This window comes from Nicotiana sylvestris, chromosome 9, assembly GCF_000393655.2.
Source record: "Nicotiana sylvestris chromosome 9, ASM39365v2, whole genome shotgun sequence".
Classification (NCBI taxonomy): domain Eukaryota; kingdom Viridiplantae; phylum Streptophyta; class Magnoliopsida; order Solanales; family Solanaceae; genus Nicotiana; species Nicotiana sylvestris.
In genome coordinates, this window is record NC_091065.1 from 4,678,143 (window position 1) to 4,750,231 (window position 72,089).

At 37.2% G+C, this 72,089-nt stretch overlaps 4 protein-coding genes and 2 pseudogenes across 9 annotated transcripts; all 6 read left to right on the forward strand.

Annotated features, from left to right (window-relative positions):
• The first annotated feature begins 16,586 nt into the window (after window positions 1-16,586).
• On the forward strand, window positions 16,587-22,487 carry LOC104219049 (putative pentatricopeptide repeat-containing protein At1g12700, mitochondrial). Its single transcript, XM_009769687.2, has 4 exons — window positions 16,587-18,562; window positions 18,700-18,828; window positions 18,921-19,225; window positions 21,745-22,487. Exon 1 carries the CDS (start codon window positions 16,656-16,658, stop codon window positions 18,438-18,440), a length of 1,785 nt encoding a protein of 594 aa, XP_009767989.2. The 5' UTR covers window positions 16,587-16,655; the 3' UTR covers window positions 18,441-18,562; window positions 18,700-18,828; window positions 18,921-19,225; window positions 21,745-22,487.
• Window positions 22,488-27,700: 5,213 nt separating this feature from the next.
• Window positions 27,701-40,063, forward strand: LOC104219054 (putative pentatricopeptide repeat-containing protein At1g12700, mitochondrial; annotated as a pseudogene).
• Window positions 35,341-36,579, forward strand: LOC138876974 (pentatricopeptide repeat-containing protein At1g62670, mitochondrial-like). The gene has a single exon (XM_070156281.1). The coding sequence runs from the start codon at window positions 35,437-35,439 to the stop codon at window positions 36,523-36,525; it is 1,089 nt and encodes a 362-aa protein (XP_070012382.1). The 5' UTR covers window positions 35,341-35,436; the 3' UTR covers window positions 36,526-36,579.
• Window positions 40,064-45,637: 5,574 nt separating the features above from the next.
• Window positions 45,638-51,409, forward strand: LOC104219052 (putative pentatricopeptide repeat-containing protein At1g12700, mitochondrial; annotated as a pseudogene).
• Window positions 51,410-58,684: 7,275 nt separating this feature from the next.
• On the forward strand, window positions 58,685-63,615 carry LOC104219051 (putative pentatricopeptide repeat-containing protein At1g12700, mitochondrial). Of its 2 annotated transcripts, XM_009769690.2 has the most exons (3): window positions 58,685-61,994; window positions 62,306-62,630; window positions 63,151-63,615. In XM_009769690.2, exon 1 carries the CDS (start codon window positions 58,757-58,759, stop codon window positions 61,847-61,849), a length of 3,093 nt encoding a protein of 1,030 aa, XP_009767992.1. In that variant the 5' UTR covers window positions 58,685-58,756; the 3' UTR covers window positions 61,850-61,994; window positions 62,306-62,630; window positions 63,151-63,615. The 2 variants fall into 2 exon arrangements, with proteins under 2 accessions (XP_009767992.1, XP_009767991.1); XM_009769689.2 differs by having other exon boundaries at window positions 58,685-62,630.
• A 2,860-nt stretch (window positions 63,616-66,475) lies between these two features.
• Window positions 66,476-70,420, forward strand: LOC104219050 (putative pentatricopeptide repeat-containing protein At1g12700, mitochondrial). Of its 5 annotated transcripts, XM_070156388.1 has the most exons (3): window positions 66,476-68,560; window positions 69,590-69,666; window positions 69,763-70,420. In XM_070156388.1, the coding sequence occupies exon 1, from the start codon at window positions 66,659-66,661 to the stop codon at window positions 68,405-68,407; it is 1,749 nt and encodes a 582-aa protein (XP_070012489.1). In that variant the 5' UTR covers window positions 66,476-66,658; the 3' UTR covers window positions 68,408-68,560; window positions 69,590-69,666; window positions 69,763-70,420. The 5 variants fall into 5 exon arrangements, with proteins under 5 accessions (XP_070012489.1, XP_070012488.1, XP_070012487.1 ...); XM_070156387.1 differs by having other exon boundaries at window positions 66,476-69,666; XM_070156386.1 differs by having other exon boundaries at window positions 69,590-70,420.
• The last annotated feature ends 1,669 nt before the right edge of the window (window positions 70,421-72,089 follow it).

A 72,089-nucleotide genomic window follows, 5' to 3' on the forward strand; every position in this document is an offset into this window, starting at 1 on the left:
TGTACACTATGATGCACACTATGACCGAGCCGTGAGGCGCCTACGTATCCTCTTTGAGGAATCAGGTCAAACATAGTTCCCACGGTTTGTGGTTTTTATCTTCTTCTTTTTCTTTCTTTTCTTTTCTTCTTCTTCTCTTTTTTTTCTTTTTTTTTTTCCATTTTCTCTTAAAAAATTTCTCTTCTTCTTCTTTCTCTTTTCATATCTTTTCCGTTAGTGATTCCAAAAGAGGGGTATAAAAGAATAACTTAAGGCTCAAAAGGGGAAAACAAGGGTGAAAGTGTTTGGATAGAAGAAAGAATTGCCTCCGTCATTTCATTATCCAATAAGTACCAAGTACAAACAAATGAACCAATAATTGCCATAATCAAAGAAATTATGCATAATATCTCTTGACTGCATCCGAATTGATAGCCATGTCAACACATCTTCCCTCGATATCCATCAAACACAAAGCTCCATTGGACAATACTCTGGTCACGATATAAGGCCCTTACCAATTTGGGGCGAAATTGCCTTTTGCCTCGACCTGGTGTGGGAGGATCTTCTTCAATACCTGCTGCCCTACTTCAAACTTCCTGGGGCGTACCTTCTTATTATATGTTCTCGCCATCCTTTTCTGATACAGCTGACCATGGCACACTGCTGCCAATCTTTTCTTGTCTATCAAGCTCAACTGTTCCAATCGATTTTTGACCCATTCATCATCATCGATCTCGGCTTCAGCGATAAACCGGAGGGACGGAATTTCGACCTCCGCCGGTATTACGGCCTCAGTTTCGTACACCAACAAATAAGGAGTTGTACCTATGGAAGTCCGGACTGTAGTGCGGTAACCCAACAAAGCAAAGGGTAATCTCTCGTGCCATTGTCTGGACCCTTCCACCATCTTTCGCAGTATCTTCTTGATGTTCTTATTGGCTGCTTCGACCGCTCCATTCGCCTTGGGACGATATGGGGTGGAATTGCGGTGTGTAATCTTGAATTGTTGGCATACCTCTCTCATCAGGCTGCTGTTAAGATTCGCACCGTTATCCGTAATGATTACTTTTGGGATCCCAAATCTGCAGATGATATGGGAGTGCACAAAATCCACCACTGCCTTTTTAGTTACCGACTTGAAGGTTTTAGCCTCAACCCATTTGGTGAAGTAATCAATGGTTACTAGAATGAACCTATGACCGTTGGATGCTGCTGGCTCGATAGGTCCAATGACATCCATGCCCCATGCCACAAACGGCCAGGGTGCTGACATCGTATGTAACTCTGTTGGCGGAGAATGAATCCGATCTCCATGTATCTGACACTGATGGCATTTCCTCACGAAAGTGATACAGTCATGTTCCATGGTGAGCCAATAAAACCCTGCCCGAAGGATCTTCCTTGCCAATACATATCCGCTCATATGTGGCCCGCAAACTCCAGCATGTACCTCTGCCATAACCGTCGTGGCTTGTCCGACATCTATACATCTCAACAATCCCAAATCCGGGGTTCTTTTGTATAGCACTCCTGCGCTGAGGAAAAAGCCATTTGACAAACGCCGAAGGGCTCTTTTTTGGTCTCCAGTGGCCTGTTCCGGATATATCCCCATTCTGAGGTATTCTCTGATATCATGAAACCAGGACTCGCCATCTGCTTCCTCTTCTACGGCGTTGCAATAAACGTGCTGATCACGGACCTGGATGTGTAGAGGATCAACATACATTTTGTCAAGGTGGTGCAACATTGATGCTAAGGTGGCCAATGCATCCGCAACCTCATTATGAATTCCAGGATATGTTTGAATTTCACCGATCGAAATTGCTTGCTCAGATCGTGCAAGCATTGTCGATAAGGTATGAGTTTCAAGTCCCGTGTTTCCCATTCACCCTGAATCTGATGTACCAAGAGGTCCGAGTCTCCCAAGACCAAGACGTCTTGGACATCCATGTCCGCAGCCAATCGCAGACCCAAAATGCAAGCTTCATACTCGGCCATATTATTGGTGCAATAGAAGCGTAGTTGAGCCGTAACAAGATAATGGCGTCCTGTTTCAGAAATGAGTACTGCTCCTATTCCAACCCCTTTCGCGTTTGCATCTCCATCGAAGAAAAGCTTCCAACCCAGTTCCTCGGGTAACTCCAGCTCGTTTGTATGCATTACCTCTTCGTCGGGGAAATACGTTCTTAAAGGCTCGTATTTTTCATCAACAGGATTCTCTGCCAAATGATCGGCCAGCGCCTGGGCTTTCATGGCTATCCTCGTCACATAGACGATATCGAACTCTGTGAGCAGAATTTGCCATTTTGCCAACCTTCCTGTGGGCATAGGTTTCTGAAAGATATACTTCAATGGGTCCAAACGGGATATGAGATAAGTAGTGTACGAGGACAGGTAGTGTTTCAACTTCTGAGCTACCCAAGTTAGGGCGCAACATGTTTTCTCGAGTTGAGTGTACTTGACTTCATATATTGTGAATTTCTTGCTAAGATAGTAGATGGCCTGCTCCTTCCTTCCTGTGTCATCATGTTGCCCCAGTACACAACCAAAAGAATTTTCCAGGACCGTCAGATAAAGAATTAAGGGCTTCCCTGGCTGAGGCGGGACCAATACGGGTGGATTAGACAGATACCCTTTGATTTGGTCGAAAGCCCCTTGACACTCTGCCGTTCAACTTAGCGCAGCATCTTTTCTCAGCAACCGAAATATGGGCTCACAAGTAGCCGTGAGTTGAGCGATGAATCTGCTGATGTAATTGAGTCTACCCAGCAAACTCATTACCTCTGTTTTGTTCTTTGGCGGTGGCAGATCTCGGATGGATTCGATTTTGGATGGGTCTAACTCAATCCCCCGTCGACTGACGATGAATCCTAACAACTTTCCTGATGGAACCCCGAATGCGCATTTGGCCGGGTTAAGCTTGATATCATACCTTCGGAGTCTTTGGAAGAATCTCCTTAGGTCTGCTACATGGTCTTCCTGACGCCAAGACTTTATGATCACATCATCGACGTACACCTCAATTTCTTTGTGTATCATGTCGTGAAACACAGCAGTCATTGCTCGCATGTACGTTGCCCCGACATTCTTTAGTCCGAACGGCATTACCCGATAGCAGTAAGTTCCCCATGGCGTGATAAATGCTGTCTTTTCTGCATCCTCCTCGTCCATTAGGATCTGATGATAACCCGCATAGCAATCTACAAAGGATCCGATCTCGCGCCCAGCGCAATTATCGATCAAGATATGGATGTTGGGCAATGGAAAATTGTCCTTGGGACTTGCTTTGTTGAGGTTGCGGTAGTCGACGCACACCCTGATTTTTCCATCCTTCTTTGGGACTGGTACCACATTGGCCAACCACTCGGGATATCGAGTGACCCGAATGACCTTCGCCTGCAACTGCTTAATCACCTCTTCTTTGATCTTTACACTCATTTCTGTTTTAAATTTCCTTAGCTTTTGCTTGACCGGAGGGTATGCCGGGTCAGTGGGCAATTTGTGAACCACTAAATTGGTGCTTAATCCCGGCATATCATCATATGACCATGCAAAAACATCTTTGAATTCCACGAGGGTTTTGATCAATTCTTCCCTGACATTCGGCTCAATATGGATGCTGATTTTGGTTTCTCGGACATTATCAGCGTCCCCTAGATTCACAACCTCAGTGTCACTTAGTTTAGGTTTGGGTTTTTCTTCAAATTGGCACAGTTCTCGGTTTATCTCTTTGAAGGCTTTATCTTCGTCATATTCAGATTCATCGTCGCAAACGACCTCTTGTGTCATTAAGTCGGATTCAGATTGATTCATTAGACTAGGTCGACGATCCGTTGTGCATGCCATGTCATTAGAACCAGTAAAAAGAGAACTGTTCAGAAAGAAAAAGAACAAAACAAAATTAAAATGGGCAAAAGAAGAGAACTTTATTAAACTTGCGGGATAAAAGGGTTCACACTTTTACAAAACAAAAGTAAAATTTGGATTACACCCTGGAATAATCCGAACAAAACAAAACAAACAAAACATAAATCAAAGCCTACTACCAAGACTCCCCTCGGACAGGAAGAGGAGTAACTGTCCAATTGTTGGTTTTGGCCTCAGGCCCCACAAACTGTATCTCTGTTTTGCTGGAACCTTCTCCAGCTTCTACCATACTGACATCAGCGAATAGCCTCTCGAAACTCTGATTCAGGTCCCCATCCATACTAATCAATGGTCCTAGGATCTTAGGGACTGGCGACCCCTTGGCACTGGCTCTGACAAAGGACCTTGAGAGACGTGGCACCGGTTTGGGCAGAAACCAGACCCTCTTCTTCATTTTTCGCGCTTGCTTCCTATCTGCTGCGGTTGGTTTGAACCCCAATCCGAAAGTTTCCAGATTTTTAGGCAGGGTGACAGGTTGGACAATCCCCTGAAGCTCGACTCCCAGGCCTTTTCCCGGCACAAATCCATTACCAAGCATTTCCGAGACCATCATGACTGTCGCGGCAGCTACCCTAGGGTGCGGGATGATTTCTCCTTCAGAAATTTTATTTGCCGACACTGTATCGAAAATCTGGTAGACCCAAGGACCTTTGTCATCATCGGTCTCTATGAAAGGTACAATGGCGCCACTCATGGTGCACGCCGTGTCCTCGCCGTGTAGCACGACCTCTTGCCTTTCCCACTCGAACTTCACCATCTGATGTAGGGTGGAGGGCACTGCTTTGGCTGCATGAATCCATGGTCGTCCTAACAGAAGGTTATAAGATACTGTGGCATCTAGCACCTGGAACTCCATGGTGAACAGGACTGGACCGATGGTCAATTCAAGTACAACATCCCCTACAGTGGCTGTTCCATTTCCGTCGAATCCTCGGACGCAGATTCTATTCTTGCGAATTCTTCCGTGATCGACCTTTAACTGGTTCAGAGTGGATAATGGGCAGATATTGGCACTTGAACCGTTATCCACCAATACCCGAGTAACTACCGAGTTTTCACATTTGACAGTTAGGTAGAGAGCTTTATTATGCTCTGTACCTTCCATCGGCAGGTCATCATCTGAGAATGTTACCCTGTTCACCTCGAAAATCTTGTTGGCAATGGTTTCCAGGTGGTTTACAGAAATCTCGTTGGGCACATGAGCTTCGTTCAATATCTTCATCAGGGCCCGACGATGCTCCTCAGAATGGATCAGTAATGACAGCAGCGAGATCTGGGCCGGTGTTTTCCTCAGCTATTCGACCACGGAGTAGTCTTGTACCTTCATCTTTCTCAGGAACTCCTCAGCCTCTTCTTCGGATACAGGTTTCTTGGTTGCAGCCGGGTTGGTTCTTCTCAGCTCCGCCGGAGCAAAACACCGACCTGATCGAGTCAGCCCTTGTGCTTCACAACTAACTTCCTCCACCTGTTTTCCTTTGTACATCACTACTGCCTTCTCGTATTTCCAAGGCACAGCCTTGCTATCAATCATTGGCAGCTGGACTACAGGCTTTATAGTGACCAATTCTCTGTATACCCCCTTCAACGCAACCGTAGGTGTGGGCGGAGTCCCTAATATTACCAACTTGTTTGGCTCGGGTTTGATTGTTATGGCGGGCGGGCTCTTCCCCAATATCACTACTAGCTTGACGCCTTCCCTCTGCGACTGTACCCTCGTTCCCCCACTGGTTGATCCTTCTTTCGGGGTGGCTTGGATCATCATCACTGTCTGTGAGGGTTTTCTCAACTCTCCTCCCTCATACACAAACTCGATCATGTGAGTCTCGTGGTGTGCTGGCAGTGGGTTCTGGTTGATGTTGGGAACCTCCGGTGTCTGGACCTCAATTTTGTTAGTATCAATGAGGTCTTGTATCGCCTGCTTCAATCTCCAACATTTTTCAGTTTCATGTCCCAGCATCTTTGAGCAATATTCACAGCTTATCGTCCTGTTCATATTTTGAGGCGGGGGTTTTGCTCTCTGGGTTCGACAGGACTTACCAAACCCAATCGTTTCAACTTGTGGAATACGGCGGTATAGGACTCTCCCAGCTCAGTAAAGGCTCTATGTTTCTATAGCCTATCATTTTTAGCCGCTTGACTCCCTCGAAAACCTGTCCCTAGAGGGTTCCTGTGTGCTCTGGGTGGAGGGTAAGTATTTTGTGGTGGTGGGTAGGTATTATGTGGAGCTGGGTATGTAGTGTAGGGAGCCGGCGCACGCCATTATGGGCGAACCGGAGGTTGGGTGTATGTCTGGGCTTGATGGACGGTGAAATGCGGTTCTTGGGGGGGATAGTAGTGATGTGGTGGGTTGTATGGGTAGTTTGTCCTGTGAGGTCTGGGTTGGTTGTAGTGTGGCCTGCCAGATCCGGACCAACTGCCTGCCTCGATCGAGGCAACTTCTTCTTTCTTTCTTCTCAGCGCACCTCCCGTGCCGTTCTGAATAGCCTGGGTCGTTGCCTTGAGTGCCGAGTAGTTCAGGATTTTGTCAGACCTCAGACCCTCTTCTATCATGACCCCTATCTTGACCACCTCGTTGAAGGATTTTCCAACCGTTGTCACCAAGTGACCAAAGTAGGTTGGATCCAATGTTTGTAAGAAATAGTCCACCATCTCTCCCTCTCTCATGGGAGGATCGACTCTGGCTGCTTGCTCTCTCCAGCGGAAACCGAACTTGCGAAAACTTTCCCTGGGTTTCTTCCCAGTCCTCAACAACTTGAGACGGTCAGGGACTATCTCGAGATTGTACTGGAAATGACTTGCGAAAGCTTGCGCCAGATCATCCCAAGTGTACCACCTATTGGAATCCTGCCTGGTATACCATTCTAGTGCAGATCTGCTCAGACTTTGGCCGAAATAAGTTATCAGCAGCTCATCTTTGCCGCCTGCCCCTCTCATTTTTCTACAGAATCCCCGCAAATGTGCCATGGGATCGTCGTGCCCTTCATATAAATCAAACTTAGGCATCTTGAACCCAGCTGGGAGTTGGACGTCCGGGAAAGGGCATAGATCTTTGTAAGCTACGCTGACTTGGTTGCCCAAACCGTGCAGGTTCCTGAAGGACTGCTCCAGGCTTTTGAACTTTCTCAATACCTCATCCTGTTCAGGGGCTTTAACCGGCTTTTCAATCTCTGCCGGTACCTCCAAGTGCGGATTGTAGGCCTGGGGCTCGGGGGCATGGAATGTAGGCTCAGGGGGGTAGTACTGCGTATCGTGGGCCTGAAACAATGGCTCACTGGTCATTCTTTGCAAGTTGGCTGATGTGGGTCCCACAAAAGTGGGAATATTTGGTATTGGGAGAGGTTGATGGGGTGGTAGAGCTTGGGAATCATGAGGGCTTCTTTCTTGATGATAACGGGGATTCGGGAGGCTTGTGGAAGGGCCGGAATGAGGGTATTCCGGCATGCGCCCCAGTGGCTCAGGACTCTTTTGTGCTTTGGCTAAAGCTAGCTGCATTGCATTCATCTCTAGTCCCATCCTTTCAATCTTTTCCATCGCTTTTTTTAACAACTGGCTCATCGGCCTTTCTTCCTCGTTACTATTCTCTGAAGTAGTCATGCTTATTGCTACCGGTCCTTTGGATCTGGTTTGGTAAGGGTGTGTTGCCAGAATTCTTTGACAACTAACTGTCTTGATCAGACAACAACAAACTTTGTTAGCGTTAGAGTTTAACGGATTTGATCTCAACACATAGAGGATGCAATGCTCCTAGGCAGTTAACCGTTTCTACATGTTTCGCTTCAAACAACATGCGTCATCCCGGTTTGCTCATTTGTCCCCTTTTCTGTTATTTTATTTTATTTTTGTATTTTCTTTTATTTCTTTATTAAAAGCGGTCGAATCTTATGGGGATTGCCTACGTATCACGTCCCCGCGTGAATCAAACCAGGTGTAGTTCTGCCTTAAAGTAAAGAAACACAAAATTCTTGTGAAATCATTAAATTCATTCTCAAAATTTTGCTATTACAGATTACTTCAGACAAGGAATAGCAATAGTACAGACTCCACAGTTCTTAACCCGTTTTGACTAAAAGAAAAGAAAACAACATATGGAAAAGCAACAAAGCCAAATAAACAAGACTCAACCAAAGATTAATTTTCCAACTTAGGGGCCCGCGAGGCATCATTCGGCCTTTCCGCGGCCCTTGGTGTGAGGTCCCTCTGCAGGCTTTTCAACTCATTCATGATTCGGTGGACGCAACCCATGATGGAAACAAGGAGGGTCTTCCGAGGCATTTGCTCGCATGCCAGGCATCTCATGTAGATGTAATGCCCAATCTCGTCGATCCTTCCTCGAATGTTGTCCCTTTCTGTGAACAACTGCCTTATCTGTCGGTTCTTCAATCCTAGTATTTGCGCATTGTTGGCAAGTTGATCCTGGAACATCTCCAGTTGTCTTTCCATTCTGGTCATTGCATCGTAACAGCGCCTTCTATCGGCTTGGGCACCTCGTGTTTGCTTGAAGATCCGCTCTTGAAGAGTGGAATTCGTTTCCCTTAATGTCCCGATGCTCAGTTCATAATCCCTTATGACTTGTTGCAGGCGCTGCCTCTGGGCCATTGTACCTTTTGCCCACTTGGTCCGCAATCTTGTTGTGCTAGCCTTGGATCTTTCCAAATCTTCCTGGCATTCCGCAACCTGATCCTTTAACCCCGCTATCAATCTTTTATCTGCCCGGCTTCTCAGCTGGTTATCAGCCTCCTTTTTCATCTTCCGGATCTGAGCTTTGAGGATCTCGCCTTCTCTGATTAACCTGTTCTTTTCTCCCTTGTGGGCAGCAGACTGTAATTGGCATTCAAACTTCATATCCTGAACTTGTTGCTTCAGTTTGCCTGTTTCGGCAAGATATTCCCGCTCTTTGGCCAACCAGCCCCACTGCTCTTGTGAAGATTTGGCAAATTCTTGCAGGTGAGGTCTTTTGGTCGGCCTTCCAGATGATGTCTCCCCTTTGTACCAGGCCTGATACCCGGGCGAAACTTCCCCTTTTGCCCGATTCATTACACAAGTATTTGCTTCTAAGTATTGACATTGGCTCCAAATTTGGCGAACCCTTGCTTCAGGAAACTAGCCGTCGGGACTGATCTCAATTACCTGGGTGCTTAGATCCTCGTCTTTCGGCACTATCTGACACCTCCCAAGTTGCCTTAAAACCCGATGCGGCGCATATGGTTGAATGCTCTTAAGTCCCATTAAGAGAAAATGGGGCCTGGCTGCTGGCATGTATATGACTTCGTCGATCGGTAACCATCCTAGCGCCCACTGTATTTGACTGGCGTTGAGGGTATGGAAATATGAGGTCCATGCTGTGACTCCTTCCGGTAGGTAGGTCTCATTAACTCTGGTATAGAACTCCTCTATGCAGGTCTTTTCAGCGGATCCATGGCTCAGAAACTGGGCTCGGTGACATAGGTGTTCGGTCATCCACATTTGCAACAACAAATTGCAACCCTCGAAAAAGCTTCCTCCGGCTTTGCAAGACGTGAGAGCCCGGAACATATCAGATACTATCATGGGCGCCAACGTACTATCTCTCTATGTGAGCAACGTACTGACGACCCCTGCTATCTTTATGTCAATATTCCCGTCTTTTCTTGGGAATACTAAGAGTCCTAAGAAAGTTATCATGAAAGCAATCCGTCTATGTTCTTCCCACTTTTGACGATTACTTTTGCTGCACAACTGGTTTTCTGGCTTGTCGAATCCTCCTATGTGACCATATCTTTGATATATGAAACTCATGCTGCAAAAACCTTTTGCCAAGTCAGGGTTATGAATTGTTCTGACTATCTTTAAGGAGTCCAGAAACCGGTGTATTGCTACAGCTCTTGGAGCAATCAGATATTTGTGCCTCAAAGGAGTCTCAGCGCTGCCGATATACCCTGCTATTTCTTCTAAAGTTGGGGTAAGTTCAAAATCTGAGAAACGGAAGACATTGTGCGCAGGATCCCAGTGGGGGACTAGTGCCCTTATGATATCTCCTCGTGGCCTGATATCCAACAAACTCGTGAGGCCTTTCAGATACTTCTTGATTTCGTCATGCCCTTCTTTGCCTAAATCATTCCACCAGAGCCGCAATTGGAGGGGGATTTTATTCATGATTGAAAAGGGTTCATTTGGAGTCGTGCTCATTCTGCACATTTATTAATAAGATTTTAACAAACGAAACTTATTCTGATAAAAACAAAAATATATGCGATTTTTCTCAAAAGGATTTCTGAACACGACCTCTCAGCACTTCATGAACGAAGATTTTTAAGGTTGTGTGAAAAAAACGAGGTGGCCGTCTGTACCAAGGCAGCCTTCCGGAGTTCCTTTCGGGAACATTTGGCTATTTTTGATATAAGCGGCATCACCCGACCTTGTGATAGAAAAATGTACTTAGCGTTTTTGCTACTTTTATTGATTTTCGAAAAATGGGAGGTTGGACCCGGCGGAGGTTGCCTACGTATCTCACACCCTATGAGAATCAAACCTGCGTAGTTCGGGCGATTTAAATGAACAAGCATCTCGTTTTTTATTTTATTTTTTTATTGCAAGACAAACCATTTTTGAAAACAAGGTAAAATAGCTCTTCATTTTTCAAAAAAGATAAAATAACCTATTTTTCCAAACTAAAATAGACTCTTTTTTTCCACAAATGTTCCCCATGTGCTTTCCCAAAAAGCAAGCGTGGGGGACATAGGGAATTCCAAGGCTTCTTGGATTCCACAAATGTTCCCCATGCTTTGATTAAAATAACATCATGCTGGAAATGACCAAATGACCCATACGCCCTTGACTAAATACAACATGTAGCACATAGGATGCCGAAAGATTGTCTATTATTTTCAGGTTGCTTGTCCTAGACGGACCCAACCCCTATGTTGAGTCCCCTAAGTCAAATGCACATGATGCAAATAAACGTTCCTACTAGGGATCCGGCATGTGGCTTTGTTATACTAGGTTCAAAAACCTGGGTCGGTGTTCTAGACAGTGTACCCGAGCGGACAACTCGAGCTGAGGAAGGAGCTCCTTTCCGGGAACCAAAAGGCCAGCCGGCTTAGAAACTTTCCGAGCCTCTTTTATTTAGGGTATGACACTAACAGAATAGGGAGTCTCAACCAGTAAGCACATCCCCGGAGGTAAGAAGAGAAAGGTTTCGGCACAATTTATATACAGTTCAAATAATATCAAAGCGGTAAAAGCAGCATTTAGCACATTAGGCTCAAAACATGTAAAAAGCAGATAATAAATAAAGCCAAATAATAACAATTATTCTAAGCTCGAATTCTTAACCCTGAACCAGTGGTTCTGGGCACATATTCCCCAGCAGAGTCGCCAGAGCTGTCACACCTCCTTTTTCCGCATCCGCGGGGGTACAAGGGAGTTTTTTCCAATTAAAGGACAATCGAAACGGGATCGGTTTATTTATTTCAGAGTCGCCACTTGGGAGATTTAGGGTGTCCCAAGTCACCAGTTTTAATCCCGAACCGAGGAAAAGAATGACTCCATATTACAGTCTGCGTACCAGAAATCCGGATAAGGAATTCTGTTAACCCGGGAGAAGGTGTTAGGCATTCCCGGGTTCCGTGGTTCTAGCACGGTCGCTCAACTGTTATATTTGGCTTGATTATCTGATTTTTTATATATTGAACTTATGTGCAAATTTTAAATTTTGACCGCTTTTATTATTATCTTTTACGAGAATTGCAACGTCGTGAAAATATATCTCGAACCACGTTACATCAATGCACCCGTGGTTATTGACATATCTTGACTCGGTTGAGATTTGGATTTGGGTCACATAAATGTGCACCCGAATTAAGGAGAATAAATTATTAAGACGCGCCTAAAGCAATTAACGTATTGTTATTTTGGGGAAGGCCGTAAAATTTGCTAAACGGCCTGTCCCGAATTCTAAGTATTTTAATATATATGCATTTAGAGGGCCCCGCAACTTCTACATTTTTTTTGTCGAGGCTCGTCTCATTTATTATTAAAAGGAATTTACAACGTCATGGAAATGCATCTCGGGCCACGCCACAATCAATGTGCCCATGACTAGAGACATATTTCGACTCCGTTGAGATTTGGATTTGGGTCACATAAATGTGCACCCGGGTTTAGGGAGATAACATTATTAAAGGCGCGCCTAAAGCAACTAGCGCATTATTATTTCGGGTAGGGACGTGAAATTTGCTAAACGGCCCGTCCCGGAATCTAAGTATTTAATACGTATATTTTGTGAGGCCCCCGCAATTTGTACATTTTTATGTGGCGAAGCTCGTCTCGTTTTTATTATTCGAGGGCAAACTTAAGACAACTACGATTTTCTACCAATGAAGTCATCCGAGGTTAAACAAAAAAACAACGATTCTAACAGGTAATAATATCCATGGTAAAAATGAAAAAAAAACAAAGCAATTTAACAAAGACGATACACAAACCGTTCATATGCTCACATTTACTTTAAGCATGCAGTAATTAAACATAGAATAAACATTTTTAACACAACAACAAAAAATTGCATTGTTGACATTCATCAATATCGAATATTCTCATTTTTTGCCTTGAACCATAATATGCAAAACGAATGAAATGAAACAAAGGACGAAGAACACTAACCTTCGAACCTTGACAATCCTAGAACGACAAACAGTGCCTCCTACGGAACTCGAACCTGACCTTACTCGACGAGGAACAATGTCGAAACCTCGGACAAACACCTCGACGTACCGGACCTCGACGAACCAAAGACGACCTCGATGGAAAGCTCGGACCCAAAACTGTCAACGCCCAGAGATGTGGGCTGTTGTTGATTGTTTTTCGACGCAGCAGGCCAATACGAGGGGATGGAGCAGAAGGGGTCGAGGGATAGTGACGATGTAGCAGTGGTTCCGACGAGGAAGCAGCAGCTACTGCTTGATAGCAGCTGGGGCGTGGGGGGTCGTCTGTGGGTTTGGCTAGTGAGGAAGATGATGGGGAGTTGGTTGCGTTTGGACGTGGAGATGGGACGATAGGGCTGGACGATGCAGCAGCGATAGCTGCTGCTTGACGGGTGGTTGCTGGAGGCGGAAGCAGGTGGTTAGGGTGGTTGACGGGCCTGTTTGGTGGTGGTTCCGACGTCGTTGGGTCGTCGACTTGTGGTGGTCGCAAGGTGGGTTTTTGGGTAGGGTTTCGTTCGTTCTTCTTCTTTTCTTGAGGAAGAAGATGAACAGTGATCGCCGGGTTTAATGGAGGATCGCCGGACTAGTTGGATGGAGCTAGGAGGAGGAGGAGTGGTCGCGCGGGCGGTGACGACGATGGAGGTGGTGTTTGGGTGGTGCTCCGTTAGGGTTTTGTTCTCTTCTCTTCAGGAAGGAGAAGATGAACAGTGTTTTCTTCTTTCAAAAATTTCAAAGTCCCCCCCTTTCAGCAAAATGTCCGTGTATTTGATACCCCATGCCAAGAAAAATGAGCCCCACGCGTGGTGGGGTTCAAGGTTTGTGTCCTCCACGCGTGGTGGGGTTCCCCGTGTACGGTGTTCCGTCCGTGTTCCCCATGCGTGGTGGACTCGGATTATTATGGGCTAGGTCCGAAAATTAGGCCTAAAAGCGGGTAAGTTAAAACCCAAATATTATTCTTTTGCCCGGACCCGAGAATAAGAACACGACGTTGTTCGACTAATCCTATGTAAGCAAAGTAACTACCAAAAATAAGACTAATATTTAAAACAAAACTATATCTTTTTTTTTTAAAAATATTTTTTCAAGATTTAAAATAGCTATAAAATATTAATAAAACTATATATATTATTTTTTTTGTAATTTTCGTTTTTATATAAAGATAAAATATAAAGTAATATTTTTTTTTGTATTTTTCAAAATTAAAATGACTACAAAACATTAATAGAACTATATTTTTTGGTGATTTTCGAAATTATATAAAGTACATTTTTTTTTTTGTATTTTTTCAAGTTTATGAGAAATACATAAACTAAAATTTATATATATATTTTTTGTAATTTTTCTTTTTGCGACGAAATAAAGTAAAATAGTCAAAATAGCTATATTAGACCTAAATTCACATATTCACGCTAAAAATGTGAAAATTCTCGGGGAGGGTCAAAAATCATGTGTCTACAGTAGTAATATAAAGATATTCAATCTTTTCATCATTTGTAGTCTCAATATGATAACCATTTTGGTGAATATCTTTGAAACTTAATAAGTTTCTTTGAGATTTACTACAATATAGTACTTCATCAATAGCCAAATTTGTTCCTCTTGGTAGTAATAAATTGGCTCTTTCAGAACCTTCAATTAATCTTGTACTACCGGATATTGTATTAACATTCGCTTCTTTCATTACCAAATAAGAGAAATATCTTTTATAGTGTGTGTTGTAGCACTATCCAGAAGACATATATCATCTTTATTAATCTTGAGTCCAACTGAAGACTGGAGAATATTCATATTCTTCATAAAAAAATTATAATACATCATAAGAAATATGAAAGACAAGCGAAAAAAAAACATTAAGAAATACATTAGGAATGTAGAAACTAGCAACACATGATGCATTAGGAAAATACACTCAAGAAAAATAAACTAGTTGCAAACATAAAAATAACAACTTTTATAGCTTCATTCCCCAGTAAGATGATTAGTTCTTCAGTCAATATCCTCAAAGAAGTCTCCAACTTCTAAATGAGTAATATTTGTTAGGCCTTCAAAATCATCATCTTTATATGCAAGATGTGCCTTAGAATCATATTTATTTGAGGGACCTGCTTCATCATCATTATTTTGAAAGGTCAAGTGTGCCTCCACATTATTTTCTTTTTTCTTGAGGGAGGCTTGATAAAGTTTGACAAAATGTTCTGGCGTACGATAAATGCGTGCCCAATGACCTCTCATACCACATCGGTGACACATACTAGCTTTACCTTTTGAATGATTAATTTGAGAACCTTTATTGTTCTCCAATTTATTTCCACCATAATGACGATAATTGTTTCGCCCCCTGCCACGTCCACGTTTACGACCATGTCCACGACCACGGTAATTATTTTGTTTTCTTTCAAACTTATCATATGTTGCTACAACATTCACTTCCGGAAATGGAACTGACCCGGTGGGACGAGCTTCATGATTTTTCATTAATAGAGTATTATTCTACTCATCCACAAGTAGGCATGTGATTAACTCAGAATATTTCTTAAAACCTTTTTCACGGTATTGTTGTTGTAGCACCACATTTGAAACGTGAAAAGTAGAAAATATTTTTTCCAATAAGTCCCCATCTGTGATAGTGTCTCCACATAATTTTAATAGAGAACTTACTTTAAAGATAGCAGAATTATACTCACTTACGGTTTTAAAGTCTTGCAACCTTAAATGTATCCACTCATACCGAGCTTTCGGTAATACCGTAAGTTTTAGGTGGTCATATCGATCCTTCAAATTAATCCATAATTCAAGTGGATCTTTTACGGTTAAATATTCAGTTTTTAACCCTTCATGTAGATGATGACGAAGGAAAATCATGGCCTTCGCTTTATCCTGATTTGATGCTTCATTTCCTTGTATAATAGTATTTCCAAGACCTTTAGCGTCAAGGTGAATTTCAGCATCAAGAACCCATGATAAATAGTTCCTTCCGGTGATGTCAAGTGCCACAAATTCAAGTTTTGATAAATTTGACATAGTGAAAACTATCATAAAAGATGAATAAGTTAGAGAAATAATTATAATAATAAACAATTAATGAAAACAAAACGATTAAGGTAAAAGAAATGAAAATAGAGCTATATCATGTTAACAATCTACTATTTCATTTTATTCTTGCCATAAAGTAGAAATTACATACTTGTTTCATTTCACTTTATATTATTGATATATATGTGTTAATAGAATTGAACGTGACTAACATTATTTATATGTTCCAATAAATATAAAGTAATTAAAAAATTATTGCTTGTCAATTCATTTCTCACAGTTCTTCAAAATGCCTTAAAGATATGTTTTGATCCAGGGAGTCCATGACATTAGTGCATAGCTAGTTTGATGACTTTGAGGTCCTCTAAGAGTTGAGCACGGAAGGAAATAGTTATTTAATCACTGCAATGTACTTAAACTATTTAAGATGCCCAAGCGCACAAGTAATCTGCAAACAGTGAGCATATGATATGTACTGCCATAAATAAGATGATTATAATGATACATACCTTAATAAAATATGGCTCAACTTAGCGGGAGTTAAGAATAAAATTAGAGCTTCGTGCTGATAACGTGTTATAAAATAAAAGCAATGCAGTAAAATGTAAACAAGAAGAGATAGAGAGAATGAAGAAGCGTTTTCTTCTTTCACTTTGGTGTAATTTTTCATTGCAATTACATGACCTTTTATATGCATTAAAAGTAAAGATGATGGACATAAAATAGAAAATTTAATCTTTAAGTTATTCACAACAACATAGACATCCAATGTAGTATCCAATGTAGTATCCAAAGTAGTATACAATGTACAAACTATTCATAACATGAATATATATTTTAGTGTTAGATTTTTTTTTATATTTTAGTTATAAATATTTTTAACCAAGTTTTATTTCCTCGTTGAAAATACTAAAATATAAATGATACTTGAAACCAGTCAAAATTTTGAATTTTTGACTAGCTTTCACTGCAAAATTTGAGTATCCTAAAATTAGGGCACATTTCACTGGAGAATTGCTTTCGCCATTGAAGATGACGAGAATTTCTCTGCTGCGTTACTTTTGCAAAGATATCTCATGCTTTGCTATTTCACGCCCTTGTTCGGCAATAACAATCAGAGATTATTCTTCTTCTCAGAGCAACACATCTATTTCTTCGGCAAAGGGTAAATGCAGGTTTGATAACGTCAAGTGCGTAGATGATGCCGTGAGTCTTTTCCGTCGAATGGTAAGAACGCAGCCTCTTCCTTCGGTTTTTGACTTCTCGAAATTATTAAAGACTATGGTAAATATGAAGCATTACTCTGCTGTTCTTTCCATTTTTCGACAAATGCTGAAATTAGGCATCCCAATTAATGATTTTATCTTGAATATAGCAATTAACAGTTATTGCCTAATTCATCGATCTGACTGCGGATTTTCAGTGTTAGCCATTTACTTGAAGAGTGGCATTCCATTTGATGTCGTCACCTTTAGCACCCTGCTAAGGGGTCTCTTTGCAGAAAATAAGATAAAAGATGCGGTTAACTTGTTCAAAATGTTGGTGAGAGAGAATATTTGTGAGCCTAATGAATTCATGTATTCAATTGTCATGAATGGGCTTAGCAAAAGGGGTCATACTCAAAAAACTTTCGATTTGCTTAGGGTAATGGAGCAAGGAAGCACTAAGCCCAATGCATACATCTATAGCATTGTTATAGATGCCCTATGCAAAGATAGGATGTTAGATGCTGCTATTAGCCTTTTTGAAGAGATGAAACAAAAAGGCATTCCTCCAAACGTTGTCACATATAGTTCATTGATTGATGGTTTCTGTAAGTTTGGTCAGTGGGAAAAGGTTAGGACTTTGTTCTCTGAAATGGTAAATCTTAAGATTTATCCAAATGTGCACACCTTGACTATAGTGACTGATGGACTTTGCAAAGAAGGGAAAGTTGAAGATGCTGAGGAGGTAATGAGACATATGATTGGAAAAGGTATAGAGCCAGATGTGATCACCTACAATGTAATAATTGATGGATATTGCTTGCGCGGTCAAATGGATAGTGCAAGGAGACTTTTTGATTCAATGATAGGTAAGAGCATTAAGCCTGGCATTGTTAGCTTTAACACTTTAATAAATGGATACTGTAAGAACAATAAATTGGATGATGCCATGGATTTGTTTCATGAAATTTCTCGAAACAGATTGGAACCTAGCATTGTTACCTACAATACTATCTTGCAAAGTCTATTTGAAGTTGGAAGGATTGATTTTGCGCAAAAATTCTTTGTTGAGATGCTATCTATAGGGCTCAAACCTGATTTATGCACTAATCGCATTTTGCTCAGTGGTTATTTCCAAAATGGGCTACTTGAGAAAGCTATATCGCTATTTCATGAGTTGGAAGTAAAGAGAGAAGATACTGATATTGAACTTTATAATATTCTAATTAATGGATTGTGCAAACATGGCCTGTTCGACAAAGCTCGTGTTATTTTTGAGAAGCTTTCTCTAATTGGATTGTTTCCTAATGTGATGACATACAATATAATTATAAAGGGATTTTGTCTAGAAGGATTCTTAGATGAAGCTAAAAATATGCTAAGAATAATGGAGGAGAATGGTTGTTCGCCAAACAATTTCACCTACAATGTTATTCTACGAGGATTCCTCAAGTTTAGCAAAATCAATGAAATGACAACTTTTTTGAAGGAAATGACCGAAAGGGACTTCTCATTTGATGCAAGTACCGTAGAGTTACTAATAGATGTTATAGCGAAGGATCCTTCTTTGCTTAACATGATACCACAGTTTCACTCGGGAAGTAAGAAATGAATATTTATTTCACTTGGCTTATTCTGCTATACTTGCGAAAGAAATCAGATCAATGGAATTGTGGAAGCTGAAAGAATGGCAATTAGCACACCGTGAGCTTTCCAAGCAAGCTTATTGAGGAGGTACATCAGTTCTAATATTTGATTGTTATGCCACTCTGCTTTAACTTGGAAATCATGTTTTATTGCACTCTTAATATGAGAAATGATGTGAGTTTCCTTATGTATACACATTATAAGTCCAGGAATTATATTTTCAGATGAGAAGCTTCTTCTTGTGTTCCATGAGGGAGTGAAGCATGGTGCTGGGAATACTTCTTCTCCAGGAAATAATACCTTTCACAGATTTTAAAGCTAGGAAATCTTCGACTACAATACAAGGCTAACAAGTTCGTTTTATATCTACTAGTGCAGTTATTTATTTTAATGTTGTTATGGTTTATGTGTGTATATTAATTTTTTATATCGCTGACTATTGAAGGGTCTCAGAGGAATGATATGTCAAGTATATCACAGAGGAAATCAGCAAAGTAGTCAAACTCCAGGAAGAGCTAGACACCTACGTTGACTGATGTTTTGTTGATTTATAGATTTTAGACTTGCTATCAAATTGCTCTGGCTATTAAGGATGAGGTTGAAGTTCTTGAAAAGACTAGCTTTAACGTTGACTGATGAAGCTGCTTTAAGAGAGGGTTTGCTCTTAGGAAGACGGAGGAGGCTTTCTACTTGAATTGGGTTTTACATTCATTCAGGATAACCGACTGTCATGTTCAAGACACTACCCAGGTTGATATTTACTTTAGTCAAATGATAATTATCTGTCAAACGACAACATATCCAGTAAAATCCCACTAATAATTATCTGTCAAAGTCTTCAAAAAAAAATCGTCTATTGTGCTTAGCTGCTTATTCAGAAGTCTCTTCCTACATCAGAATTTTTATCTTAGGTAGCCCATGCATTTTCCCACTAAACTAGCTTCTAAAATTCATGCACCCTTCACTCAAAGAACATGACGAGAAAAAGGATAAGAACATGACTTAGACGAGTTTAAGGAATAGCTGCTTATTTAGAAGTTTCTTCCTACATCAGAATTTCTATCTTAGGTAGCCTATGCATTTCCCCACTAAACTAGCTTCTAAAATTCATGCACCTTCACTCAAAGAACATGACGAAAAAAAGGATAAGAATATGAATTAGACGAGTTTATGGAATGTAATGTTTCCCCACATTTCTGAAAGATAAACATGATGTCCAACAGTATTGTAATGTTTCCCCACATTTCTGAAAGATAAACATGATGTCCAACAGTATTGTAAGTAGGGGACTGAAAGATTCATAAGCCACTTTACATGTGTGAAATTGGTTCTTTCTTTCCAATATTTGTCCAGTAAAGCCAAATGTTGCATAGAACCGGGAGGTGTTTTGTTTTTATTGGGGAAGTTTTTTTAAGGTAATATTTGTCTTCTTTGTCCCAGGGCTTTGGTTCAGTAGTAAGATCGCAACACGTGATATTAGTTGCAGTTACTGCCGAAATACTTTGGTAGTTAAGTGAAGATAGGTAGAGGGGTGGGTCATTATCCACCAGGTTTCGAACCGTGGGTCACGTCACCCTTGCAGATTTCTCGGTTATGAAAAAGTAGTATTTCTGTTCTTTGACATGGTTCTAATCATTTTTTCCATTTATTGTGACAGATTGCTCTTGGGGGGGGGGGGGTTGGCAAACCTGCGGGTCGGATATGGACGGGTCGAAAACAGGTCAAGTAAAAATGGATAAAATATCCGACCCACCCCAATACAGATAAAAATGGCTTAACCGACGGATAATATGCTTAACCATATCATCTATTGTTTCTTACCCAAGTCTTGTTTCTATATTTCTTAACTCCATCAAAGTGAAGCTTCATAGATATACGAATATCATCTTTGTATTATAGATGTTATACCTTGTTTTTTTTAACTTGGAATTGAGATAAAATTTAAATTCCTATTTTGATTGCAGATTCAGCTTATGTTTTCCACGACATGTTGAGATTAATATTCTAGAAACATTAACAAGAGAAAATTTTGCAAAATTTCCAAGAACCTCAGGAAAATTCTAAAATAATTGATTGAGTTATGACTTAAAAGCTCAAAACCAAGTTTTGTTTGCACTTTATTTGACAAAATAGTGATTATGTTTCCATATCATTAGAATATTCAAGGAATCCTTTTTGTTTAACTTATGTAATACCCTGCATGAACTATGGTAATTATATGTATTAGTGAGATTAGCTAATTACTGATATGTAGGTAGGGTAGGTGGCATTTGGGGTGAGGCTGGGGTGGACGTAGCATTGGATAGCTTTAGAAAATGATTGGAGGGGCTGGTGATGATCCATTCTTGACCCGTGGTTATCCATTTGCTAAAGCGGATAATGTGGATATGATCCATATTTTATCCGCGAAGAATAAATCAATTATACGACGATGACATGGACGGATACTTACAAATTTTATCCATTTTGCCAGCTCTAGCTCTGGCTAACAATGAAGTTGAACTTGGTTGTACATTCATTCTGGATAACCAACTTCGGTGTTCAAGACACTACCCGGGTCGATATTTACTCTAGTCCTCATTTTCCAAGTCAAACGATTATAATTTTCTGTCAAAGTCTTGTTCTTCAAAAAAGAAAATATCTCTATCGAAGTATATTGTGCTTAACTACTTCTTCAGAAGTTTCTTCCGACATCAGAATTTCTATCTTAGGTAGTCTATGTATGTTCCTACTAAACCAGCCTCTGAAATTCATGCACCCTTTCCCCAAAGGACAGGACGAGAAAAGGAAAAGGATAAGAACAAGAATTAGACAAGCTTACGGAACATAATATTTCTGAAAGTTAACATGATGCCTAACAGTATTGCAAGAAGGGGATCGAAAGATTATAAGCACCTTCATGTATGTGAAATTTGTTCTTTCTTTCCAGTAGTTGTCCAGTAATTCTAAGAGCTGGATAATCGGGAGATGTTTTGTGTTTTTGGGGAAGTTCTTCGTTTAAGCCTTTAAGGTAGTATTTTTCTTCTTTGTCCACTGGGCTTTGGTTTAGTAGTAAGAGCGCAATGCATGATGTTAGTCACACGTCACGTGTTCGAACCTTACTGCAAACAAAACTTTGGTGTTTAAGTGAAGAAATTTAGAGGGGCAGTTCATTTTCCACCGAGTTGCAAACCATGCATTAGCTGACCCTCGGGGATTTCTCGATTAAATAAAAAAGTAGGTTTTCTTCTTTTATGTGTTTCTAATCATCTTTGCCATTTTTTTGACAGATTCACTCACATGTGCTATTCAAACTTCAATGACATGAGCTGTTCCATTACGGACATGGATGCTAACGTGTTCACCATCAAAGAATTCCAGGTCTGATGAGAAGCTTCTTTCTGTGGTCCGCAGGGGAGTGAAGTACAGTGCTGGATTATACGCATCCATTCGCCAAAGATTGAATCAACAGTAGAAATAGCTGACAGAATCAGCAAAATGCTTGCAATCCTTGATGCCAACATCCTCTGAGTCAACCCCGTTGGTGGCCTTAAGATGTCCAAGCATACTGAAGTTAAGTCTGACTCAGCAACATGGTAATTGCTACTAAGCTCCCCCTTGCACAGTTGACCAACACCAAGTGAGCTTGAATTACCTTAATTGATCCAACGAGAAGTCTGTTTGAAATTGCACATGCAGAAACCAAAATTACCTGGTTATAACAGGGTCTGACTGTACAAATCCATTCCAAATGAGGTCTTCCCCGAGGGTACTGTTGTGCTTCCTATTGGTGAAGATAAGTGGGTCGCGCTGAACTAGGAATTCCCCAATGAGAAGTGTAGCGCCTAATTATGTATTACAGCAGAGGCATGTTACTTACGTATATCGTCCTCTTAAACATAGAGGATGAACTGAAACAAGGTGACTCTAGTTACTATCTATTTAAGGAACTTTCAGAAATATTTTCTGAAAAACAAAAGTGCTGTTGTGGAAGTTAAATGGCTATTAATATGATATTAACAGTTTAATTCTTTGTTTATTCCCCTAGTTATTCCTTTGTTCTGTTTATTTGTGATTGCTGTCTCCTTTATGATTAGGTGAACAAAGCATGACTTTGGTGCTGGACATCCCTCCTGTTCCTACTGTTGTTCTAGTCTAATTTTACACACTCTCTCTCTCTTGTGTAGAGATACACATTGGCTGTACCATATAAAAAATCTTTTGCATGCTATTATAGAGCAGATTTAACTTTTCAGGTTATTCTTGCTACGCTTGTATTGGAGACAGACCTAAGTTGCGCGGACTCTTCGATTTTGGTGCCGTCCCTGTCCCGATACGAGATGGGAACGGGAACGGGAGCGGGATACGTTCCGGATACGGTCAACTGACTTCGGACACTTTGACCGGAGTCCATCGACAAATTTGGGAGAAAAATTGAGATTTTGATTTCTCAAAATAAAAAATAAAACAGATTTAGGAGATTGAAAGAATAATGTCCATCTTGGAGAATGAAAGATTGAATTCTACAATATTCATGTAAGTTTTTCACAAAATATCTTTCAAAATTTACAATATTTTTATAGCTCTATTTTTTTATTAGCCGAATCCCGCACCCATATCCATATCCGGATCCGCACCCTTGAATCTTAAAATTTAGATTTTGCCGACCGAAGCTATGAAAATTATGAAGAAGATAACAACTATACGAGTTCTTATACCGTCGCTTCAATATTATATAATATAACAGGATCATTACAAGAACAACACCAAAGATTTAGGTGAAAAGTGTCAGTGTTCTTCTTGAACCAACTTTAAAGATGGCACAAAATTTTCATATGGAGAGGATGAAGTTTGTAGTGTATATATATACAGAAAATCAATCCTCAAAGAGAACTTTCATGAGACGCTTATGCATATTCCTTAACTAGTTTTGCATTACTTTGATAAACCTTTTTCTTCCAGCTAAAGGAATTTCTTGCACACACACACAAAAAAAAAAAAAAAAAATAAAATAAAATAAAAGAGGAACTCCTAAAAAGAAAACCTGAAGTTGGTATTCTTAGCCTAGGCGGACTCAGGATTTTAAGCTTATGAGTTCGGAATTTTAATTATTTTAAGTTATTGAGTTCTAAAATTAATAATTTATATATATTCAATAGAGTTTTTTTATGACAAATACAAAATTCAAACCAAAGCTATTGGGTTCGGCCGAACCCACTCCCGACACTCGCCCGCTCCTGATTCTTCGTGCATGGAGAAGAGAGTTTCTTATTGTTGGACTTCATCTTTGGCATGAGGGACTTTATGTGAATGACATGTGTATTATGAATGCGGTATGTTTAGATCACAGTAGGGCTGTCAAATTTGGCCCAAGCCCAAATGACCCACCCAACCCGTCCAAGGTTGGGTTGGTTATTGACCCGCCCATTTATTGAACTTAACCCATCTTAACCCAATTCATTTCAACCCATTTAAAGTTGGGCTAATTTTTAGCCCAAATTGATCCATGAGTAAATTTGTCAAAATATCTTAGAAATAATTTTATTTTTTGTTTAATATTTTAAATATGACCATAACAAAAGCAAAAAAGCCTTATTTAGTAATTATACAATTTATAAGAAAATAACACATATTAACTAAAGTTTAATAAGAGTTGGGCGGGTTGGGTTATGACCCGAATTTTAACCCATCTTGACCCAACCCATCTTAGCCCAAGTAACTTTTGGACGGGTCGATTCAATCCATTTTAACCCGCCCAAAATTGACCCAACACGCCCATTTGACACCCCTAGATCACAGTAAAATGTGTAAGTATGGAAAAAAAAAAAAAAGTAATTGCGTTGAAACATTCTTATTCTGACTTAGCTCGATTTTTGAAATATTGAGCTACGAGTTTAAGAGGACTTTGGCGTGAAATCATCCTATGATTACTGAGATAACGATTCTAAAACCATATTTTTTTGGAGTGTATTAGCTATAGTTGGATATACATGATTATGGTTGATCAAAAGATTTACCTAAAATTAATAATAAATAATAAGTAATTGCCCATATTATGGAATAATGGCATATATCATACGTAAAATCATTATAGTCGCGATGAATACAAAAAAATTACTATTCTCTCCGGTTCACAATAAGTGACCAATTTGTTTTTGGCACGACCATTAAGAAAATACTAAATTCTATACAAAAATACATAGTTTGGCTAAATTACCCTTAATTAAATATTTAATGTGAGGAGTAAGAATTTTTTTTAGGAATATGTACATAAGGGTAATTTTGTAGAAACAAATTGAAGTTTTTCTTGATTATATAATAGACACTTATTTTGGACCAACATAAAAAAAATAAATTGATCACTTATTGTGAACCGGAGGGAGTAGGTAATTTCTTTAAGATCTACTTAACCATTTATTACTAATTGTCAGTGGCTTTTTTAGTACTTATGCGGTTATGCCATCAATTACAAGTATAAAATGTGAGAAGTACGAGACTTGAGGGATTGACCTTTTTTTAAAAAAAAATTGTGCAAGTACATGTGTCAATTTAGATATTTTGCTTGTTAAAAAAAAGAGCAATTATTCTATACTTGTTATAAAATAATAAAAGAAGAAGAAGAGCATTGTAGAGAAAAGTAGAGAGAGAATTTTTATTGATTTGGGATGAATTACAATGGAATATGACCCCTCTATTTATAGGGAGAGAATGACTTAGCCACCAAGTAAAATCTCTACAGTCTCTCTAAAATATAGGCATTCACCTTAAATAAAGCTCTATTTATAACACTCCCCCTTTAATGTCTATTCAACAGATAATGTGTCTCGTTAAAACCTTAACTAAAATAAAACCCAGTGTGAAAAAAATTCTAGTAAACAAAAAAGAGTACACATATCTAACAATATGTCTTTTGGTTGCCCCGTTAAAAACCTTGCAAGGAAAATCCAGTGGGACAAAACTTTGTAAGGAAAAAAAGAATATAATGCATATTAACTCCCCCTGATGAGAGCATCAATTCACATCCTTGAGCCTTCACATCCCGATCTTGTACACTAGCTTCTTGAAGGTTGACGTCGGTAGATATTTGGTGAACAAATCAGCCATATTATCACTTGAACAAATTTGTTGCACATTGATATTCACCATTCTTTTGAAGATCATGCGTGAAAAATAATTTCGGTGAAATGTGCTTTGTACTGTCTATTTTTATGAATCATCCCTTCAATTGGGTATGCATGTTGCATTGTCTTCATACAAAAATATGGGTAGTTTGTCACACTTCAAATCACATTTGTCTCGAATAAGGTGTATTATAGACCTCAACCACACACATTCTCGACTTGCTGCATGAATAACAATTATCACAACATGATTAGATGAAGTAGCCACGATTGATTGCTTAGTAGATCACCAAGATATGGCAGTGCCTCCAGATGTAAACACATAGCCTCTTTGAGATCGAGCCTTGTATGGATCAGATAAATACCCAACATCGGCATAATCAACAAGATCGGAATTGCAATTATTGCCATAAAATAATCCCATATTGATTGTCCCTTTTAGACACAGCAATATGTGTTTGGTTCCATTCTAATGTCTCCTTATAGGAGCAGAGTTATATCTTGCTAAGACATTAACTGAAAAAGTTATGTCGGGCCTTCTAGTGTTAGCAAGATACATTAGTGCACCAATTGTACTAAGATATGGTACTTCAGGACCAAGTAGCTTTTCATTCTTTTCGTGAGGTCGGAATGGATCCTTATTCACATCAAGTGATCGAACAACCATCAGAGTACTTAATGGATGTGCTCCATCCATGTAAAACCGTTTCAATACCTTTTCTATGTAGGTAGATTGATGAACGAAAATTCCGTTTGCCAAATGTTCAATTTGCAAACCAAGATATAATTTTGTCTTTCTGAGATCTTTCATTTCGAATTTCTTCTTTAAATAATCAATTGCCATTTGGAATTCTATAGGAGTTCCAATAAGGTTTATGTCATCAGCATATACAAACACAACAAATTCTGATGTTGTTTTCTTTATACAAACACATGGGCAAATGACATCATTTATATAACTTTCTTTTAATAAATACTCACTAAGACGATTATACCACATTCGTTCTGATTGCTTTAGACCATACAAAGATCTTTGCAGTTGGATTGAAAACATTTTCCGGAACTTTGAATTATATGCGTTGGGCATTTTAAATCCCTCGAAAATTTTCATGTGTATCTCATTATCAAGTAAACCATAAAGGTAGGTGGTAGCCATATCCATTAAATATTTGTCAAGCTTTTTATGGACATCAAAACTAATGAGATAACGGAACGTTATAGCATCCATAACAGGTGAATATGTCTTTTCATAATCGACACCAAGCCTTTGTGAAAATTCTTGTGCAACAAGGTGTGCCTTATATCTTTGTACCTCATTTTTTCTCATTCCTCTTGCGTACAAAGATCCATTTATAGCCAACTGGCTTAACATTATTAGGTGTTTGGACTACAGGCCCAAAAACTTCACGTTTTGCTAGTGAATTCAACTCTAATTGGATTGCTTCTTTCTATTTTGGCCAATCACGTCTTTGTCGACATTCTCCAACAGATTGAGGTTCAAGATCTTCACTATCTTGCATAATACTAAATATAGTATTATATGCAAAGACATAATCCACCACTATATCCAATCGATTCAAATCTGTCTCAATATCGACTGGATTTATTGATAGTTCCTTATTTTCATGAGTCTAAGGCTCAGTGATTTCCTCATGAATCTCAGGATTGGTTAAATCGTGGATTTCTTCGTGAGACTCTTTCATAGTGTCATCTTGATCAATTGTTTTCCCTTTTCTAGGATTTTGATCCTTAGAACCTAATGGTTTGCCACGTTTTAGGGGTGCTTTTGACTTATTAGCTATGACACTAGAAGATTGTCCAACAGGGACATCAATACGGATTGGAACATTCTTTGCAGGGATATATGATTTTGTTATCCTTTTCAGATCCGTAAAAGCATCTGGCATTTAATTTGCTATTTTTTGTAAATGAATAATCTTTTGCACCTCCTTTTCATAAATAGAGGCACGTGGATCAAGATGAGAATGATGGATTTTTTCACAAAATTTCCCGTATAGTTTCATCATTTTCTCCCCCTAATTTTGAAAAAAATGTCTCATCGACTCGACAGTCTGCAAATCGAGCAGTGAACAAATTTCTCGTTAATGTTTTGAGGTAGCGAATAATGGAGGGCAATTCAAACCTACCATATATTCCTAACCTTCTTTGGGGCCCATTTTGGTGCGATATGGCGGTGCTACAGATACATATATTGCGCGTTTAAAAATTCTTAAATGGGATATATTATGTTCATGACCCAAAACTAATTGCAACGGAAAATATTTATGATAATTTGTCGGTTTGAGACGAACTAGCATTGTTGCATGCAAAGGCGTGACCCCAAACAGAAGTGGGCAACCTCGTTTTCATAAATAACGGTCTTGCTATCAATTGCAGACGTTTAATTAAAGACTCTGCATTTTTAGTGTGAACATGAGTTATAGGATGTTCCACTATTATCCCAATTGATAAGCAATAATCATTAAATGTTTGGGATAAAAACTCAGCAACATTATCAAGTTTAATAGACTTAATTGGATTATCGGGGAAATGCACCCGTAATCGAATTATGTGTGCCATTAATTTTGCAAACGCGAGGTTGCGAGATGACAATAGACACACATGAGATCATCTAGAAGATGCATCTATTAAGACCATAAAGTATCTAAACGACCCACTAGGTGAGTGAATAGGTCCACAATTGTCCCATTGTATACGTTTCAAAAACGCAGGGGACTCAATCCCAACCTTTGTTGGTGATGGTCTAATAATTAACTTGCCTTGATAACAAGAAGTGCAAGAAAATTCATTATTTAAAAGAATATTTAAATTCTTTAATGGATGCCCATTTGAGTTTTCTATAATCCGTCTCATCATAATTGATCCAGGGTATCCCAATTGATCATGCCAAAGTACAAAAGTATTGGAATCAGTAACTTTTTGGTTTACAATAGAATGCACCTCAATTGCACTAATTCTTGTCCAATATAGGCCACAAGACAAAGATGAGAATTTTTCAATAACCCTTTTCTGGCCAGAGTCATTCTTGGTAATGATAAGATATTCAAGATTATTCTCATCTATTGTCTCAATATGATATCTATTTTGGTGGATATCTTTAAAACTCAACAAGTTCCTATTGGACTTGAAGGAGAATATTGCATTCTCTATGATAAGTATTGTTCCCTTAGGCAGAATTATAGTAGCTCTTTCAGAGCCTTCAATTAGATTAGTACTACTAAAAATTGTAGTAACATCTACCTTACACATACTTAAATGAGAGCAATATTTCTTCTCTTTGAATATTGTATGTGTCGTACATGAATCAACTAAACAAATATTTTTACAATTGGACTTTGATCCAAGTTTGCGGATTGTGAGATTTCCATATTTGCTTAATCTTCTCAAATAACTTCTTGAGACAGTAGAGTCTCGTGCTGATAACGTGTAATAAAACAATAAAGAAGAATATTGCGAAGAGAGAGATAATTCTTATTGTTTTGAGAAGAATTACAATGGAATGAGACCCCTCTATTATAGGGAAAGTGAAATCCCTAAAACCTCTCTAAAATATACATTCACCCTAAATAAAACTCTATTTATAACAATACTTTAAAAAAATAAACAATTTAGAATTGTTGGGAAGGGAGCTGTCACCTTTGTTTTGAAGTTAGGGGCCGTTTGGTTGAAGGGATTAAGTGAGTTATTCAAGTATAAATTTTGGGAATAAATTAATTTTGGTTGGAAATATTAGCTAAAGAAAGAACTATCATTAATTTTAGTATAACTTTTCTCATATAAATGAAACTTTTTTAATACTATAAGTTATCCTAGAATTATAATCTGGAATATCTGTTTTAAACCAACAATGGATAGAAAATACTAATTGTCACGTGACAACCAAGTTTCCGGCAAAATTAGGGCACACAAAGATCCCAAATTGGGCCACACCGAGATAGAGCGGAGCACCACCCGCAAACAAAATTGAAGATGGCGAGAATTGCTTGCTGCGTTACTCTTCCAATGGTATTATTACCAGCTTTATCTCATTCTTTACTAATTCTCATTCTGCTTCAGCAATTGCAATCAGGGATTATTCTTCATCTCATAGCAATACTGATAATGTCGAGTGTTTAGATGATGCTCTGACTCTCTTTCGTCAAATGGTCAGTACGCAGCCTCTTCCTTCTGTTTTTAGCTTCTCTAAATTATTAAAGACTATGCTAAATATGAAGCATTACTCTGCTGTTCTTTCCCTTTTTCGAGAAATGCTGAAATTAGGCATCCCAATTAGTGATTCCATCTTGAATATATCAATTAACAGTTATTGCCTAATGCATCGTTCTGACTGCGGATTTTCAGTGTTAACTATTTACTTGAAGAGTGGCATTCCATTTGATGTTATCACCTTTAGCACCTTACTAAGGGGACTCTTTGCGGAAAATAAGATAAAAGATGCGGTTAACTTGTTCAAAAAGTTGGTAAGAGAGAATATTTGTGAACCTAAGTCATGTATTCAATTGTCATGAATGGGCTTAGCAAAAAGGGCCATACTCAAAAAACATTCGATTTGCTTAGGGTAATGGAACAAGGAAGCACTAAGCCCAACACATACATCTACAACATTGTTATAGATGCTCTTTGCAAGGATAGAATGCTAGATGCTACAATTAGCCTATTCGAAGAGATGAAACAAATTCCTCCAAACGTTGTCACATATAATACATTAATTGATGGTTTATGTAAGTTTGGACAGTGGGAAAAGGTCTCTGAAATGGTAAATCTTAATATTTATCCAAATGTGCACACCTTGACTATAGTGACAGATGGACTTTGCAAAGAAGGGAAAATTGAAGATGCTGAGGAGGTAATGAGATACATGAATGGAAAAGGTGTGGAGCCTAATGTGGTCACCTACAATGTGATAATTGATGGATATTGCTTGCGAGGTCAAATGGATAGAGCACGGAGACTTTTTGATTCCATGATTAATAAGAGCATTAAGCCTACCATTATTATCTATAACATATTAATACATGGATATTGTAAGAAAAAGAAATTGGATGAGGTCATGAATTTGTTTCATGAAATTTCTCGAAACGGGTTGGAACCTGACACTGTTACCTACAATACTATCTTGCAAGGTCTATTTGAGGTTGGAAGAATTGACTTTGCGCAAAAATTCTTTGCTGAGATGCTATCCACGGGGCTCGGGCCTGATTTATGCACTAATCGCATTTTGCTCCGTGGTTATTTTCAGAATGGACTTGTTGAGAAAGCTATGTTACTATTTCATGAGTTGGAAAGAAAGAGAGAAGATACTGATATTGAATTTTACAATGTTGTAATAGACGGATTGTGCAAAACTGGCCAGCTCGACAGAGCTCATGCTATTTTTGAGAAGCTTTCTTTAATTGGATTGTTTCCCGATGAGATTACATACTCAATAATAATTACTGGATTTTGTCTAGAAGGGTTGTTTGATGAAGCTAAAGATATGCTAAGAAGAATGGTTGCGCGCCGGACAATGCCACTTACAATATTATTGTGCGAGGATTTCTTAAGTTTAGCAAAGTTACTGAAATTACAACCTTTCTGAAGGAAATGAATGAAAGGGGCTTCTCATTTGGTGCAAGAACAGTAGAGTTACTAATAGATGTTATAGCGAAGCATCCTTCTTTGCTTGACATGATACCACAATTTCACTTGGAAAATAAGAAGTGATTTGTTTCACTTGATTTATTCAGCTATACTTTTCACTTTGATGCAATTTCCTTTTACCTCTGGATAGAAATTAGATCAATGGAATTGCGGAGTTGAAATAATGACAATTAGAACATTGCTTAAGCTTTCCAAGCAAGCTTATTGACCAGGTAGATCAGTTCTAAGAATGTGACTGTTATGCATTCTACTTTATCTTAGAAATCATGTTTTATTGCACTATTAATATGAGAAATGATGTTAGTTTCCTTATATATACACATTATAAGTCTAGGAATAGCATTTTCAGTGCTATTTAGTAGTCTTCAGTTATTATCATTTTCATCATTTTGAGAATCAATAACAGCTTCCTGTCAGATGAGAAGCTTCTTTCTGTGCTGGTATAATTTCTACTCCAGGAAATAATGCTCTTCTCTAGCGTTAGAGCTAAGAAAAGTTCGACTAGAATACAAGGCTTACAAGTTAGCTATCTACTAGGGCAGTTATTCCTTTTATATTGTTATGCTTTGTGTCTGCATATTAATTATTTTTTCTCTGACTATTGAAGGATCTCGGGGGAAGGATATTTCAAGTATATTACAGAGGAAATCAGCAAAGTAGTCAAACTCCAGGAAGAGCTAGACTTTGTTATGCTTATGCCTAAGAAGCTTTTACAACCAATGGATGGGTTCAATCTTATGGATCCCACTGCGTTAAGCCTCCAATTATCTATGGTGATGAGCAAGCACTAAAGCTGAATTTTTAAGCTTAAACGCTTTTCTTTTCCTCATTCAGCGTCTCACACATCTAAGTTGACTGGTGTTTTGTTGCTGTGGCTTGCTATCAAATTGCTTTGGCAATTAAGGATGAGGTTGAACATCTTGAGAAGGCTGGCATTGTCATTCAAGTTGATGGAGCTGCTTTAAGGGAGGCGTTGCCTCTTAGAAAGCCCGAGGAAGCTTTCTACTTGAACTTGGCTGTGGATTCATTCAGGATAACCAACTTCAATGTTCAAGACACTACCCAGGTCGATATTCAGTCCCGTCCTCATTCTGCAAGTCAAATGATTATTATTATATCTGCCAAAGTCTTTGTCTTCAAAAGAAACTTATCTCTGTCAAAGTCTGTTGTGCTTAGCTACTTCTTCAGAAGTTTCCTATATCAGAATTTCTATCTTAGGTAGTCTATGTATTTTGCTACTAAACTAGCTTCTGAATTCATGCACCTTTCGCTCAAAGAACAGGATGAAGGATAAGAATATGAATTAGACGAGTTTAAGGAACATAGTGTTTTCCCCACATTTCTGAAGGATTAACATGATGTCAAACAGTATTGAAGGAGACTAAAAGATTCATAAGCAAATTCATATGTGTGAAAATGTGCTTATATAAAGCTAAGAGCTGGATAGAACCAATAGGTGTTTTATGTTATTGGGGAAGTTTTTCTTTTAAGGTAGTATTTTTCTTCTTTGTCCCAGGGTTTTGGTTCGGTTGTAAAGCACAAAGCATGATGCTAGTTGTACATCATGAGTTCGAATCTTGCTGCCTTGTACCGGAGACAGATTCATTTCATAATGTGCTTGCATACAATATTGGATTAGCAGTCCAATAGACAATGATCATCCGTAGATAATCTGTTAAGTAGCTGCTCAAACATGAAATTGCTTTTATGTTCTTACTAATCTATGTCTTGCCGAATACAAGACGTAGCGGTTCTTCCTCTTAATCACAGGACATGTCTTAGATGTCTTGGAGATGACAAATTCTTCATATTTCAGTTGATGAAATGGCATGCCTCAGTATTTTTCTTCTTTAAGTTGCATTTTCATTAAGGTATAACAGAATGACATTTTCTTAAATAAGTTTAACTGCTGCTTGATGGTTAGAGGCCTCAGATGCAGACATTCTGCTTCTGATCCAATTTCCCTTTTATAGTAGTAACATTTTCTGCTTTATCTGTCGAGTTAAATGAACTCTTAGGACTTGGATTTGGTCATTTGCTCTCCTCTTCGGTGAGCACACATGAGATGCCGACCATTTCACCTCATTAGCACTTGTGATTTATTTAAATGATGGTTCGAAACCCACTGGGTGCAAACAATTTCTGAGGGCCATCGGACTGGGTAAAACCTGAATTAACCATGGTGCACTTGCGGGAAACTCCTTGCCGAGGGCCTGTGCACCCCCGGAATTAGTCGGGGCTCGAAGAGACTCGGACACCCGGTGCAAATAAAAAAAAATGATGGTTTTTTTTAGATTCATAACAAATCTGATTGATTAAAATTTTAGAACTGAATTATTATTCTATTCACAACCATAGATGCAAATTACCCACAACTAAATTTGAGCTACAGAAAGACTAGTTTCATTTTTCTTCAGCTTCATTCAAAGACTAGTTTCATTTTTCTTCAGCTTCATTCGTAGACCTCTTCACGTTGGCGCATAGACCCCAGTATAAGAACCAACAGAGAGACAATAGTCATTTTCATTATTTTCCTTGGCTTCTTTCAGGTTTGCAGCCAAATGACTTGAAATTGAGGTCTCATCATCTGACAATTCACTTTCAGATTCACTCTAAGAACTACTTTTATCTGCCCGTGACTTTTCTGCAAGATTTTTAGCTTCTGTTTGCTCACTGGCTTTAGGACTAACGTCCTTTTGCTCTTCTTTTGCTGGCAATTCTCTATCCTTTTTCACTGCTTAAGTTATCAGTTTTGGTTGTTTAACGTGAAGAGTGCCATTTTCAAACTTTGCACTGATTTTTCTTTTGTTAATTTTCTGCAACAGGAAAATCCTTCTGAAACCTTTGTCATTTGTTCTGCGAAGTCGGCCTTTGTCCACTGATCTTCAGAATTCCTGTTCTGGTTAGTTGAACCCTCAGCTGGTCCTTCTTGAAAGCGGTGTGACATCTACCTTACACATACTTAAATGAGAGCAATATTTCTTCTCTTTGAATATTGTATGTGTCGTACATGAATCAACTAAACAAATATTTTTACAATTGGACTTTGATCCAAGTTTGCGGATTGTGAGATTTCCATATTTGCTTAATCTTCTCAAATAACTTCTTGAGACAGTAGAGTCTCGTGCTGATAACGTGTAATAAAACAATAAAGAAGAATATTGCGAAGAGAGAGATAATTCTTATTGTTTTGAGAAGAATTACAATGGAATGAGACCCCTCTATTATAAGGAAAGTGAAATCCCTAAAACCTCTCTAAAATATACATTCACCCTAAATAAAACTCTATTTATAACAATACTTTAAAAAAATAAACAATTTAGAATTGTTGGGAAGGGAGCTGTCACCTTTGATTTGAAGTTAGGGGCCGTTTGGTTGAAGGGATTAAGTGAGTTATTCAAGTATAAATTTTGGGAATAAATTAATTTTGGTTGGAAATATTAGCTAAAGAAAGAACTATCATTAATTTTAGTATAACTTTTCTCATATAAATGAAACTTTTTTAATACTATAAGTTATCCTAGAATTATAATCTGGAATATCTGTTTTAAACCAACAATGGATAGAAAATACTAATTGTCACGTGACAACCAAGTTTCCGGCAAAATTAGGGCACACAAAGATCCCAAATTGGGCCACACCGAGATAGAGCGGAGCACCACCCGCAAACAAAATTGAAGATGGCGAGAATTGCTTGCTGCGTTACTCTTCCAATGGTATTATTACCAGCTTTATCTCATTCTTTACTAATTCTCATTCTGCTTCAGCAATTGCAATCAGGGATTATTCTTCATCTCATAGCAATACTGATAATGTCGAGTGTTTAGATGATGCTCTGACTCTCTTTCGTCAAATGGTCAGTACGCAGCCTCTTCCTTCTGTTTTTAGCTTCTCTAAATTATTAAAGACTATGCTAAATATGAAGCATTACTCTGCTGTTCTTTCCCTTTTTCGAGAAATGCTGAAATTAGGCATCCCAATTAGTGATTCCATCTTGAATATATCAATTAACAGTTATTGCCTAATGCATCGTTCTGACTGCGGATTTTCAGTGTTAACTATTTACTTGAAGAGTGGCATTCCATTTGATGTTATCACCTTTAGCACCTTACTAAGGGGACTCTTTGCGGAAAATAAGATAAAAGATGCGGTTAACTTGTTCAAAAAGTTGGTAAGAGAGAATATTTGTGAACCTAAGTCATGTATTCAATTGTCATGAATGGGCTTAGCAAAAAGGGCCATACTCAAAAAACATTCGATTTGCTTAGGGTAATGGAACAAGGAAGCACTAAGCCCAACACATACATCTACAACATTGTTATAGATGCTCTTTGCAAGGATAGAATGCTAGATGCTACAATTAGCCTATTCGAAGAGATGAAACAAATTCCTCCAAACGTTGTCACATATAATACATTAATTGATGGTTTATGTAAGTTTGGACAGTGGGAAAAGGTCTCTGAAATGGTAAATCTTAATATTTATCCAAATGTGCACACCTTGACTATAGTGACAGATGGACTTTGCAAAGAAGGGAAAATTGAAGATGCTGAGGAGGTAATGAGATACATGAATGGAAAAGGTGTGGAGCCTAATGTGGTCACCTACAATGTGATAATTGATGGATATTGCTTGCGAGGTCAAATGGATAGAGCACGGAGACTTTTTGATTCCATGATTAATAAGAGCATTAAGCCTACCATTATTATCTATAACATATTAATACATGGATATTGTAAGAAAAAGAAATTGGATGAGGTCATGAATTTGTTTCATGAAATTTCTCGAAACGGGTTGGAACCTGACACTGTTACCTACAATACTATCTTGCAAGGTCTATTTGAGGTTGGAAGAATTGACTTTGCGCAAAAATTCTTTGCTGAGATGCTATCCACGGGGCTCGGGCCTGATTTATGCACTAATCGCATTTTGCTCCGTGGTTATTTTCAGAATGGACTTGTTGAGAAAGCTATGTTACTATTTCATGAGTTGGAAAGAAAGAGAGAAGATACTGATATTGAATTTTACAATGTTGTAATAGACGGATTGTGCAAAACTGGCCAGCTCGACAGAGCTCATGCTATTTTTGAGAAGCTTTCTTTAATTGGATTGTTTCCCGATGAGATTACATACTCAATAATAATTACTGGATTTTGTCTAGAAGGGTTGTTTGATGAAGCTAAAGATATGCTAAGAAGAATGGTTGCGCGCCGGACAATGCCACTTACAATATTATTGTGCGAGGATTTCTTAAGTTTAGCAAAGTTACTGAAATTACAACCTTTCTGAAGGAAATGAATGAAAGGGGCTTCTCATTTGGTGCAAGAACAGTAGAGTTACTAATAGATGTTATAGCGAAGCATCCTTCTTTGCTTGACATGATACCACAATTTCACTTGGAAAATAAGAAGTGATTTGTTTCACTTGATTTATTCAGCTATACTTTTCACTTTGATGCAATTTCCTTTTACCTCTGGATAGAAATTAGATCAATGGAATTGCGGAGTTGAAATAATGACAATTAGAACATTGCTTAAGCTTTCCAAGCAAGCTTATTGACCAGGTAGATCAGTTCTAAGAATGTGACTGTTATGCATTCTACTTTATCTTAGAAATCATGTTTTATTGCACTATTAATATGAGAAATGATGTTAGTTTCCTTATATATACACATTATAAGTCTAGGAATAGCATTTTCAGTGCTATTTAGTAGTCTTCAGTTATTATCATTTTCATCATTTTGAGAATCAATAACAGCTTCCTGTCAGATGAGAAGCTTCTTTCTGTGCTGGTATAATTTCTACTCCAGGAAATAATGCTCTTCTCTAGCGTTAGAGCTAAGAAAAGTTCGACTAGAATACAAGGCTTACAAGTTAGCTATCTACTAGGGCAGTTATTCCTTTTATATTGTTATGCTTTGTGTCTGCATATTAATTATTTTTTCTCTGACTATTGAAGGATCTCGGGGGAAGGATATTTCAAGTATATTACAGAGGAAATCAGCAAAGTAGTCAAACTCCAGGAAGAGCTAGACTTTGTTATGCTTATGCCTAAGAAGCTTTTACAACCAATGGATGGGTTCAATCTTATGGATCCCACTGCGTTAAGCCTCCAATTATCTATGGTGATGAGCAAGCACTAAAGCTGAATTTTTAAGCTTAAACGCTTTTCTTTTCCTCATTCAGCGTCTCACACATCTAAGTTGACTGGTGTTTTGTTGCTGTGGCTTGCTATCAAATTGCTTTGGCAATTAAGGATGAGGTTGAACATCTTGAGAAGGCTGGCATTGTCATTCAAGTTGATGGAGCTGCTTTAAGGGAGGCGTTGCCTCTTAGAAAGCCCGAGGAAGCTTTCTACTTGAACTTGGCTGTGGATTCATTCAGGATAACCAACTTCAATGTTCAAGACACTACCCAGGTCGATATTCAGTCTCGTCCTCATTCTGCAAGTCAAATGATTATTATTATATCTGCCAAAGTCTTTGTCTTCAAAAGAAACTTATCTCTGTCAAAGTCTGTTGTGCTTAGCTACTTCTTCAGAAGTTTCCTATATCAGAATTTCTATCTTATGTAGTCTATGTATTTTGCTACTAAACTAGCTTCTGAATTCATGCACCTTTCGCTCAAAGAACAGGATGAAGGATAAGAATATGAATTAGACGAGTTTAAGGAACATAGTGTTTTCCCCACATTTCTGAAGGATTAACATGATGTCAAACAGTATTGCAAGAAGGAGCCTAAAAGATTCATAAGCAAATTCATATGTGTGAAAATGTGCTTATATAAAGCTAAGAGCTGGATAGAACCAAGAGGTGTTTTATGTTATTGGGGAAGTTTTTCTTTTAAGGTAGTATTTTTCTTCTTTGTCCCAGGGTTTTGGTTCTGTTGTAAAGCACAAAGCGTGATGTTAGTTGTACATCATGAGTTCGAATCTTGCTGCCTTGTACCGGAGACAGATTCATTTCATAATGTGCTTGCATACAATATTGGATTAGCAGTCCAATAGACAATGATCATCCGTAGATAATCTGTTAAGTAGCTGCTCAATCATGAAATTGCTTTTATGTTCTTACTAATCTATGTCTTGCCGAATACAAGACGTAGCGGTTCTTCCTCTTAATCACAGGACATGTCTTAGATGTCTTGGAGATGACAAATTCTTCATATTTCAGTTGATGAAATGGCATGCCTCAGTATTTTTCTTCTTTAAGTTGCATTTTCATTAAGGTATAACAGAATGACAATTTCTTAAATAAGTTTAACTGCTGCTTGATGGTTAGAGTCCTCAGATGCAGACATTCTGCTTCTGATCCCATTTTCCTTTTATAGTAGTAACATTTTCTGCTTTATCTGTCGAGTTAAATGAACTCTTAGGACTTGGATTTGGTCATTTGCTCTCCTCTTCGGTGAGCACACATGAGATGCCGACCATTTCACCTCATTAGCACTTGTGATTTATTTAAATGATGGTTCGAAACCCACTGGGTGCAAACAATTTCTGAGGGCCATCGGACTGGGTAAAACTTGAATTAACCGTGGTGCACTTGCGGGAAACTCCTTGCCGAGGGCCTGTGCACCCCGGAATTAGTCGGGGCTCGAAGAGACTCGGACACCCGGTGCAAATAAAAAAAAATGATGTTTTTTTTTAGATTCATAACAAATCTGATTGATTAAAATTTTAGAACTGAATTATTATTCTATTCACAACCATAGATGCAATTTACCCACAACTAAATTTGAGCTACAGAAACACTAGTTTCATTTTTCTTCAGCTTCATTCAAAGACTAGTTTCATTTTTCTTCAGCTTCATTCGTAGACCTCTTCACGTTGGCGCATAGACCCCAGTATAAGAACCAACAGAGAGACAATAGTCATTTTCATTATTTTCCTTGGCTTCTTTCAGGTTTGCAGCCAAATGACTTGAAATTGAGGTCTCATCATCTGACAATTCACTTTCAGATTCACTCTAAGAACTACTTTTATCTGCCCGTGACTTTTCTGCAAGATTTTTAGCTTCTGTTTGCTCACTGGCTTTAGGACTAACGTCCTTTTGCTCTTCTTTTGCTGGCAATTCTCTATCCTTTTTCACTGCTTAAGTTATCAGTTTTGGTTGTTTAACGTGAAGAGTGCCATTTTCAAACTTTGCACTGATTTTTCTTTTGTTAATTTTCTGCAACAGGAAAATCCTTCTGAAACCTTTGTCATTTGTTCTGCGAAGTCGGCCTTTGTCCACTGATCTTCAGAATTCCTGTTCTGGTTAGTTGAACCCTCAGCTGGTCCTTCTTGAAAGCAGTGTGACATATGAAATCAATACATAGCAGAAGATAGAGAATAATAAATACGTGCACGCGCTCCCACACATGTACACATATATATAGTCAGAGTTAGATGCAATTGATTCTCTCCTATTCGCATCTAGTCTAAGTCTCACTGATTTGAGGAGGCAGAAACAGATAGTGAATGGCAGGAATATTGATTCTCTCCAATTCCCATCTAGTCTAAGTCTGTCGCTGCTTCCATGATGGCACAAAATCTTTGTATACTTGAGTTGGTACGGCAGCTGTAGCTCCCTTTGAATCCATTTTCTGTGTTTCTTTTCTTACTTTTGCTAATATGCAATCTTTCCCTTTATCCTTTGTTCTTTGTTCTTGTTGATGGAAAGGATGAAGTTGTAGTGTGTATATACACACAGAAAATCCTCAAAGAAAACTTCCTGAGAAGAACTCCTAAATGTGTAAGAGAGTTTCTTATTGTTGGACTTCATCTTTTAGCATGAGAGAAGTTGGAAAAAATTTCAATGTGGCCTCTCATTTTCCATTCTTGTTAACTCTTTTTTCTTTATTTAATAAAAATTTCAATGTGGCCTCTCATTTAAATGCATGATTATGATATGTCAAAAAGATTTAAATATTATATTAATAATAAATAATAATTAATTGCCCATATTATATTTTAATAATCATTAATAGAATAATGGCATATCATATCATATACTATATTATAAGCGGGAACCTACAAAGTGAAAGTTAAAATACGAAATTACCCATCAAAAATTGAACGACCATTTTACCCTTAGCTTATAAATATTTTAAAATAAATTTATTACTAAAAATTGAACTTAATTCTTGATAAATAAACACGTTTTAGTTCCACTTATTGCAGCCTATTCAATACCTTGGACTTTCATCTTCCAATATATAGTATCCTAAAAGTACAAATTATGTCAACTTTTAAAATGCCTAAATGCATTGGAGTTCTTTCAATTTCTAACGCTCAGACTAATGTAACTTATGGGGCAACAACAACGACAACAACGACCCAGTATAATCCCACATGTGGGGTCTGGGGAGGGTAATATGTACGCAGACCTTACCCCTACCCTGAAGGGTAGAGATGCTGTTTCCAGGAGACCCTCGGCTCAAAAAAAGCAACAGGAGCCGATATATTAGTACCATAAAAATGCACAGCAATATAAGAGATATTAAATACAGAATACGAAATATGAAATACGAAATATATGGCTGGTATAGTAAAACTAGCAGGTAAAGCCCTACATCAATAGACGACCAATGATATTCTTAGTCTAACTCCTAACGGTCTAGTCTCACTCTATTGTGCTGTAGAAATATTCACAAATTTCCCCTAACCTACAACCTTAATGCTCGATCCTTTAATGTAACTTATGGGAAGTTGAAGTAATTCTACCGAGACAATATATGTCAGTCTTCTCCTCTGATCCTTTATTTATTTACTGGATCATGCTCAATAAAATCAAAAAATAAAATAAAAAGCCCAACTAATTAAGCAATTGATCTTTCTCTCAAACCATGGTGATCGAGAAAATGGCTCTTTCTCCTAGAACACATTATTCTATTATTTTGACATACCTCTACTCACCATCTACAATACACAAAACCAATCTTCAAATGGCATATGAGGTAAGTTTATTTTTTTTTCTATTATTTATTTTCAACAAGTCTTTTTTTTAGATTGAACTTTATTTTTTTATACTTCTTGTCATTTTTTCTTTTTTCTCGATTCTCGATTGAACTTGAACTAATGCTATTATTTATTTATTGTTACGGTCGGAAGAATAAAATCCTCTGCACTGGAATAAATGTTAGAATGATCATGTTATTTTTGCTTAATTGGTGTTATAATCATTCTACCATGTTATTTATATGTGCTACACTATCATAAAGTATTTATAAAGAAATTTGGCGATACATATGTCTTATATTTGCCGCGAGATTTGATTTTCATGTGTTTGAGTTGTACCTGATGACAAATGTGGCATTTGTGGTTTTGTCGGTAGTGTATGGACTAACTTATTTAATATGCAATTTTTTGTCAACAAGAGAGTTTTGGTTATGACAAAGCACTGAAAAAAATATTAGGTGAGATATACGTTCATATCACATGTTTGTATCTAATAATACAAAATTAGTTTCATTATACACTATACCTACCTAAGTAAATGTAGGTGCTCAACTTTACAGGAAATGTTAGTTGAGATACGATCATACAACAACAACAACAACAACCCAGTATAATCTCACAAGTGGGGTCTAGGGAGGGTAATATGTACGCAGACCTTACCCCTACCCCGAAGGGTAGGGAGACTGTTTCCAGGAGACCCTCGGCTCAAAAAAGCAACAAGAGCCGATATATTAGTACCATAAAAATACATAATAAAATAACATCAATATAAGAGATATGAAAATACAAAATACGAAATACGAAATAGATGGCTGGTATAGTAAAACTAGAAGATAAAGCCCTGCATCAATAGACGACCAATGACATTCTTAGTCTAACTCCTAACTGGCTAGTCTCACTCTATTGTGCTGTAGAAATATTCACAACTTTCCCCTAACCTACAACCTTAATGCTCGACCTCCATAATTCCCTGTCAAGGGCCATGTCCTCAGTAATCCTAAGTCGCGCCATGTCCTGTCTGATCACCTCTCCCCAATACTTCTTAGGTCGCCCTCTACCTCTCCGCGTGCCCACTACAGCCAGTCGCTCACACCTCCTCACCGGTGCATCAGTGCTCCTCCTCTGAATGTGCCCGAACCATCTGAGTCTTACTTCCCGCATCTTGTCCTCCATGGGGGCCACGCCCACCTTCTCTCGAATATCTTCATTCCTAATCTTATCCATCCTTGTATGCCCGCACATCCACCTCAACATCCTCATCTCTGCTACTTTCATCTTCTGGATGTGTGAGTTCTTTACCGGCCAACATTCAGTTCCATATAACATGGCAGGCCTAACCACTGCTCTATAAAACTTACCTTTTAGTAACGGTGGCACTTTCTTGTCACACAAGACTCCCGACGCTAACCTCCACTTCATCCACCCCACCCCTATACGGTGTGTGACATCCTCGTCAATCTCCCCGATCCCCTGAATAACCGATCCAAGGTACTTGAAACTACCTCTCTTGGGAATGACTTGAGAGTCAAGCCTCACTTCAACTCCCGCTTCCGTCGGCTCAACTCCAAATTTGCACTCGAGGTATTCCGTCTTCGTCCTACTCAACTTGAAACCTTTAGACTCAAGAGCATGTCTCCAAATCTCTAGCCTCTCGTTGACGCCGCCTCTTGTCTCGTCAATTAGAATAATGTCATCAGCACATATTAGTTTGAGCTTATATTTTCTCCCTTTATGTATTAATCCATCTCACACATATCTTAGTATTATTTATATCATTCTAAAAAGTTTGTATTGAAAGACAGGTATACATGTGCAACAGTAAATTTGTACTAAATATCAAGGGATACACGTACAACGCACGTGCTCAGAAACTAGTATAATATAAATATGTATATTATTCTTAAATGCGGCAAAGACAAAAAATACAACGTAATTTCTTCACATCTACTATATCATTTTATTAACAATCTGAGTGTTTTTTAGTACTTATGCTATTAACTATAAAGGTAAAATTTATCAAAATTCGAAAGTCAAAGAGTTGACTTTTAAAAAAGTTTAGTGCAAGTACATGTGTGAATTTACTTTTTTGTTTGTTAAAAAAGAAGAGAGGATGATTTAACCGACTCTACCCACTGGAGAGGTAGAGGGCGACCTAAGAAGTATTGGGGAGAGGTGATCAGACAGGACATGACGCGACTTAGGATTACTGAGGACATGACCCTTGACAGGAAATTATGGAGGTCGAGCATTAAGGTGGTAGGTTAGGGGAAACTTGTGAATATTTCTACAACACGATTGAGTGAGACTAGCCAGTTAGGAGTTAGACTAAGAATGTCATTGGTCGTCTATTGATGCAGGGCTTTACCTGCTAGTTTTACTATACCAGCCATCTATTTCGTATTCTGTATTTCATATCTCTTATATTGCTGTTATTTTATTATGCATTTTTATGGTACTAATATATCGGCTCCTGTTGTTTTTTTGAGCCGAGGGTCTCCTGGAAACAGCCTCTCTACCCTTCGAGGTAGGGGTAAGGTCTGCGTACATATTACCCTCCCCAGACCCCACTTGTGGGATTATACTGGGTTGTTGTTGTTGTTGTTGTACCCACTGCATGTTCATTAAATAGGAAAATGGACAAATTTACCCCTAAAGTATACGAAATAGAGCAAATTTGTCCTCTGTTTGGAAAGTGGCTTATTGCTACCCCTTCTGTTACTCACATGGCCCGTCTTTACCCTTATTGCTAACGAAAATAAATAAATCGAATTTAAAAATGTATTTCTTATTTTTTGCTCCAATAAAAATGCCACGTGTCATTATGAACCCCTCTTGTAACGGCATACGACATTATTCTATATACTATAATAATATATTATTGCGATAAACTGTATACTCTTGAATTATATATTGTATACCAAAATGACATACAATATATCAAAATGGTATAAACTATACAATTCGTCTTGTTCGTTAGTTCAACTCAATTTTGACCTAAAAATCCAAAAAAACTACTCCAAAATCTAATTGACTCAAAATTTAGCCACAACCTCCAATTAGCATTTTTAGCACACCTCAATTAGAATCGGATTACGAAAACTATAAACTCGACAACTCAGTTTATCTGTTTCAAGCATCAAGGTCCTTAACAGGATCTAATTTTTTTAAGACAAATCTTCGAAAATCATCATTAACACCACAATCTAAATCAAAGAACAACCCCCAACAAATAAAAAAAAACACTTCAAAACACAAACAAAAAATTCAGATCTGAAATTTTAAACTCATACGCTCAGAATATCAATTCTTTTTCTTCAAATATGAAATTTTAAAGCAATTTTCTTCCTTTTAAGCACTTTCCAAAACAAAACAAAAATTGGAAGGTGGGTGAGATTTGGTGAAGAGATTAGGAGATATAAGAGATTTGGAGAAGGAAAGATTATCACATAGTCAAAGAGGATTGAAGGATTGGTAGACGAGTAATATTTTAAGCTCAAATAGGTATTTTGTGTTATTTCCTATAAGAAAAAAAGAGCAATTATTTTATCGCTTTTTAACTTAAAAATATAAATTAAAATTGGTGGGAATGGTATTGTCACTTGAAAATTTGATTTGAATATGTTAAAACTTAAAACTGTGAGGGGTCTTAGGTGAATTATCCAAATATAAATTTGGATTTTTTTTTCATATGAGGCATTAACTAATTATTTTAAACAGAGAAGGGTCAAAAATACCCTTCTACTATCGAAAATTATTTAAAGTTATCCTTCATTATACTAAACGAGCAAAAATACCCTTATCGTCATACTATTGGATAAATATACTCCCAAGTTATTCGAGAGGCCACGTGGGTGTCGTTTAAGCTATTTGATCCATGTGGGTTTATTTTTATACTGACTCGACCCAATACTCAGTACCCACCCTAAATATTAAACCCTTATTCAACCACTTTAAAATAGTTAAAATAGCACGGTCTAGCCAATTTTCGGACTGGCCATTCAAAAATAGCCAGCGTTTACCAAGTTATTGAAAAATAGCCACTATTTTGCTGCAACAGAGACCGGTCCGTCATAATATACTGGAGTTCGGTGCACTTGTGTATGAACTTCCAGCATATTATGCTGGACCGATATACTTTGCTGGCTCTAGACTGGAGCACCGGTGCTCCAAATTCTAGTATGTTATGCTGAACCGGTATATTATACTGGAACTCCAGTATATTAGACTGGAGATTCCTGTATAATATACGGGAACTCGAGTATATTATGCTGGAGTATTTTTCCGGATTTTGAACAGTGTTTTCATTTAGATTTATCTTTACATGAAAAGTGATTAAATTTCGATTACTTTTGAAGTCGTGACTATTTTGAATGACCGGTTGTAAGTCTTGTTATTTTTTAATTTGTCCCCTTTAAACAATTTTTCATAGTAAAGGGATATTTTTGACCTTTTCCGTATTTTGGGCACACCCAGATAGATCAGAGCACCGGCCGCAAAATTAGGGCGCACCGCGATTCCTTAGCCAAATTGAAGATGAGGAGAATTCCTCTGCTGCATTACTGTTCCAATGCTATTCGCTTTAGCTCATGCTTTGCTATTTCCCGTTCTGTTTCGGCATTTACAACCAGAGATTGTTCTTCTTCTCATAGCAATACATCCATTCCGCCAAAGGGTAAAATTGGGGTAGCTAGCAGGTTTGAGAACGTCAAGTGTTTAGATGAAGCTGTGAGTCTATTCCGTCGAATGGTAAGAAAGCAGCCTCTTCCTTCTGTTTTTAGCTTCTCGAAATTATTAAAGACTATGGTAAATATGAAGCATTACTCTTCTGTTGTTTCCCTTTTTCGACAAATGCTGAAATTAGGCATCCCAATTAGTGATTCCATCTTGAATATAACGATTAACAATTATTGCCTAATGCATTGTTCTGACTGTGGATTTTCAGTGTTAGCCATTTACTTGAAGAATGACATTCCATTTGATGTTATCACCTTTAACACCTTAAGGGGACTCTTTGCTGAAAATAAGATCAAAGATGCAGTTGTCTTGCTCAAAAAGTTGGTGAGAGAGAATATATGTGAGCCTAATGAAGTCACATATTTGACCATCATGAATGGGCTTAGCAAAAGGGGCCATACTCGGAAAACTTTTGATTTGCTTAAGGTAATGGAACAAGGAAGCGTTAAACCCAACACACGTATCTACAACATTGTTATAGATGCCCTATGCAAAGATAGAATGATAGATGCTGCTATTAGCCTTTTCGAAGAGGTGAAACAAAAAGGCATGCCTCTGACAGTTATCACATATAATGTGTTGATTGATGGTTTGTGTAAGTTTGGTAAGTGGGAAAAGGTTAGGACTTTGTTCTTAGAAATGATAAATCTTAATATTTATCCAGATGTGCACACCTTGACCATGGTGATAGATGGATTATGCAAAGAAGGAAAATTGAAGATGCTGAGAAGGTAATGAGACACATGATCGAAAAAGGTGTAGAGCCAAATGTGGTCACCTACAATGTGATAGTTGATGGATATTGCTTACACGGTCAAATGGATAGAGCAACGAGAATTTTTGATTCCATGATTGATAAGAGCATTGAGCCTAACATTTTTAGCTATAACATATTAATAAATGGATATTGTAAGAAAAAGAAATTGGTTGAGGCCATGCATTTGTTTCGTGAAATTTCTCAAAATGGACCGAAACCTAACATTGTTACATATAGGACTATCTTGCAAGGTCTATTTGTAGTTGGAAGAACTGACATTGTGCAAAAATTATTTGCTGAAATGCTATCTATAGGGCTCAGACCTGATTTATGCACTAATCGCATTTTGCTCCGTGGTTATTTTCAGAATGGACTTGTTGAGAAAGCTATGTTGCTATTTCATGAGTTGGAAAAAAAGAGAGAAGATATTGATATTGAACTTTACACTGTTACTATTGACGGATTGTGCAAAAATGGTCAGCTCGACAAAGCTCATGCTATTTTTGAGAAGCTTTCTTTGATTGGATTGTTTCCCAATGTGATTACATACACTACAATAATAAATGGATTATGTCTAGAAGGATTGCTAGATGAAGCCAAAAATATGCTAAGAAAAATGGAGGACAATGGTTGTTCGCCAAACAACTACACTTACAATGTTATTGTGCGAGGATTTCTCAAGTTTGGCAAAACTAGTTAAATGACAACTTTTTTGAAGGAAATGACTGAAAGGGGGTTCTCATGTGATGCAAGTACAGTAAAGTTACTAATAGCTGCTATAGCGAAGGATCCTTCTTTGCTTAACATGATACCTCAATTTCGCTTGGGAAATAAGATGTGATTTAGTTCACTTGATTTATTCAGCTATACTTATTTTCACATTTATCGTCTTCTTTTAACACAAGAGGCTGAACTGAATGAAGGATGATTATAGCTACCATCTAGTTAAAGCACTTGTATATTTTATTTTCTCACTAAAGTGTTGTGTGGAAGTTAAGTGGCTATTAATATGATCTTAACAGGGTAATTCTTTGTTATGCCCCTTAGTTATTCTTTTTGTTCTATTCGGTTGTGATTGCTGTCTTCTTTAGGATTAGGTGAGAAAAGCATGACTTGGGGCTTGGAAATTCATCATGTTCCCATTATTGGTCTAGTCTAAGTTAACTCTGTCCGTCTCTCTCTCTCTCTCATGTGGCGAAACAGATTAACTCTAGACAATCTTTGCATGCTGTGATTGAGCAGATTTAGCTTTTCAGAAGCACGCCAAGTCAGTTAATCTTTAGACACTTGTTCTGGAGAGAGATTATTGCCGAATATGCTTGCGCATATTTTGGATTAGAAATCCAATGAAAAAAGATATCAGTAAGTAATCTATTAAGTTGCTGTACAACCGTGCAAGCAGAGGCAGATGCAGCCTTATACACAATGGGTTCAAATGATCCAAGACCTCTAGTGAGCACACATGAGATGCATACATCATTAGTGCATGATTTATTCAAATGATGGTTTTTTGATTCATAACAAATGGATTGATTAATTTTTAGAAATGAAAAGGGGATCCTTTGTTAGTTATTCTATTCACAATCATAGCTGGGAGGGAAATGCAAATATACCAACCAAATTTGAGCTATAGCTGCTAGTCCTATTTCTTTTGCTTCGTTCGCAGACTTCATCATGTTGGCGGCATAGAACCCAGTACCAATAACCAATAGAGCACCAACAGTCATTTTCATCATTTTTCTTGGATTCTTTAAGTTTGCAGCCAAACCACTAGCATATCTGGCTGTTTCATCATCAGTTGCATCATCTGATGATTACTCTCAGATTCACTGTAAGGACTACTTTTATCCGTTGGAGATATTTCTGGAAGACTTTTAGCTTCTTTTGCTGGCTCTTTAGCAAGGGTATTATTATCCTGCTCGGTGAATTCATCTCTAAAGGGGTACCCCTTTAAGATTTTGGTACACTAATTTAAAAATTTATCCAGTAACAGTAATCATTACGGACTTTTAATTTTATTACTCTTATCTTTTCTTTAGACAAGTCAGTCATGACTATTGGCCTTCTTGGAGTAGTACGGGCGGAATTGGGAAGAATAGTCAAGCCTTCTTGTTTTCTAAAGTGACAAATATTTTGAACCAGTTTTTTTTGTGTGACTAAAGTGGCAAATAAAAGCATGGGGGGGAGTAATATTTTTCTTTCTTTTACGAGATTCTAATCACCTTGGCCCTTGTTTGTGACAGATTTAGACGCGCGCTATTCAAACTTCAATGACATCATCATCCATTCAATTATCGACATGGATGTTGACGTGATCACCATCGCGACCTTCAGGTTAGGTGAGAAGCTTCTTTTTGTGTTCCGCGAGGGAGTGAATTATGGTGCTGGGATTGCCCTTGAGTATATGACATCCATTAGCCAAAGATTCCATTGACAGAACAAGTTGCTGACAGGATCAGCAAGATCCTTGCAGTCGTTGATACAAATATCCTCTGGGGTAACCCTGTCTATAGCTTCTGGACGCACAAGTATACTGAAGTTAAGCCTGCACTCAGCAACTTGGTTGCAGCTGCTAATCTCCTCCGCGAACAGTTGGCCAGCACCAAGTAAGCTTGAATTAGCATGGATGTCTTACAAATGAAATCACTGGTGTCTATCCCTTGAAAAGTTCTGTTTGAAAATGCTATATAGCAGCTTTACTTGTCAAAATATAAGAGTATCATATAAACATATTATAGATAATTTATCAATTGAAAAAGAGCTTTACTTCTATACACCCTGTAAGAGGTCACCTAATTAAAAGATAACTATATGTAACTATCTGTGAAAATAGGCAGACAACAGGTTAGAATAGGTCAAATTAATCTCACAAGGTATAAAAATTCTCTACAGTGTCCATTAAATCCATTAAAATTAAAAAGATGGAAAACAATTACAACAGCATGAGTAGATGTACTTGATGTGACGATGCTCTCAAATGCTAAAGCATATGGAACATCCTTACGATTCACTTAATTAGCTTTGTGACATCAGGGGAAGGGCATCTCTATATATACATATACATATGAAAGTTGAAAGTAAAATCTTTGAAGAAGAGGGGTAGCATAAGCTGAGAAACATGTAAATCAAGCTGCAAAAGTTGTGTCATAATAAGAAACGACTTCGTCTTTGACACTCCCACTTTTCAGAAATCACCTAAAGAAGCTCAAAATGAAGCTGTAATTTTTTTGGCCCAGGTGGGTAATTGCAATTTCATTTTCATACGAAATAAATGGATTATTTGAAATTAGCTTAGGTTAGAGAGTGCTGCCTTTATCTTGGATACATGGTGATAGTTGACTTGTTTTTCCTCCATATATTTGATGGTTTGCTTATCCACCTCTTTTCTTTATTACAGAGGAACCTTGCCAGGGCATTGACAATGACGACAAGGCAAACTCTACTGGAGATTTGGAGGTACAGCTTTCTGAGAATATGTCAAACGAACTATTCCCACGTAAAATAACGTAAAAACTGCATATATTAAAGCCATAAAGCTATTGTTATCCTCCAATTTTGGTTATGCCTTTAAATGGAAAGGGATAGGGTATAGGTAGTGGAAATTCACAATCGGTTGTGTCATGTGTTCTCAGAGGATCGCCAATTTTTTCAAATAGAATGACATACATGTCTGTACACTTATTTTTCCGGCTATGAAGTGGATTATGAATGAAATCATGCTGACTAATGCAGGGATGGAGGGCTCAAGGGACTGTTTACTGGAGTAGGACCTCGTGTTGCTCGTGCTGGTCCCTCTGTCGGAATTGTGATTTCATTTTACGAAGTTGTCAAATATATGTTACACCACCAATATGCTTCTTCATAAAGAGCTTAGTCAGGTTAATTAGGTTTCTTCTTACCGACGCCTTTGGATCGAGCAATGGTCACCGGTTTAGCTTAGTTGTGCCATGAAGGTACGCTGGATAGAACACGGGTGTGCTCTAATGAGGATATGGTTGCACGCGCAAAAGGAGCAGTTTTGACAATGGTAGATTACCCTTACAGGTTAGCTGGTAGAAAATAATCACTCTTCTTTGCTTCCTAACCAATTTTGGTTGGTTTTTGGGCAATTCTGTCGTTGGACGAAGAAGAGATTTTGATAAAACTTTAAATGAGCAATTTTTCCTGAGGTGTCCTCAGTTATCATTAGATTATTTAAGTTCTTTATTGCTTCTCAAGAAAAGTTCTTTAACATTTTATTTTCCGATTGGTATCGGGGATCTCAGCTAAAAAATGTAAACTTTTTCATCGATGCTCTTTTGCATTACCATCAGAATCGTTTTATTATTTTACTGAAGTGCCAGGTATTCCGAGTCTATCGTAAGAATTGATCTCCTGCAATTAGCTTTAAATCACTATTCATATAGGCGGAACTTGCAAGAGTGTATTCTGAATCTGCAAGGTGGAGAAGTGCATTGAGATTTGAGGTCAGGAGGAACTTGCAAGAGTGTGGAGGATGGAATCTCTCTCTTTCTTGTCTATTTCTATAAAGGATGATGTTTTCTTAATGCATGTAACTCTTATTGATCAATACGAGTCTCGAACCTCTCGATCTAGTGGAAGATTCTATAGCATTTAATCTACCACCAAACTCAAGGAAGACTAGTTCTTAACACATGGAACTCTTGAGTATGAATGTAAGGTTCATGAAATGTGTAACCCTTAGCATCTAAGAAAAAACAGTTGATTCATTAACATTAATTCCCTAGGTATCTCTGTTCTTCCTTGTCTAGAATTGTTGGAACTATATTGTTTGGTTCACTGATAATAAATAATTTTCAGGGGAAAGAACTGTAGATAGATTATGCTGTATACCATTGTAATATAGAAAATTAACTTCTGCAATTTCTTGAACTGCTACTAGAAACATATTAAAGTCTTATACTTAGATGTCAACTGAGATATTTGTTGAAGATGCCTCCTCCTCTACTTCAAGTTATAAATCTGGTTTCCTCTTACCACAATGCCAATACTACTTCTGTACAGAGCCAAACACTATTTTGCTTAGACTTCTTGCAAGGGTTATTCCCATCCATGTTCATATCCTATTAGTACTGGTGGAATAGGGTATTTCACATAGTTTTACCTGGCATGGATTCATTGTCCATTTTTGCTTGTTAAGAAAAATTCAGAGGTATGTCACACAGTTTCACCATGTACTCGTTCCGACTACTGTGATTGGCTTATTATTACCAGGCTGAATGTGAATCCATTGATTTGCTTCTAGTCAGAATCTTTCTTCACTGAAGTTGTCTCTTTGCCTAGACAGGTTAGAGCTGCACTGAAGAATGATCAGTTGGGAATATGCAACTTCAGAATCAAGTCAAGAAAGGGTTACTTTTCAATCAAATATTTTAATTAGCTGAGTATAGATACACAAAGTTACGTATCTAATAGTTTTTTTTGGGTGTAACTCAAACTCTTAGGAGATAGAGATCTCATTTCCTTATCAACAAGTTTTTTATCTTGTCAAGGTTGTTACTGGAGAGGTTTGGTTTTGACCTCCTCCTTGTACTCTCTTTCCGAAATAATAAACACTCAAGGTCCCAGATGTGGACTTGGGCGATCCTTTTCCCCCAAAAATATAGTAATAATATATGAGTATGTATTTGATTTTTTCCGTCATACTGGTCAGTGTTTTAAAAGGCGTTTTTGGGGCGAGGCGCACCAAAAATGCCCCAAGGCGATGGTGGGGGGCGAAAATCTCAAGAGGCGTACGCGTTTTTGGAGTAAGGCATAAGCCCAAGAGACTTTTTCAAATTAAGACAAAATTTGTTGAATAAGTCCTAAATATAATACCCAAATATTCAAAAGTCAGCCTTGTAATTACTCTAAAGTTTTAAAAAGCCAATACCTTTTTATTGCTAGAAGCCCTAATTTATGGCTTTTTCTTATTATTTATCTTGTCCGCTAATCTGCTACTATCTCCCAAAATTAGCAAACAGTCATTTTTTTTCTTACAAATACAAAGAAAACTTCATTCTCCTCCGTAACAGCAAGTTCAAAGTTCAAATTGCAGGTTAGTCATCCTTTTTGTTCCGTTGTGTGGAAACCTTTATGCATTTTAACTCAAGTTACTTGTGCTTGTAAGAAGCGTATTAATGGATTGTTTTGATTAGTTTTTTTGTCGGGATGTAGCACATCTATATATATTTTTCACTTATTTATAGTTTTCTTCAATTTTTATGCAGTTTTACCTATTTAAAAATATTTACTGTAATTATATTATTTTATAAAATATTAAAAATTACCCCGTCCCTAAGGGCTTACGCCTCGCTGAGGCCTATGTAAACTGCCTCGTGTTACGCCCACGCCTTTTAAAATACCGATACTGGTATGTAGATGTCTATCAATCAATCAACTGCATCTCAATTTTAAACTTCTTGATGCTAGTTATATGTATCTTTTTTATCTGTTGTATTTTGTGTTTATTTATTTCATTCCAATAGCTAGGTGGGGTTTTACTCTTTTTATGGACGAATGGATATACTTAACATGTAAAAGAAAAGTTCAAAGCTTATTCTTTTTTGTTAAAGAAAAATCCAGAGCTTAGTCCTTGGAAGCCTTAGGGGTCGTTTGGTTGGAATACGGATTATGCCGGGATAGGTTATGCCAGTATAAGTTATGTTGGGATAAGTTATACTGAGATTAGTTATGCTGGAATTGTTGTTTATTCATTGTTTGTTATGTTGTATTAAGAATGACAATTGCATAATTTCTAAGAAGAAGGTATAAGTTATACCGGTGCTAATTACCCCACCCTCTATAAGGTATAAGTTATCCCGGTGTTAAAATTAACACCGGGATAACATATACATGGTTTGCTAACCAAACATAGTATTAAGGTGATATTAAATTTTTATACCACCTCTATACCTTCTTATACCTCATACCAAACAACCCCTTAGTTGGAATTTTAGGTCTGATGCCCTTAAAATGAAATTTTGGTTCCATTAGATGAGTTTTGTAACAAGCTTGAAAAAAATGTGACACAACTCTGGTGTCAATAGGATGTGGCTTTTGGAGGTACTGCAATTGATAAGTTGAGTCTTTTGCATTATCTATTACCTGGATGCTTGGAGCTACAACTACTTGGCCTCGTGTTCTCGTCTGAAAGATTAAGATTTTCCATACAGTGACAGCAAGGAAATTATGATTTATTAAGGCCCTTATTCTTTTCATGTATATAAGGCTCATTTGGAATGTTTTTGAGAATCTTTTTTGTTAGTTTGGATTTGTTTCTCGGAGTATGCCAGTATCACCAGAGAGTCTGATTCAATCATGACATCCTTATCGTCTCTGTCGATTCACCATGTTACTCCAATCAAAATTGCTTTTGCTTCAGCTACATTGTGTGAGCATACTCCAAAGAAGTCCGAATAAGCCATGATCATCTCCCCCATATAGTTTCTTAAGCATCCTCCTTCTCCTGCTGGACCTGGATTTCCCTTGCTACAACCATCGGTGTTGAGCTTGAGTAGCCCATCAGGTGGCTTCGGCCATCTTACAGGGACAATGTGAAGTCTGGGCTTGATCCTGTCTACCAAAGTACACAAGTGTTTCCATTCATTAGTGATAGGGAGGTTATTAAAGAGAATACGGACCTGGATGATCAAGTTTGATTTGATCTTGTAGAGAAGTCTTGTAATATTGATCTTTTCACCTCCGTATCTTTGACAACACCTTCTTTTCCAGATCTCCCAGCAAATAATGCTGGGAAGCGCTTGCAAAATAAATGCATGCACCTCATTTTTAGGTTTAGTCATCCACCACCTCATGAGAGTAATCTTTAGATTAGAAAGTGCATTGATTTTCCAAAATAAGACCATGATGATTTGGCACATTCACTTTCCACAAAGATATGTTCAATTGTGTCAAATGCAGGTGACCTACAACAAGAACATTTGGATGGTCCTAGATGGCCAAATCTATTAGTAATATCATCTGTAGGTATTCTATTATTCAGCAATCTCATCATCAAGAATGACACTTTGAAGGGTAAACCTTTGTGCCAAATTGTGGAGGCTGAAAATAGGGTGTGTTATAGCAATATTTAGCTTCAACAAAATCTCTCCATAGAGACTGTTTGGTTCATAAGCACCACCAGGCCTTAGCAGCAAAGGCATTTGAGATATCTTGAATGGATCTGAAACCTGCTCAACCCTCCTTTTTTTCATAACACATAGAAGTCCAAGAAAACTAATGAAATTTATTCTTCTCATCATTGTTTCCCCAGAAGAAGTTACTACATTGCATCTCAATATGTCGAAGATTTGTTTTAGGAGGGCTAGTAGCAGATAATATATGCATAGGAATGGAATATAAAATAGGTTTTATTGGGGCATTTGCATCTATACCCACTTTTTGTGTCACGTTTTAACTTGTGCTTGCTTTGCAAAAAAAATTACAAGTGTACCCGCTTTTTCGCATAACTTCAGCATACGGGGCTGAAGTAGCAAAGGCAATCACGCAAAACTTCAGCATTCTAGTAGTCGAGCCTGAAGTTCAGCTCTAGAGCTGAAGTTAAGTTGAAGTTTTTGTTTGTAACTGGCGAAAATTTTTGTTTGTAAGCTTCAGCTCTAGAGCTGAAGTTTTTGTTTTGTAACTATCGAACTTCAGCTCTATAGCTGAAGTTTTTGTTTGTAACTGGCGAACTTCAACTCTAGAGCTGAAGGTTTTGTTTTGTAACTGTTGAAGTTTCAATTTTTAGGGGAGGAACCCATACCTTCTGCAGGATATACATGACCAGTACTGCAGAAAAATCATTAATTAACTACCCTTCATCCACATGATCTTTTTGCATGCGAGAGTTTGAGATCTGATGACTTTAAATAGCATTAAGTAGTACTATTTTAGATGTTGGGGATATTATAGCTCCATAAATGTCAACAAGACTAGATTCTTTTGAGCTGCAACACTTTAAATTAGGATTCCAGTAACGCAATTGACTTTTCTTTTGACAAACATTGAAGAAGCAGATTGAAAATAAAGATTTCGAACCGCCTCGGTCTATAAAATATTCATTTCACAAAAAGGTTTTCTTACGTTACAATTATTTTAATTATGTATAGTAAGATGACTTCTGAGGAATTGAGTGAAGCCACAGAAGGAGAGATATTGTTATATCAATGTTAAGTTCCGGAGAGATATGGAGATCACTGGGAGAAGGAGGAGAAGAAATGAGGCTGAATTTATTTAAAAAGTGGGTATAAGTTGAAAGTTTTAAAAAAGAATGAGTATAGTTTAAATGGGGGCGATCAAATAGGGCGCCCCGTGCAATTTTTACGGTTTTATTAGGACATCTTTTCCCCCAACGGGCATCATTTTTCCATTCCACCCTTGTATCCTCCTGCCAATCTTAGCAATAAGATCATTGAAATATTCTATCTTCTTTCTGCCTAGGTAAATATGGGCTCCTAAGTATGTCAAAGGGAAAGAGCTATTGGAGAAACCTGTAAGATCTTTGATATGATTAATGCTCATGATATCAGTGTTGGGGTGCATGTAAAAGTGGGATTTCTTTTGGTTGATCAGTTGGCTTGAGTAAGTCAATCTAGACATTGTTTTATAATTTGAATAGTAGTATGATCGGTGGAAGAAAAAATAATAAAACAACAACATACCCAGTTTTATCCCATACCGTAGGGTCTAGGTAGGGTAGTGTGTACGCAGACCTTACCCCTACCTTGTGAGTATAGAGAGGTTGTTTCCAGTAGACCCTCGGTTCAGGAAAGCATAAGCACCACATTAGTGAAATATAAATAAGAAGGGACAGTACCAAAAATCCATATAAAAGCCGAATAAAAACAACAAGATAGTAATGTGATCAACAATGAAAGAAAACAAGGATTAGTCATAAAACCTACTACCCTCAGAAAGCAAGACTGTATGCCAATACTACTGTTATGAACACTCTAGACTACTTACTCTACTATCCTAATCCTCAACCTCCATACCCTCCTATCAAGGGTTATGTCCTCGGTCAGCTGAAGCTGCGCCATGTCTTGTCTAATCACTTCTCCCCACCTCGTCTTTGGCCTACCTCTACCTCTCCGTAGGCCCTCCAATGTGAACCTCTCACACCTCCTCACCGGGGCGTCTGTGCTCCTCCTCCTCCCCACATGACCAAACCACATAAGCCGCGTTTCCCGCATCTTGTCCTCAATAGGGGCCGCACCCACCTTGACGCGAATAACAAGGAAAAAATAATAGTGTCATCCGCATATATAAGGTGTGTTATGCAAGGACCCTTTTTTTCCATGCTATATGGTATGAATCCTTGGCAATGAATAGCCCAACTCATCATTTTAGACAGTAGTTCAGAAGCTATGACAAAAAGGAACGGTGAAATAGGGTCTCCTTGCCTTAAACTCCAAGTAGATGTGAAAAAGCCTTTCCTAGCCCCACTGATAGAGACAACACCAAATGTTTGAGATTAGTCTGAAGGTTCATGTCTATCCATTTTTCTTTGAAGCCCATTCTTCTCATCACATGGCATAGAAAACCCCATGATACCCTATCATAGTATTTTGACATATTAAGTTTGATAATAACATTATCTCCTTTGTTGTCCCTGCTCAACAAAGGTCTGCGTACATATTATCCTCCCCAGACCCCACCTGTGGAATTATACTGGATCGTTGTTGTTGTTGTCCCTGCTCATATTATATGCCAACTCTTGAGTGCATCATGATATTATCAGTAATTGTCCTCATGCCGTCGCTTCAATATTAAGGTGAAGGGTGTCAGAGTGTTCTTCTTGAACCAACTCTGAAGAAGGCACAAAATCTTCATAGCTCCATTTATATCCATTTTCTGTGCTTCTTTTCTTCCTTTTGCTAATGTGCAATCTTTCCCTTTTGCCTTTGTTCTTGTTGATGGAAAGGATGAAGTTTGTAGTGTATTTATACCCAGAAAATTAATCCTCAAAGAGAACTTTCATGAAAAGTTTTTCATTCTCTCACTCAAATCAAAGACTAGTGAGACCAATTATATAGAAGAATCATATTTTGCAAAATTCATATTTTAACTTAATATTGAGACTTTGAGCTACGAGTTTAAGGTAATTTTGGCGAGCAATCATCTTATGACGTTGAGATAAAAATTCTAAAGCTATATTTGGATGTATTAGTTATATTTGGATTAAAAACATGATTATGGTTGATCAAAAGATTTACCTATCATTAATAACACTAATAATTAATTGCTCATATTACACATCAATAATCATTAATGGAATAACGACATATATTATATGTATAATAATATTTATAATTGCGGAGAAGACAAAAAACACTAAGTAATTTTTTCACGTTTACTCAATAATTTGTTGTTAATAGTCAGCGGCGTTTATTAGTACTTATACATCAACTAATAGTGTAAAAATTGAAAAATGCGAAAATTGAGGAATTGACTTATTTTAAAAAACTGGTGCACGTACATGTGTCAATTTAGCTATTTTCCTCGTTTAAAAAAAAAAAAAGAACAGCTATTCTATCTATTTTAGATTGTTGGGAAGGAACAGTCACCTAAAAATTTGATTTGAACATGTTAAGACTGTGAGGGGTCATTTGATTCAAGGAATTAGTTGGTTATTCAAGTATAAATTATGGGAATAAATTTATTTTTGTTGGAATTATTAGCTAAAAGAAGTATGGTTATTATTATACTAATAGTAATACTAAAATTTTAGGATAACTTAGAGCCCGTTTGGCCATGCAAATTTTTTCACTTTTTTTTTTTGAAATTAGTGTTTGACCACAAAATTTCTAATTTTCACTTGAAGATCAATTTTAAAATTTTTAAAAAACTCTAAAAAGTTATTTTTTCAAAATTTTCAACTCAAATGACTCACGAAAATTCAAAAACAACCCAAAAATTCACTTTTTCGGAATTTTACAATTCTTACGTCCAAACGCCCACTTATCTCGTATAAATTGAAAAAATCGTTATTTTAAGTTATATTGGTTTTGAACCAAACAATGGATTCCGTGCAAAATTAGGGCACACCGAAGCGGAGCACCACCCGCGAAATCCTTAGCCAAATTGAAGATGAAGAGAATTCCTCTTCTGCGTTACTCTTCCAATGCTATTTCCCGTTCTGCTTCGGCATTTACTATCAGAGATTATTCTTCATCTCGTACCAATGTTGAGAATGTCAAGTGTTTAGATGATGCTTTGAGTCTCTTCCGTCGAATGGTCAGAACTCAGCCCCTTCCTTCTGTTTTTAGCTTCTCCAAATTACTAAAGACTATGGTAAATATGAAGCATTACCCTTCTGTTCTTTCCCTTTTTCGACAAATGCTGAAATCTAATATCCCAATTAGTGATTCCATCTTGAATATAGCGATTAACAATTATTGCCTAATGCATTATTCTGACTGCGGATTTTCGGTGTTAGCCATTTACTTGAAGAAGGGCATTCCATTTAATGTTGTCACGTTTAGCACCTTACTAAGGGGACTCTTTGCGGAAAGTAAGATAAAAGATGCAGTTAACTTGTTCAAAAAGTTGGTGCGAGAGAATATTTGTGAGCCTGATGAAGTCATGTATTCAATTGTCATGAATGGGCTTAGCAAAATGGGCCATACTCAAAAAACATTCGATTTGCTTAGGGTAATGGAACAAGGAAGCACTAAGCCCAACTCATACATCTACAACATTGTTATAGATGCTCTTTGCAAGGATAGAATGATAGATGATGCAATTAGCCTTTTTGAAGAGATGAAACAAAAAGGCATTCCTCCAGATGTTATCGCATATAGTTCATTGATTGATGGTCTTTGTAAATTTGGTCTATGGGAGAAGGTTAATACTTTGTTATTCGAAATGGTAAATCTTAATATTTATCCAGATGTCCGCACCTTCAACATACTGACAGATGGTCTATGCAAAGAAGGAAAAGTTGAAGATGCTGAGGAGGTAATGAGACACATGAATGGAAAAGGTGTGGAGCCTAATGTGGTCACCTACAATGTGATAATTGATGGATATTGCTTGCGCGGTCAAATGGATAGAGCAAGGAGCCTTTTTGATTCCATGATTGATAATAGCATTAAGCCTAACATTATTAGCTATAATATATTAATAAATGGATACTGTAAGAAAAAGAAATTGGATGAGGCCATGCATTTGTTTCATGAAATTTCTCGAAACGGATTGAAATTTAGCATTGTTACCTACAATACTATCTTTCGGGGTCTATTTGAAGTTGGAAGAACTGACATTGTGCAAAAATTCTTTGCTGATATGCTTTCTATGGGGCTCATACCCGATTTATGCACTAATCGCATTTTGCTCCGTGGTTATTTTCAGAATGAACTTGTTGAAAAAGCTATGTCTCTATTTCATGAGTTGGAAAAAAAGAGAGAAGATATTGATATTGAACTTTACACTGTTATTATTGACGGATTGTGCAAAAATGGTCAGCTTGACAAAGCTCATGCTATTTTTGAGAAGCTTTCTGCTTCGGCAATTGCAATCAGATATTATTCTTCATCTCATAGCAATACTGAGAATGTCAAGTGTGTAGATGATGCTCTGACTCTCTTTCGTCGAATGGTCAGTACGCAGCCCCTTCCTTCTGTTTTTAGCTTCTCCAAATTACTAAAGACTATGGTAAATATGAAGCATTACTCTTCTGTTGTTTCCCTTTTTCGACAAATGCTGAAATCGGGTATCCCAATTAATGGTTTCATTTTGAGTATCGCGATCAACAATTATTGCCTAATGCATCGTTCTGACTGCGGATTTTCAGTGTTAGCCCTTTACTTGAAGAAGGGCATTCCATTCAATGTTGTCACGTTTAGCACCTTACTAAGGGGACTCTTTGCGGAAAGTAAGATAAAAGATGCAGTTAACTTGTTCAAAAAGTTGGTGCGAGAGGATATTTGTGAGCCTAACGAATACATGTATTCCACAGTCATGAATGGGCTTAGCAAAAGAGGTCATACTCAAAAAACTTTTGATTTGCTTAGGGTAATGGAACAAGGAAACACTAAGCCCAATGCATTCATCTATAACATTGTTATAGATGCCCTTTGCAAAGATAGGATGTTAGATGCTGCTATTAGCCTTTTTGAAGAGATGAAACAAAAAGGCATTCCTCCATGCGTTGTCACATATAATTCATTGATTGATGGTTATTGTAAACTTGGTCAGTGGGAAGAGGTTAGGACTTTGTTCTTCGAAATGGTAAATCTGAATATTTATCCAGATGTCTGCACCTTCAACATGGTGACAGCTGGATTATGCAAAGAAGGAAAAATTGAAGATGCTGAGGAGGTAGTGAGACTCATGAATGGAAAAGGTGTGGAGCCAGATGTGGTCACCTACACTGTGATAATTGATGGATATTGCTTGCGCGGTCAAATGGATAAAGCAAGGAGACTTTTCGATTCCATGATTGATAAGAGCATTAAGCCCACCATTATTAGCTATAACATATTAATAAATGGATATTGTAAGAAAAAGAAATTGGATGAGGCCATGCATTTGTTTCATGATATTTCTCGAAATGGATTGAAACCTTGCATTGTTACCTACAATACTATCTTGCAATGTCTATTTGAAGTTGGAAGAACTGACATTGTGCAAAAATTCTTTGCTGATATGCTTTCTATGGGGCTCACGCCTGATTTATGCACTAATCGCATTTTGCTCCGTGGTTATTTTCAGAATGGACTTGTCGAGAAAGCTATGTTGCTATTTCATGAGTTGGAAAGAAATGGAGGAGATATTGATATTATGTTTTACAATGTTGTCATTAATGGATTGTGCAAAAATGGTAAACTTGACAAAGCTCATGCTATTTTTGAGAAGCTTTCTTTAATTGGATTACTTCCAAATGCGACAACATACAATACAATGATAAATGGATTTTGTCATGAAGGGTTGTTAGGTGAAGCTAAAGATATACTAAGAAAAATGGAGGATAACGGTTGTTTGCCTGACAATGTCACTTACAATGTTATTATGCAAGGATTTCTCAAGTTTGGCAAAATTAGTGAAATGAACACTTTTTTGAAGGAAATGAGTGGAAGGGACTTCTCGTTTGATGCAAGTACTGGAGAGTTACTAATAAACGTTTCAGCAAAGGATCCTTCTTTGCTTAACATGATACCACAGTTTCACTCAGGAAGTTAGAAGTAAATATTTATTTCACTTGTTATCAATATGATGTAATTTCCTTTTACCTTGGCCAAAGAAATCGCATCCAATGGAATGTCAGAAGGTGAAAGCACGACAATTAGAACATTGCTTAAGCTTTCCAAGCTAGCTTATTTAAGAGGTACACCTGTTCTGATTTTTAATTCTTTTGCTGCTCTGCTTTTTGTTCTGGATCATATTTTATTGCAATCTTAATATGAGAAGTAACATGAGTTTCCTTATGTGTGCACATTATAAGTCTAGGATTATCATTTTCAGTGGTATTTGGTTATCTTCAGGTATTATCATTTTCTGACTTTTTGAATATCAATAACAATTTCCTGTAACTTAGAATTTGCTGTAGAAACATTATTCTTGATAGTTTCTAAGGTCTTGATTACATCAATCATAATTGTGACAATAGAGCTGATGTGACACCATTGAGTACTCCAGGTCAGCTGAGAAGCTAATTTCCTTGTTACGCGAGAGAGTGAATTATGGTGCTGACATTCGTCCTGGATTTATGACATCCGGGATTCCATCCATCGATGAAATTGCTGACAGAATCAAGAAGATGCTTGCAGGAGACCAATATACTCTGGTTTACCGCTGATTGTGGCCTCAAGACTCGCAAGTATACTGAAGTTAAGCCGTGCTCTCAGCAGTGGCTGGTGAATTGTTCAATGGTCCTCCTGGAGCATACTGGACTGCAGAGGAAGCAGAAGATTATGTTGCACATCTTGCATTAATGACACCGGCAACAGTTTACTTGCAAAAGGTAAAGTAAAACACTTCATCATCTAATAGTCAACCTGTCTTGTTTATCTCTACTGTATCTGATTTATATTATTTGTTGTTTTGACAAATAGAATTTTTTTCTAAAATATTTGACGTTTTAGAAAATCGAGAAGCATTTTATCACTGTTTCTCCACATTCATCCTTTCTACTCAGTTTGTGGATTGCTAATTAAGCGAGACGTTTAAGAGAGAGATAAAGGATAGTTCAAACAAATAAATGTCTTTCTTGAAGGGTATGCAAAAACCTTGGAAACAGCTAATTTTGGACCCTAGGTGCTAGTTTTTTCTTTTTCCATTTCGGAAATTGACACGGAAAACTTGTTAGATTCCTGGGTTAAGTATTGTGTAACTGAGTGATGAAGAGGTAAATCGTCTTCTTTTAGAAACGGGCAAAAGAAAATGCTGCCAACATTGCTTATATAACTTTAACAAAAATTTAAGCTAATAGCTAATACTGTTCTTTACTTTCGACATTCTTTTGACATCTTTTCCCATTTCAGGCAACTGTTTCCCTCGGACTTGGAAGATGAAATCTCCAAAACCAAACATTTCATGGAAACTACGGAAGCTAAATCTCCAAAACAGTCCACAGGTGCAGAAATGGTTACTGCATCTTTTGAGAAGTCACCTTCAGTGGAATCATTGTGCAATCTGCCTAGAGCAACTAAATCCTTAGCTGCAACGACACCATCACATCTCTCTCTCTCCCTCTATCATGTGGAAAATTTAATTAGCTGCTCCAGACAAGACAAACATACCTGCTAAGATTGAGCTTATTTTACTAACATTGCCAAGTCAGTTAATCTTTCTACACTTGTACTGGTGACAAGTAATTTCATAATGTACTTTCCTATAGTTTTGGATAAGAAATCCAATAAACAATGATCATCAGAGTACATACTCTACTAAATAGCAGCTCAACCATGTAGTGTATCTCTTATTAATTTATCTCTCTCCCTCTTTTATTTCCTTTTGTTTTTAGCAAATGAAGGATGCTGTTATGGCATTTGGCGAAGAGCTCTAGCACTACTTCTTAATTACAGGACATGTCGCTGATGTCTTTGGATTTGACAAAATCTTGTCATATTTTAGTTGACTAAATGACATGCCCGAGTATTCTTCTTCTTCCTTAACTGCTGCATTGAGGGTTACAGGCCTGAGATGCAGAGATATTCTGCTTCTTGGTCCAATTTTCCCTTCTATCGTAACTTGTTATGCTTTATCTGTCGTGTTGACTGAGCATACATGAGATGCAGATCATTTTACCTTATTAGAATATATGTTTTATTTCAAATGATTAGATAGTGGTGACATAGAGTCACAATACCAAGAACTAAAACAGCAGCAGCAGGAGTCATTTTGTCGCTTTCCTTTAGCATCTCGCGTTGCAGCCTACTCACTAGCATTCCTCTATTCATTTTCAGATTCACTGTAAGAACTTGCTCTCTCTCCTTCTTCTGAAGTGCCACTTGTACTACTTTTCCGGGACGGATATTTTTGTGGTAGATTTTAGCTTCTGGTTGCTCACTGGTTTTAGGACTAGTGTTCTTTGACTTTTCTTCGGAGTATGTGGTTAATTGGCTGGTTTCTCTGCTGAAGTCATCTTGTTTTGAACTGTTTAACATAAAGAATGCCATTTTCAAGCTTTGCTCTGATTTTGCTTTTGTCACAATTTTCTGCAACAGGAAAGTCCTTCTGAATCCTCTGCCATTTATTCTACCCAACTGACCGATCTTCGGAATTCCTCTGCTGGTCATTTGAACCCTTAACTGGTTTATAATGATTTGTATGGTTGGCCAAGAAAACTATGAAGGAGACAACTGCATATCCCAGCTGAATTCATTTCTCTGCTTCTTTTCTTACTTTTTCACTTCTGCTATTCCCATTATAAAGTTATTGCTTCCAATTTCCCATATCTATGAGTTTAAAAGTGTGAGCAATTGAATTGCAGCATGAAACTGGTTGATAAAATTGCGGCGATATTTGATGTGTTGATAGTGAAATTGTGAGAGAGGAGAGTAACAGATGATTGCTCCGCTCTCTTCTTCGTGCACTTGGACTTAATCACACTTCAAACTCGACGAATTTTTCTTGGAGTTTGAATTTCACCTTTCATACACTAAGAATAATCTGTGATAAATGCTCACTTTTAGAAAAAGTTCCTAGAGTTTTTTCGTATGTTAGCTAAGGATTTTGTCAAAAAATTATTTTTTGCTTTAAAAAGTGGCTAAATATTGAATAATTTCTTAATTCGTTAACTATTTTTCAAGAAATTAATAAACAACAAAAAATAAATGGATGGAAATCATTTACACCACCAAACTTTGCTAAAAATCAAATTGCCACTTCTAGTTTGAACAATACTATCCTCTCCCTTGCTTCTCAATTAACTTTTTTAAATGCCTATTTCAACCTCTATATTATCAACATTTATCTCTCTTACATTTTTTTTTAATGTTTTTAGTATATCACGATGGCTTTTTCTTTTTTGATATCTATGCTAGAAAATAACTAAATTATATTTTCAAAATAAAAAATAAAAAATGGTATTTAAGCTTCTAATCTAACGATAATTTTTTGATAATTAAAAGGATGAGTGGAATAGAAATAAAAGATAATTTACTCTTATAAATAATTTTATTAATAGCAAATTAATTTTCAAGAATCTATTTACACAATTGAAAATAAAAAATGGTGATAACCTTATAAACATACAATTCAATGCAGGTAATATAAAATTTTTGATTAAATAAAAGCAAAGGCAAATTTTACAATAAACTCCTAAAAGATTATTTATTTGCCACTTATAAAATGTAACTTAAATATATACTTAATACACATTATATTATAATAAAAATCTTAAATTTTTTGATAAATTTATAAAAGGACCATTCTATTTATAATTTTAAAATTTAAGTTATAATTTATAATAAGGTATATAATAATTTAATTATAGGTTCATAAAAAGTAGCATATAATTTTTTTTTAAAATTTTAATTGAGATGATCATTAACTATTTACAATATACAAGGAGTATTAATTTAACTAAGGGAGAAGAAAATAATGAAAGAGTTAGGGAGCGTCACCGAACCAATTAACATATGAAGTATAATAAAATTTTGAGTAGAGTCGAGGAGTCCATTAAAATTGAAATTTCAGTACTCGGATTGTAAAATATTTATTCTTACACACATTTAAAAGAGTTTATAGGAATATCAAGCCTTACTATGATGAATAAATTAACTTGATAGAAGGTCCAACATATCAAATGAATTGCTGAGTTTGTAACACAAACTTTTAAGAAATAAAATTGACTTGTAACAAAAAGAGTGCAAAGCATAGGGTAGAATTATTAAACCTCTTGTAATTGGGGCTTGGGGCTTTCATGTAATTACAATGCTGCTCCAATTGAACTGAAAAAATCGATATCTTACTTAAATGTTTGTGTAAGAATAATTAGAATTTAGTTTTTAATGAAGAACAAATATATGAAAAGAATCAGTTAAAACTAGGCATGCACTAATTACCATAATGAAACAAACACGAGATAAATTTACTTATATCGATTTGATTTATCTTTTCTTAAATAATGGAATAACATTTAATTTTAACAAAAAATAGTATATTAATTGAGATCAATTAAATCTTAATATCATGGGTGAGAGTGAAAGAAAAAAATACAAAAGAAGAATGAGGATGAATAGGAGAAAAAAGAGTAATAATCGATTAATTGTAAGAGTACAAATGGCAGCGCGTGTAAATAGACTGCAAGGCTAACATACATTGTCGACATGTTCAAATACCAAAAGTTTCTTCTCATTTTTATAGCAAAAAGCCACAACAAGAAATAAGTTCTTGTAGTTCAATTTGTAAATTATTCTCATATATCCACAAAAGTCTTTCTTGCCCGCTTTAATTATATAAATAATTTAAAATGTTATAATGATTATCAAACATACATAGTATAAATTAGGGCACACCGAGATAGAGCAGAGCACCAAATTGAAGATGACGAGAATTCCTCTGCTGCGTTACTCTTCCAATGGTATTTCCATTGCTATTCCTCGTTCTGGTTCGGCATTTACCATCAGAGATTATTCTTCATATCGTAGCAATATTGAGAACGTCAAGTGCTTAGATGATGCTATGAGTCTATTCCACCGAATGGTCAGTACGCAGCCTCTTCCTTCTGTTTTTAGCTTCTCCAAATTATTAAAGACTATGGTAAATATGAAGCATTACTCTTCTGTTCTTTCCCTTTTTCGACAAATGCTGAAATCTAATATCCCAATTAGTGATTCCATCTTGAATATAGCGATTAACAATTATTGCCTAATGCATTGTTCTGACTGCGGATTTTCAGTATTAGCCATTTACTTGAAGAATGGCATTCCATTTGATGTTATCACATTTAACACCTTACTAAGGGGACTCTTTGCTGAAAATAAAATCAAAGATGCTGTTAACTTGTTCAAAAAGTTGGTGAGAGAGAATATCTGTGAGCCTGATGAAGTCATGTATTTGACAGTCATGAATGGACTTAGCAAAAGGGGCCATACCAAAAAAACTTTCAATTTGCTAAGAGTAATGGAACAAGGAAGCATCAAGCCAGACACAAGAATCTATAGCGTTGTTATAGATGCTCTTTGCAAGGATAGAATGTTGGATGCTGCAATTAGCCTTTTCGAAGAGATGAAAAAAAAAGGCATTCCTCAAGATGTTATCATATATAATTCATTGATTGATGGTCTTTGTAAATTTGGTCAGTGGGAGAAGGTTAGGACTTTGTTCTTCGAAATGGTAAATCTTAATATTTATCCAAACGTCTGTACCTTCAACATAGTGACGGATGGACTATGCAAAGAGGGGAAAGTTGAAGATGCCGAGAAGGTAATGAGACACATGACTCGAAAAGGTGTGGAGCATGATGTGGTCACCTACAATGTGATAATTGATGGATATTGCTTGCGCGGTCAAATGGATAGAGCAATGAGCCTTTTTGTTTCCATGGTTGATAAGAGCATTAAGCCTGACATTTTTAGCTATAACATATTAATAAATGGATATTGTAAGGTAAAGAAATTGGATGAGGCCATGCATTTGTTTCATGATATTTCTCGAAATGGATTGAAACCTAGCATTGTTACCTACAATACTATCTTGCAAGGTCTATTTGAAGTTGGAAGAGTTGACTTTGCGCAAAAATTCTTTGCGGAGATGCTATCTATAGGCCTCAAACCTGATTTATGCACTAATCGCATTTTGCTCCGTGGTTATTTTCAGAATGGACTTGTTGAAAAAGCTATGTCTCTATTTCATGAGTTGGAACAAAAGAGAGAAGATATTGATATTGAACTTTATAATGTTCTAATAGGTGGATTGTGCAAAAATGGAAATTTCGTCAAAGCTCTTGCTTTTTTTGAGAAGCTTTCTTTAATTGGATTGTTTCCCAATGTGTTTACATACACAATAATAATTACTGGATTTTGTCTAGAAGGGTTGTTAGATGAAGCTAAAGATATGTTAAGAAAAATGGAGGAGAATGGTTGTTCGCCAAACAATGTCACTTACAATATTATTGTTCAAGGATTTCTCAAGTTTGGCAAAACTAGTGAAATGATAACTTTTTCGAAGGAAATGACTGGAAGGTGCTTCTCATTTGATGCAAGTACAGTAGAGTTACTAATAGATGCTATAGCGAAGGATCCTTCTTTGCTTAATATGATACCACAATTTCACTTGGGAAATAAGAACTAATATTTATTTCACTTGATTTATTCAGCTACAGTTACCACTATGATGCAATTTCCTTTTACCCCTGGAAATAAATCATATCTAGTCGAATTGCGGAAGTTGAAACAATGGCAACTAGAACATTTCTTGAGCTTTCCGAGCTAGCTTATTGAGGAGGTACGTCAGTTCTAATAATTTGATTGTTATGCCACTCCACTTTATCTTGGAAATTATATTTTTTGCATAAGCGCTTCAAGTTTCCTCACGTGTACACATTATAAGTCCAAGAAAAGCATTTTCAGTGGTAAAAGTCTTGTTTGAAATATCCATAGCAGCTTTAAAACTATAAAGATAGCGGACTAACAAAAATTGAGAAAGGTGAAAAACTTAAGATGGTTTTTCTGTTACATTTGATAAATAGTACACTTCAAAAAATTTGAGATTTTAGCCTCATTACGATTGAGATTTCTGCTTATTCATCTAAGAATCCTTCATTTTAAATTTTAAATTTTAAATTTTTTGTTTTCTGTATTTCACACATCACCAATCAACAAGCACTTGAATATTTGGTGGAGACTATCTCTGCTTCATCATTTTGCTGCACCTTCTTTTAATACTCTCTTTAGTGTCCTCTGTTTTGTGTCCGGAAAGCTTTTACTACGATTTGTATCTTCCAAGTAAACTAGCTGAAGTACATCGAGAAATATGAGATTTCCAGCTGCTACTTAAACCAAAAGGTTGTACTTTTATGAAGTTTTTTTTGTGAAAATTTATCCCAATGTAGTGATAAAATTGCTTGGTCCTTATTAAGATATTGAGAATTTATCCCAATGTAGTGATAAAATTGCTTGCAATATTGAGAATGTCAAGTATTTATTACTCTTAAGATAAATGCTCTTTTTAATTAAGGAAATTAGATGTCTTTTTCAACGGATGTCCAAAAACCTTAAAAGACAGCTAATAGGAATTGGAGGGGCAGTTTTTCAGTTTTCTATATTAAACTTTATGCCAAGTCAAACTATAACTAACAAAATGAAACCGAGGGAGTATTACTCTGAAATAGCAAATGGATTCAGGGAATGCAGTATTATCATATGCCCATAAATTTATCAATCTAAATTAAAATGCATATAAGGTGATACTCCCTATGTCTAAAAGTTGTCTTATTTCACTTCTGTTGAACCAAAGTCTAATTTTGATGATCAGTTACTTCTACTCTGCTTTTCAAACTGAAGCATGCACAGATGCACGGTCCATTTCTGGTGGTCAAGAAACATGCAAAGGTCTATCGTATTGTTTTCACTATGTACTCATTCCGACTAATGTGATTGGCTTATTATTACTGGTTCTGATGCAACTGACTATTCATGCCTTAGCAGATGAAGAGGAGATGGCTCAATCTGAACATACCTCTCCAGGGTCCATAGGTGCTAAAAAGTTAATGCATCTCCAATTTTGCGGGACGTGCAAGAGCTCACTTTAAATGAGAAAGTCTTCTTCAGTGAAATCATTGTGCCATTTGCCTAGAGAAACTATACCATCAGCTGCACTGACACCATCTTGTACCCCTACATTCTCGAATGCAAATTCTAGTGCGAGGAAGATTGCAGAAACCGAAAGCTACAAATCCATACCGGTCTTCTCCATGGGTACTGTTGTGCTTTCTATTGGTGAAGGAAGTGGTTTGCTGTGCAGCTTGTTGTTCTAATTTTGTTATAGAAAAATCATTTTTTCTCTTCTTTCTTTTAATTCTTTTTCACTCTTGAAGTTTGTTTAACTCTGTCTATATGAAAAGCATAGTAGGTCCCAGGTCCGGATAAAAAATAAGGATTCTCAGCATGTGACGAATCCTCTAAATTTATTAGGAGAGTGGAATGGATACAGAGAATTCAAATTAGCGTCTTCAATTAGTTTGTGATTGAAGAATTCTTGATTGGTTGATTGGTTGGCACCTGAAGTTTGTTTTAAATTAAGGGTGTGGAGAATTCAATCTCTCCCTCTATAGTATGTTATGCACTTATGTTCCCTTCTTGTATAGTTTCAAGAAAACAATGATACTTCCTTAATGCGTGCTACTCCGTATGAATATCAAGTGTTTAAAATATGAAGTCCATGAGCAACTAAGAACAAATTATTGACTCAATCACATTTAACTCCTTGTGTATCTTGCTTCTTTTTTGTCTAGGATTATTGGAACTATATAGTTATGCTCGCTGATGATATCTTATTGTTTAAGAGAAAGCTAAGTTGCGCGGACTCTTCGTTTTTGGTGCCGCACCCGTCTCGACACGGGACGGGAGCGGGATATGTCCCGGATTCGGTCAACTAACTTCGGATACTTTGACCTGAGGCCATCGACAAATTTGGGGGGAAATTGAGATTTTGATTTCGCAAAATTAAAAATAAAACAGATTTAAGACATGGGAAATGGCATACCTTCAATATAGTAGTACTTTTGTCTCATATTTGCTGCTTTGTATTTCAGAAAAACCAAGAATTCAAGGAGTCGTGTTCTGAGTTCGGACTTCTGGTAGGCAGTAGCAGCAATATAGATGGAGAGTTGGTGGAAGGCTTTGAATGACTTTCTTTTTCTCTTTATAGCTCTATTTTTTATAATTTTGAATGTTTTTAGCCGAATCCTCACACCCGGATCCGCACTCCTGAATCTTAAAATTTAGATTTTGCCGATTCTGACACTTGAATCTGTGCCCATATCGGATGCCCGCACCCGAGTCCGAGCAACTTAGAGAGAAAGAGCTATAGATTAATGTTACCTTCTCAAAAAAAAAAAGAAGGTGCTACAGATTAGACACTGAAAGTTTATGTTGCATGCTTGTACAATGCTTGAATAAGAAAATAGCTTCTGCCGTTGCTTGGACAACAACTAAAGATAAATTAAAGACTCATACTTTAGATGTCAAATGAGATATTTCCTGAAGATACTTCCTTCCTGGTTTCAAGTTCTAATTTTGAGTTAGAAATCTGTATTTCTCATCTGTAAAAAATTAGTGCTTAAAAAGACAGATTTGAGAAATAAGGGCTGAAAAGATTAATGTGTCCTCAATTTTATTTTATTTTATTTTGTGGGGGTGGGGGGGGGGGAGGGGGTGATGGGATGAAATGAGAAATCACCTTCTTTAGTAGAATCACTGTGCTATTTTCCTCGCGAAACTGTATCATTAATTGAAATGAAACCATCTGATTCATCTACCATCTCGAATGCAAATTATAGTGCGACAAAGTCTGTAGAAACCAAAAGTTACCTCCTTTGCAACAGGGTTGGAGCGTACAAATCCATTCCAGATGAGGTCTTCCCTACAGGTACTATTGTGCTTCCTATTGGTGAAGATAAGTGGTTTGCTCTGAGCTTGAAATACCCCAATGAGAACCGTAGCCAATTATGTGCGACAGTAAATGCATGTTTTGGCGTAACTGGTAAAGTTGTTGCCATGTGACCGGGAAGTCACGGGTGTGAAAACAGCCTCTTGCAGAAATGCAGGTAAGGCTGTGTACAATAGACCCTTGTGGTCCGGGCTCTTCCTCGGACCCCGCGCATAGCGGGAGTTTAATACACCGGGCTGCCCTTTTAGTAAAGGCATGTTTTGTTACATTTATCGTCTTCTTAAACACAAAGGCTGAAACTGAATTGAATCTAGGATGTATAAAGCTACCATCTGTTTAAAGTATTTGTATAATTTATTTTCTG

Bases quoted from the DNA above. Each gene is read 5' to 3' on its own strand.
- LOC104219049 (XM_009769687.2), top strand. From the start codon at position 16,656: ATGACGAGAATTTCTCTGCTGCGTTACTTTTGCAAAGATATCTCATGC.
- LOC138876974 (XM_070156281.1), top strand. From the start codon at position 35,437: ATGTATTCAATTGTCATGAATGGGCTTAGCAAAAAGGGCCATACTCAA.
- LOC104219051 (XM_009769689.2), top strand. From the start codon at position 58,757: ATGAAGAGAATTCCTCTTCTGCGTTACTCTTCCAATGCTATTTCCCGT.
- LOC104219050 (XM_070156387.1), top strand. From the start codon at position 66,659: ATGACGAGAATTCCTCTGCTGCGTTACTCTTCCAATGGTATTTCCATT.